At 34.8% G+C, this 72,089-nt stretch overlaps 2 protein-coding genes across 5 annotated transcripts; one reads left to right on the top strand and one right to left on the bottom strand.

Moving 5' to 3' along the window:
- The first annotated feature begins 4,900 nt into the window (after positions 1-4,900).
- On the top strand, positions 4,901-8,944 carry LOC126717685 (protein TIFY 6B-like). 3 transcript variants are annotated; one of them, XM_050419529.1, is made up of 7 exons: positions 4,901-5,249; positions 6,137-6,318; positions 6,771-6,934; positions 7,043-7,133; positions 7,258-7,573; positions 7,921-7,984; positions 8,514-8,944. In XM_050419529.1, the coding sequence occupies exons 1-7, from the start codon at positions 5,162-5,164 to the stop codon at positions 8,656-8,658; spliced, it is 1,050 nt and encodes a 349-aa protein (XP_050275486.1). In that variant the 5' UTR covers positions 4,901-5,161; the 3' UTR covers positions 8,659-8,944. The 3 variants fall into 3 exon arrangements, with proteins under 3 accessions (XP_050275486.1, XP_050275485.1, XP_050275484.1); XM_050419528.1 differs by having other exon boundaries at positions 6,699-6,934; XM_050419527.1 differs by having other exon boundaries at positions 4,902-5,249; positions 6,696-6,934.
- An 8,312-nt stretch (positions 8,945-17,256) lies between these two features.
- Positions 17,257-68,290, bottom strand: LOC126717684 (mediator of RNA polymerase II transcription subunit 23). 2 transcript variants are annotated; one of them, XM_050419523.1, is made up of 21 exons: positions 68,085-68,289; positions 67,947-67,990; positions 66,759-66,858; positions 65,640-66,623; positions 62,320-62,551; positions 61,376-61,593; positions 60,607-60,814; positions 54,666-54,946; positions 54,071-54,154; positions 47,088-47,182; positions 46,719-46,881; positions 46,347-46,592; positions 41,757-41,927; positions 41,429-41,542; positions 41,215-41,340; positions 40,570-40,718; positions 36,271-36,511; positions 35,413-36,184; positions 33,261-33,442; positions 17,976-18,079; positions 17,257-17,868 (listed from the first exon to the last, which is right to left on the bottom strand). In XM_050419523.1, the coding sequence occupies exons 1-21, from the start codon at positions 68,220-68,222 to the stop codon at positions 17,667-17,669; spliced, it is 4,854 nt and encodes a 1,617-aa protein (XP_050275480.1). In that variant the 5' UTR covers positions 68,223-68,289; the 3' UTR covers positions 17,257-17,666. The 2 variants fall into 2 exon arrangements, with proteins under 2 accessions (XP_050275480.1, XP_050275483.1); XM_050419526.1 differs by lacking the exons at positions 17,257-17,868; positions 17,976-18,079 and adding an exon at positions 28,418-28,468 and having other exon boundaries at positions 68,085-68,290.
- Positions 68,291-72,089: the final 3,799 nt, after the last annotated feature.

Genomic DNA, 72,089 nt, shown 5'->3' with positions numbered 1-72,089 from the left:
TCGTATTGAACTCATTCAAATGTTGCACTATAGGAGTGCCTTTTGCTTTCTTTAAATTAAACAACTTCTTCATCACATGCACCTTGTTGTTAGCCGATGGCTTCTCATACATACCAAACAAAGCCTTCATTAGACCCACCATGTTCTTTTCCTTTACAACATTGTGTGCAACTAAATTGATCTTGGCAAAGTTAATTGAATAACTCCCAGTTCTTGTCTATCAAAAAGGTTCCATTCTTCTTGATTCATCCTTCATAGTATCAGGTTTCTTCCCAAAAAGAGAAATGCAACTTCTTCCCATAAAGATAATCTTCTATCTGCATCCTCCAAACCCAAAGTCTATTCCATCATACTTTTTAATTCCTGAAGCCTTGCCTTCTTCTCCGGCCATTGCTTCCACTCAAACTTATGCTTTGGTACCACTTGTTGAGGAGATAAAAATACAGAGAGGCAAAGACTCACACGTGAGGGGGAGATTGTTGGGTTACACGTGTGAGTAAAGTCCCACATTAAATAATAATGAAAATAATGAGTAGTTAATATAACATAATTGAGCACATATCTATTGGACTTAGGCCTTTTGGGTTAAAATATATTTTTATATGTTATATTAATTACTCAAGAAAGCTCCTCAATGTGTTTATCTCCCAAACATTTCATCATTGAAATATATAATAGAAATTAAAATTTGGAACTTTAGCAGTGCTACTCAACTTGGATTTGGTATTTGGAGTGCCAAATTCAATGTGATTTTGGCATGAAAAATACAATTTTGGCTATTTGAGAGCCTAAATTTGATGGTAATATATTGCATTACTTCTATGAGTTTTGATTTTGAATTTGAAAGATGTCAACTTTAATGCCAAAATCAAATTTTGCAATAAAGTTGATTCAGCCATTTTGGTGACATTTCCCAATGAAAAGAAGCCTTGAACCTCTAGAATTAATTCATACAAAAATATGTAATTTGAAATTTGTTCAAACTAGAGGTGGTAAAAAGTAGTACATTACTCTCATAGATTATTGCACAAGGCATTGTTATGTGTATTTGCTAAGGAGTATATGAGAATTTAGAAATGTTTATATAATACAGAATGATGTTAAGAATCAACCTAGTAAAAAGATAAGGCTCTAACATGTGATAGATGTGGTGAATATGAATCACCTTTTGGTGAGTTCTATTCACAACATAGTGTTATTCACCAAGCTATTGCTCGCTATCCACATCAGCAAAATGGAGTTGCTAAATGAAAATATAGAACCTAAAAAAAATTGATGAATGCTATGTTTATAAGTTTCGGTTCGCCTTAGAACTTATAAGAGTAAGCAATACTTTCCAGTATATTCTCAACGAGTTGCCTCATATGAAACCAGTAAGATGTTTTATAAATTCTGAAAACTAGTTGCAACCTTGTGCAAACCAATAAGATGTCTTATAATTTATGAAAGCTAATCGCAACTCCACACGATGCAAGAGAATATTTGATTATTTTGTAATTAAATATAATATATAATTTATTTTTTAAATATTTCTAAAATCATATATTAGAATTAATCAACTGTAACAAAGTGTTTTCTCATAAAATAATTTTATTTTAAATGTATTTAAGTATTAAATAAGAAATGTTCTTTATGTCAATCCAACAAAGGGCAATGATTTTTTTCCCCCTAAAATAAAAAGTGTCATATTGCTTTCTTTTTTTAAGTAATGAAATTTTTTTTTCTCTATAAATAAAAAAATTTATATATATTTTTACTTTCTTTTTATATTAAAATTTGCATCTACTAGTTCATGGGTTAATTTGCTAGTGATAGAATATAGTTGGGATTAAGTTTTTCCAATCATGATAGTTAGAAAAGAATGAGAAAAATAGATTTTTCCCATCATTCAAAAAACTTCAACTTGTAGCCTTATATTGTAATGTTATCTTTAATCACAAACCAATCTATCTCTTTTGAAGTATACAAAGTACAATCATCTCTTTTCTGGAATACATTGCTTATCTCAATACATTCGAAAATATAAATTGAATCAGAACATATCCATATAAAGATGTTTTGCAAACAAATAAAATATCATATCAATCGTCGCTTAACAATGATTAATTGGATTGATTAAGAAAACAATATGTTGTTAATAATCTATTGAGATTATTTTTTCTGCAGAAACTACATACTCGTCCATCCAAAAAGATTATCAAATAAACAGTTATTAGCAAAATCTCATAATTAAGTTTCTATAATAATAATAATAATAATAATAATAATAATAATAATAATAATAATACAATTGCAAAAGCTAAAATATGTCATTCATCCAATTATTTTTGTTTGATTAACATTTGCTTTTGTTTAAATAAGTGGTGTTGTAGAGTATGTTTTATACAGTTATTAAAATAATTTTATCTACAAAAAACTACAAATTTGTCTACCCAAATTGATTTAAAAATAAACAAAACTAAATAAAGCCTCATAGTTTAACATCTAAATGAATCATTGAAAAAAAAAATTCCAACTTGTAAAACAACTAATTATTAATCGAAATAAAATCAAACCAATGGAATAAAGAAAAATAACTTGTGATTGAAAATTGGAATACCAAAATACCCAAATATGTATAAAAATCAATACAAATTTGTCAAAAAAAAAAGAAGAAACAAATGTGATATGACAAGTGGCTTATTCCCTCACACATGAGAACACGGCCTTCGACTCAAACTTGGTTTAAAAGATAGGTTAGTTCCACCTTTATTTTGGCTCAAAGATGGCACCCAAACACTTATAAAAACCATTTTTCTCAAAGGAGAAGGTATGAATTTTGTTCTACTCCTACAAAACTTCACATCCTCTCCTCATTGGTGGCAATCAAATATATTATTGATAAGACCAAATTGATTTTGAATTCCTTTTCAAAAAGATTTGTAAGTCATACACTAGAAGTGTTACGTCCACAACATTTTCACAACAAATTTTAGTTGGCAGGTTGTTACAAGTCTTTATTTTGAATCTACTACTGAAATTACTTTCTTGCCTACTAGTAACAGCAAGTAACAACCTGCCCTATAGAATTTGTTGTGAAAGTATTGTAAAAATGTTATGGACATATCATTTCTAAAACAACAAGTAACAATCTGCCACATAAAATTTGTTGTAAAAATGTAGTGAACATATTATTTCTGAAAGGTTAATTTTTTTCTTCTTCATAACTTGGCAAAACATGCCATTTTGAGTTGCTAGGAAGAAAACATCCCCATCTCATATGTTCTTAATTTTCACCTCTCAGAACATGGTAGTGTAGGGATGGGTTTGGACCTTTTTTTTTTAAAATTAATTTAAATCCTTTTTAAAAAAATAATTAGTAGAGAATTTAAAGCCTGAAGACCCTGAACATTTAATTTGAAAGACCCTGGAAATTGAAACCACAACAAAAATGCCAGAAGAGCTACAACTAAATCAACCGCAAGGCTGAGTAAAAGTTTGGCCTTTTCTTTTTCTCTTTCCCCAGCAAACTGTATAATCTATCCGCCTCTTATTACAGCGTATATGTTGTCTTCAGGGTAGTTGTGCACTAGTATATTACGTAGTACGAAACAGCCAACTACCACACGCCTGTGTATTGTTCGTTACGTAGCATTTTGTCTCAAACAAAACAAAACAAAACAAAACAAATAAATAAATAAACACAACATATCAAGTTTTAAAAGACGGCGAGTTTTACATCAGAGGTTCCCCGATTAATCGGCCATGTTTTGTAAGGTAAGCCTTACTAGTTGCTGGGGCATTAGGCGCTCGTGGCTGTGCTTGTGGCGTGCCTCCCACTCCAATCCAAATTCAATTGAATTCAATCCAGTCATCCATCAATGCCGTAATAATTAAATAAATGTTATTATCACATATTTTATACCCGTTTTTGAGATTTTTTTTTTCTTCTAAAAATATTATAAATAAAATAGGTAAGAGACTTGCATGAGACCCGTAAATAATAAGAAAAAAAAAACTAAAAAGTTGACTTATATTCAAGATTTAAAATGCATATTTTGTACACATAACTAATTTTGACTAATTTTTTGTTTAATGAAGTCTATTAGTCTTTTTGCTAAAAAAATGCAAATTTTGTCATAACTGTCTTATATGGCAAATTGTGAATGATGAAGAAAAAATAGTCAATTCATGTGATATGACAAATAGTTTTTTTTATTATTTTTTTTATACAATGACAAATAGTTAATCATATTCTATTACATAAGACAGTTGTGGTAAAATGCATACCTTGTACTCACAGCTGATTTTGACTAATATTCTGATTAATTAAATCTATTAGTGGTTGTGATAAAAAAAATATACACTTTGTCACAACTATTTTATGTGGCAAATTGTGAGTGATAAAGAAAAAATAGTCAATTCATGTGATAGTGACAAATATATATATATATATATATATATTTTTTTTTTTTTTTTTTGATACAGTGACAAATAGTTAATCACATTTTGTTACGTAAGACAGTTGTGGTAAAATGTGTACGAAATGGAATATATTATAAAAAAAATTATAAAAAATAGAAATTGATGATGTAGTGAGTAGTTAAGATCATCTAATAATTGGTAAAAATTTATCACATTAATAATTTATAAAAATATTGTAAAATAGTTTGGTGTTAAAGCATTAAATATAATTAAAATTTGTCACGTGCTATACACGTGTCAACCTAGCTATGTTGCAAAAAACAAACGGTATAACCGACAGGTGGGGTACTACCAAGATGTACAACAATCAGTGAATTAAAGACCTAAGCACGTGGTACGGTACCGGACCAGCCGGTTACTATGACCGGATATATCGGTAACTCAACCACCTGCTGATAAATATGTATATATGTTCTTTTACAACATAAACACACACAAAAATAAAAATAAAATTAACGGTTAAGATTTCATTAAAACAAGTCCTATACACGCACACATTTACATCTCTGAATTCTCTCTCTGTCTTCTTTTTGCTGTAGTTGAAAGCTTTTTGCTGTGCCTCTCTCTCTCTCTCTCTTTTGTTCATGTGAAGAAGGAGGGTTTGGTGGGTTGGAAGAAGTGTCTTTTTGGCTTTGGATTTGAGGTGGGTTTGCTTTGAAATTCTGCTTCTTCTTTTTTTTTTTTCTGGGGTTCTGTAATGGAGAGAGATTTTCTGGGTTTGAGCTCAAAAGAACCGTTGGCTGTGGTGAAGGAAGAGATTAACAATGATGCCTGCCAAGACTCTGGTATATTATTATTCTTCTTGTGTGATTAGTCTTTTTTTCTTCTTCTTCTTCTTCTTCTTTTTGCTCTACTTTGAATATTTGTTTGTTCACTTATTAAATTTGTTGCAAAGCTTCACTTATTGTTATTCTCATATGAAAACTTGAATTTTTTTTTTGTCGGAATTATGGGTGTCTGTTTAATTTTTATTCTAGTTTGTAGTTTTTGAGTGCATGGAATTGAATTACTTAACACAAAATAAATGGCTTTTTTTAGTTTTTAGGCTGTGGTTTATATATATATTAAGAAAGAATTTCCCTTCTCTCTCTCTCTCTCTCTCTCTCTCTCTCTATTTGTGTGTGATTCAGAAGGCTTTATTTGGACAATACTGATTAGACCTATTTTATGTCTTGTCGCTAATTTATTTATTTATTTTACCCCCAAATAATTTTCTTATTTGAATTGGAGTTCAATAAAGGTTTAAACTTTCAAGTTTATACTTTATTTGGATGACAACATGTGGTAGTAAATTGTATATTTAATATCCACCTGGGCACTAGTAAATTTGTGAATCCTTATTAATTTTTAATTGATTTTACTTGTTAAACTGTTTACAGAAAAAAAAAAAAAAAAAAAAAAAAAAAATCTGTTGATACCAAGAACTAAAGGAATAATTTGGTTTTTGCTTATTTTTGTGACTTTGATGTTCCAATCTGTCACTGCAACCCAGCTCAAAAAAGGGAAAAGAAGGTCTATCTATTCAAAGTTGTCTCTTTTTTCTTTTCTATTTTTTTTTTTCCCTTTCTTTCTTCTCATTTTTGTTTTGTTATGAAGTGAAGGGCATATAGTGTGTATAGCTTAATATTTCTGGACATTTTCTAAGGATCTCTAGTGTTTACTAAATGTGTAGGAGCACAGTGGCAGTTCTTAAACAAGGTTTCTGCCATTTCTCATTTGATGTCTTTCAAGGTTTCTCAAGAAGACAAGAATCAAAAGATTGCTTCTGACTCCCACATGTCATCTGGATTTATGTCTATCTCAACAGCAGATGCTTTTGATGCTAGTCAGAAACGGTCTATGGCTGAAATCCAGGTTTGATATTATTCCATTTCTTGTTGCTATATATATATATATATATATCTATAGCATTATAAGGGTTTTTTGAGCATTAAATGGAAATGAGATCAGAATGCTTTATTTTCATAAATAACATTTTAGAAAAGTTTAATTTGTTTTACCCAGTATTTGAACCAAGTCATTTTTGTTGCATAAAAAAGGATAATTTAAATAAATAAATAAAAGGGTTAAGGACTTTATCTGTGAGAGCCTTGGAGTACTGATATTGGTGATATAAGAACTTTTTCAAGAACCCCCGTTACTTGGTTTATCAATTTGATATTGTTTTCCATAAGTCACATCTGATATGTTGTTGCCTTTCCCCCCATTGGTTTTCTGTTTTTACTATATAGAAGTCCTTCAATCACAATAGGCAAGGTGCGAATCATTTTTCCCTGACATCTTACCCTGTGCAACATGATGTGAAGATGTTTTCTGTTGGAAACCCCTTCTTCAAGAATCATTTTGCTACTGCTGGTCAGAATTTGGCAGGTGTCAATGTGAAGCAACAGTTACTTGGAGGGATTCCGGCTACAGCTCCACATTCAGTTATTCCCACTGCTGCTAACATTACTGGGATAACTGAACCATGGTATTTTCTTTGATTTTTTCCTTAAGCACTTATTTGGTGACCATTTTTTGCTTACAACGCTATAGTTATTTGGAGATTAAATGTCTTATGTTGGAATATCTCCTGTAGGAATGGTGTCAAGGCCTCTGGGTCTCCTGCTCAATTGACCATCTTTTATGGAGGTACTGTGCATGTCTATGATGACATAACCCCTGAGAAGGTATCCTCTCTCTCTCTCTCTCACACACACACAAACACTAAACGCACAGAACACAAACACCACAAGCTGGTTATCAACTGCATCTTGGGTCATAGATCGGCTTAAATTGGGGCATCTTTTCCAGGCTCAGGCTATAATGTTGTTGGCTGGGAATGGATCTATTGCTTCTAATGCAGCACATCCAAAAGCTCAAGTTCAAGCACCTAGCTCAAAATTGGCAGCTGCTGATGGTGTTACTGTGAATCAGCCCATAAACACACACCCTTGCTCTGGTCTTTCAAGTCCCTTGTCGGTTTCTTCACATACTGGTGCCCAGTCGGGAAGTGGATCCACTGGCAATGATGAATCGATGGCTGCTAAAACCACTGGAGCTCCAACAACTCCTGTTAGCAAAGCGGTGCCTCTGCAAATGACTAAAATGGTGGTCCCATTTTCATCTGGTAAGACCTTGTGTTATTGGAGGGTTTTGTACATATTTGTTGACCTCAAAATAGAACTTTGAAATGAAGAACTCCGTAACCTTGCAACCTTATCTTTAACCATACTTGAATTATATCCTAGTTATTCTAATTATTGTGAACACTTAAACATGTAGATGCTGTGAACAATTCTTAACTTATTGCAAAAAAAAAGTACATTTTGGCAAAGGAGGCTTAAGTTTTCAGCTGCCTCACATAGTTCAATCCTGAAGCTGTGAATTTGTGTCTAACCATTAAGAATATTACTACTGGTTAGATTTATTATTGCAACACCACTTCATAAGAATGACATTCAATTTTCCATGCAGTTGCACCTGTTCCACAAGCACGAAAGGCATCCTTGGCTCGATTTTTGGAGAAGCGCAAGGAAAGGTCAGTTATTGTAATAGCGCTCTCTCTCTCTCTCTCTCTCCGTGTGTGTGTGTGTGTGTGGGTGGGTGACCAAAAGAGAACATGTTTTAGCATTTTTAGTTCTACCTTAGCCCTTGAAACAATTTAGATAGTAATTTATAAATATAAACCTTCTTATGTAAGTTAAGACATGATTGATTGTGTTTGCTATCTACCTATTTGCCTGTTGAAGGAGCCATCTTTAAACACTATTGTGAGGTTCTGTGTTGAATTGGATTTGGTTTAAAAGATGTTTGGGGCTACACAACTTTCGAGAGTATATATAATTATTGCTTTGCTGCCAGCAAACTTGATTGTAGATTCAATAGTTCACAAAGGCTGGTTCTTTGCCTGGATTTGAAAATTTGATTTCATATTGGCACCTTAATTCATGATTGAAGTATACAAGCAAGCATACTTATTATTCAAAAGTCTTTTAACTCAGGCATCAAATAATATCTGGGGCATCAGAAAGCTGTTACTGATTTAAGGCCTTTCTTCATGGATGCAGGGTAATGAATTTAGGGCCATATAACCTCAACAAGATATCTCCTGAATGCACTGCCCAAGAATCCAATGGTGCAAATTTCTGTGCCAGTCCTGCTGCAGGTGCTGGTTCTCTCTTGGAAAGCAAGGAGGGTAGCCACGATGTATGAGAGGTCCAATTAGGAAAGGATTATTGCAGATTTATGTAGTAAGTTAAAGATGTAAGCAGACGGATTATATTTTCTCTAGAAACAACTGTAATCCTGACTTTAATTTGAAACTTAACTAAGTTTCTATATATATAGTTGGTGTAGGGCCTTTTCTTATTATTTCGGATGCAATCATATTGTTGCTTCCGACATCTCAATGTTTAAGTCCACTTTGCAAGTATTCAACTATATTGTTACATTGTGAAATTATTGCCTAGTGTAAGGATTATATTTACTGTTTCTTCCAGCTCATGTTCTTGATCAATGTTAGCCTTCAGTAGCTGCTCCATAATAATTGTTCTTTAACAGCTAATTGGAACCATAGGTTCCTAAGAACCTCACCTATAAATTGGGTGTGATTAAATTGTAATTATCTGTTAGGCTAGCTAGGTTAGGTATTAGATTTTTAAATTTTTGGGAGTAAAAGGGGAAGGGGTACCAATCCTCCAGCCTGGACGTTGTTTGTGATCATAGTTCTTCCTACATGTTAAAGAATCGATGTTAGAACCAATGTGGGTCTAGACTCAAGTGGGGTTTGAAAGCTCATCCTCAAGTGAGAAAATATCTTCTTCATTGAGTGGAAATAATTTTTATAAGAGGATAAGGTTGGGTTCTAAAGGTTTTTACTTAATCTATTGGGCACAACACAGTTGTAACGTTTGTTGGGTACACATGTTCTTTTGCTCTCAGCTTACATGATCTATTATAAAATTATTGTGAAGTTTTGTTGGGTTCCTAAAAGGACTGAACTATCAAATACTCCATTTCCAATTGTTCAGTTACATTTCATATTTATCAATTTTGGCACATTAATATACTAAATATTTTATATATCTAGAACTTTTTTTATTTTCTTTATCCCTTCTCAAAGAGCTGGAACAGAATTTTAAATGGACGAACCGTTAGTAATAAATGGAATGATCCAATCTTCATATTAGATATCTCTCTCCACAAGCATTAAGTCATGATCTCTCAACTTACAAGCCTAATTTGTGATATTTTTTTTTTTTTTTGCCAATTAATTTGTGAAAGTTAGTTTGCTTCAATCAATCTATTTAATATAGATCAAAGACATGTAGTAATTATATGTTACTACTTATTTTTCAGGGGAATAAAGAAGGCTACTTATTTTTGTTTAAGAGGGGTTTAGGCCAAACGTTTTATTATTATTTTATTTTATTATTATTTTTTTGTGTGTGTGTGTGTATTTTGTGGGCTAAATGCAAAGAGACTCCTTATAGTACGAGTCGTTATTAAATACACTCATTATTCATGCTACAAAATTGACAAATAAGTCTTGGGTATTTAAAATAGTGCAATTGATCATTTTGTTAGACTTTAATCACTTTTATTAGACGTAAAATGACAATGTAAATATCACGTGAGCCAAAACACATGCTAAGTAACTAATTATCATGTAACACGCATGTTCACATAGTTTTTTTTTTTTTTTTTTTTTCCAATAAAAGTGATAAAAATCTAACTGAATGGTCATTTACATTATTTTAAATTTAAATAAAAGTTTATTTATATTATTTTAAATTTAAATACGAGTTTAAAAAGTCAATTATGTAGCATATGAGGTGTATTTATATGGGATATCTTTGCATTTAACCCTATTTTTATTTGTGCATTTTATCAAATGCAAAGAAACTCCTTATGGTATAAGTCATTATCAAATACACTCATTACTTATGCTACGAAATTGACTAATAAGTCTTGGGTTTTTAAAATAGTGTAATTGACCATTTATTTAGAGTTTAATCACTTTTATTGGACGAAAAATGACCATGTAAGCATCATATAAATCAAAACACATGCAAAGTAACTTATTATCATATAACATGCATGTTCAAATGGTTTTTTTTTTTTTTTCAATAAAAGTCACAAAAGTCTAATAGAATGGTCAATTATTATTTTAAATTTAAATACAAGTTTAAAAAGTTAATTTTGTAGCACATGAGGTGTATTTATATGGGATATCTTTGCATTTAACCCTATTTTTATTTGTGTATTTTATGGGCTAAATGCAAAGAGACTCCTTATGGTATAAGTCATAATCGAATACACTCATTACTCATGCTACGAAATTGACTAATAAGTCCAGGGTACTTAAAATAATGCAATTGACCATTTTGTTAACTTCAATAATTTTTGTATGAAAAATGACCATGTAAGTATCACGTGAGCCAAAACACATGCAAAGTAACTAATTCCCATGTAATACATGTTTACGTGGTTATTTTTTTTCCCAATAAAAGTGATAAAAGTCTAACAGTATGGTCAATTATATTATTTTAAATTTAAATACGATTTTAAAAAGTCAGTTTTGTAGCACAAGAGGTGTATTTATATGAAATATCTTTGCATTTAACCCTATTTTTATCATGCTATGGAAGAAGTAATTGGGGTATTCCTTATCACCAAAGAATAAAATAAGAGCCTTATAAATAGGTGTTATTACAAAAGGTTTAGTAATTTTGGCTCAAGGGTACTCCCATATGGGGAGTGGATAAAACTCTAAAAGAATATGAAATGAATTTTTTTGAAAAGTAATTTGTGTGTGTGTTATTGGATGTATTGAGGTTTTGGGATTGTGAGTTTGTGTGCAAAGTTTGTAAGAGTTTTGTATGTGTGTGAGGTTTGTGAATGTTTGTGTGAGTTCGTGAATTTATGAGCTAAATTTGTGAGGTTCAATTAAGAGTTCCTATAAACCATATTATGGATAATTGGGGGTAAGGAAAATTTGAACTTTGGATCTCATAGAAAGACCAGAAGCTGCCAACAAATTGAGTTATAAGGCTCTTAGCGTTATTCTCTTAATTATGTGAGTTTATAGAGGGAGCATAATCAACAGACTTTTGAGGACTTGGACAATTCAGAAGATCAGCTGCTTGCTTTTTTTAGTGGTTCTCTATTTGACTGGTTTCGGACTTGGGGACTCACATCTTGTGATTCTCCCCATTTTTTCCTTAGTTCTCTCCTCTTTTTTTTTTTTTTTTTTTTCCTTTTTTTTTGCATAATTAATTTTCTTATTTGCTCTTTCTTTCTTTTTCATCTACTGCTTGACTGTTTTGTACTTCTTTTGCATAAAGTAGTGTTTTTTTAAGAGATATATATATATATATATATATTTCTTACTTATCAAAAAAAATAAGTGGTTTTTTTTAAAAAAAATATATTATTGTTGTGTGAATACATTTTTGCTAACCCTAAATCACAAACAATAAATACAACTTATGTTTTTCATGATCAAAATTCACTATTTTTCCTAGTATATTGAGAAGATCTAGTTATATATATAATGATGATTTAATTTCTTTTAAATGTAAGGGAAAATTACACTTTACCACCCTAAACTATACCTCATGTTACACTTTACACCTTAAACTTTTTAAATGTACTTTCTGCACCCTAAACTATGACCATTGTTATATTTTGTACCCCGATATTAAGTTTGCTATTAATTTGGATAGAAAAATATGGCACCATGTAAAAAGACCTAATTGCCCCTCTTCTCAATACTTTAAAAACAAAAGACAAATTACATTTTTCCACCTTAAACTATACTCCCTATTACACTTTGCACCCTAAACTTTGAATTTTCATCCAAGTTAATAGCAAACTTAATGGCAGAGTGCAAAGTGTAATAGAAGTCATAATTTAGGGTGCAAAACATGCATTTGAAAAGTTTAGGCTGCAGAGTGTAACATGAGGTATAGTTTAGATGGTAAAGTGTAATTTCCTTTAAATTTAAATTTGCACAGTATCACTTCAAGTAAAATTTCATTTTATTTGATAAAAAATAATACTTAATCTTAAACAAGTTGATAGTACATTTATAGCCTGTTTGGAAGTTTAGAGAGAGAGGAGAGTAGTGGGGAGGAGAGTAGAGGGGAATGGCTATCCTCCATCTTGTTTGGATGTTTTTAAAATTAGTAAGGGGGAGGAGAGTAGACGGGAATGGCTATCCTCCATCTTGTTTGGATGTTTTTAAAATTAGGATGGAGATGAGAGGAAATAATTTAAATAGACAAATTTACCCCTATTTGAAAATGGACTTGCAATATTAGTCTATGATTAATTTATCAGTTTTGTAAAGTCTTGAACCTAATTATCATTTGTCCAAATCTTAGAATATGTTAGTGATTTTTTTTTTTTTTTTTTTGAGAAGCATAAATAAAATTAAAAAAACAAAAAACAAAATAAAGTATATACCTAAAAACTAAAAAAGGAGTAAAAATCCAAACCCAACACGAAGAATCGGAGCGATTTCTTGAAGCGAAGACGGCACAACCTCACTATCGAAGATTGATTCCCCAAGGTTCCCGGCAGTCTGCGTCCGCATGATCCTTCTCTGTTGCAGCTGCAAAGGTTGATCGAAGCCTCCTCCGGCTCTCACCGAAGTCAACGCCGACACCGACGATGCCATGTTCTCCAGCAAAATCCGACCAAAATCTCAAAATCCAAACACCTTTTACACAAAAGCACAAATCTAAAACAGTGAAGCTTCAATCAAAGCAAACAAAAACAGTGCAAAGAGAAAACTGCTTCTCTGCTAACCAGATGGTTGAGAGAGAAAGAGAGAGCGATGGCTAAGCTTCTAAATCTAACATCTGCAACAACACAAAGAGAATCGGTAAAAAGGTGATGAAGCTGAGAAAGCTAAATAATAATGAGATTCAAATTTTTTTTTTCATTCACCTTAAATTTTCTTAGGAAACAAACAAAGATTATTTATATAATCGGTTTGTAATTTTGTTAATTTAGAAAGGGTAAATTGAGAAATTCATTTGGCCAATAATTTATCTACTTTACTCTCTCTCTAAATCTTTCCAATTTGGGAAAATTAAAAATGAGAGGTTAGAGGTAGTTGAAACCTCTCTAAACCCCTCCAAACTCCTTCCCCTCTTTCCTTAAAAAACTTCTAAACAAGGTAATTGAATTACTCTCCCTCCCTTTACTCTACTTCCCCCCCTTTTTTAAACATCCAAACAAACCATTAGATTCTTATATATTTAAAAACCAAATAACTAGGATCCTAATATTCTATTTCGCTCCACAGCCTTCAAAATTCTAGCGAATATAAGAATGTTTAATCTAATGAATATCTTGAATTATTATGATAATAATCCATTAATAAGATGGTGTTAAGATTGATCATGAAACATCTTATCCTAATTTTAGGATGACATAATATGAGACTATCAACTTGTTCCAAACAAAGCAAACATCATTATCCTATTTATTTCTTCATCTTTCATTTCACTTTGACCCTACATTTGAAGGCATTCCAACAAGTGAAAGGAATAGGGTACCAGAATTAAAAAAGAAAATAGTCTCATTTATTTTTCCTCCATTTCCTTCCTTCTGTTGCTTGTAAAACTAAATTCAAATGGCTAATGAGAATAAAAATTTGTGGTTGTAATATGCAGACGTTGAAAGATGAATCTCAAATCATGGAAAAAAAAAATCATGTAGTCTATAAACAAGTTTCACGTGCTCACAGGAAGCTATAGATGACAACAAATAAGGAGTGGCTGTCCTTTCCCGGACGTGAAAGGTTGAAATTAAACCATCTATTATTAAATTTCATTTCCAGGATGTTTACTTTGGTCCCCGTCGGCACCAACAATAGAAGAAATAAAAAAGAAAAAATCTCCAAGTTGGTACTTAGTACAACATCGATCAGTCACGTTTTTTTAATTGAATGTTTTTTTTGATGCCGTGTGGGTCCCTCTTGTATTAACATAACGTGTATTTTTGTCAAAGATTTTTATTAGATAGCTACCAATCAACGAAGCCTTTCTTTTTCTGTCTTTTTTATTTTATTTTATTTTTTTATAAAAAAATTTAGTGACGTCTAGCCTGTCACCACCAACGCAAATGGGGTCACTTTAGAGGCCCTACATGTATCATGAATGGAGTGAGCTTTCTCCTTCTTGCTGAATGAAGATTTGTGGTTGGACTTTTGGATCACAACCTCTAAAAAAGAAGGGATAAGTCTCAGACTTTCGGTTAAAAATTGGAATAAAGAAGTTATCCAGTTGGGAATACAAGTGAGAGTGACATTGAACAAGAATGTAAATGGAGAGCGGTTGATATAATATAATTTACCTAAAATTTATAAGAGTTTTGGGTCAAATAGTATTCTTATATGTTATCTATACTACTATTTAAGAAGTTTTTCCTATTTGGAATCCTCGTTTCTTTAGTTAAAAAATACCCCTACATTCTTATGTTTATGTATGGACAAAACTAAAGGATAATCCGGTAAAAATATAAATCTAACTTTCACTAAAACATTCCCTTAAAAATAGGTTTACTTTCCTATTGATTTTTAAATTACTTTATCCATTTATAAATTAGATTTTCAAAATAAAAATTATATATAAAAATAAAAACAGTTTTTTTTTTTTTTTTTTTTTTTTTTTTGCTATAAAATAGGGGCACTAAGCTCCATGTTTTCACTAAACCCAAAAAAAAAAAAAAAAAAAAATTCTCATCGCACGCACAAAGCATGTGTGATAACACTAGTATTAATTACCCAGTTACAAACTCTTCAAGGTATAATCTCTCTGATCCATATAATATTCTAAAGCAACTATCCCATCGTTCTTATGTATTAAAATAAAATAATCAAAATAATAGAATGAGTCATTAATGCCAATATAATTTTTTATGAACTTGGCTTGACAATCTTTTTATGGACTCAATTTTTCAATACTCGAGGTTTAGCTCAATCAAGGCTTTCAAATCCAAACACATTAAAAAGATATGAGAATGATGTCGTTCAAATAATATTCTCAAGAAAATATCACGTCATCCTCATGTGCTAAATTAAAATAGTAAAAATGATAGCAAAATAGTTAACATTGTTAAATAGGTGTTGCAAGGTGTCTAGCACATTCCTTGCATATATAAATCCCCAAACCCATATAATGATTAGTAGACACTTTATTGCCTAATTAAGTATAGGAGACCACACATGCTCTTAGCCCTTGGTTTGCAATAAAATTAAATTTAAAAAAAAGGAATTACATGATCAACCACGTAGGAAACCCAATGATTGGTGGCAACTCTACTCACCAGTCCAATTTGAGATTTTGCTAAGGAATTGGTCCATTATCTAGTATCAATACCTTTAAAATTTAAATTAAAAAAAAAAAGCCATCAAGGAATCTTAGATCGAAGCTTTAACGATTTCATTTTAACCCAAACTTTAGGATGGTTAAATATAATAATTATAAAGTTTGTAGACTAAATTATGTTATGGTCAATTTAGTCTTCTTCTTTTTCTTTTTTTTGGATAATCTGCAATTTGTATTACTCAAAAACGACTTACAAAAAGGACAATCCACCTGACAAGCAGAAAGTAAAGGGGGGGGGGGGGGGGGGGGGGGGATTGAAACAAAAGGAGACATTAGGATTTAAAGCAAACTTAGCAACTTTATGAGCTGCGACATTGCAGTCTCTCTTAACCCAACTAAAGGAACAAATAGAAAAGGATTCAGCTAAACATAAAGAGTTATCTAGCACGGTTTTGATTGACCAATCAGCATATGTAGCTTTAGCAGATAAAGAGTCGAAACAAATTTTAGCGTCACCCTCAACAATAATTTGGGACCATGCTTCTGGGAAGCCCAAAGAATTGATGATGCTTCAACTAGTAGGGGTGAGCAACTATTTTGCAACTTAGCCCAGACCTTGATCACATCACCACTGTTGTTTCAAGCAACTACCGCTAGAGCTACCTTGGTAGTTGATATGGCAGCATCAACATTTTAAGCTTGACCCAATCCGTAGGTGGGGGAACCCAACTTGCAAACGATGGGGGTGGAGGGAGGCGAGTAGATTAGTTTGTTGGGGTTGAAAACTCCATAAACCTGTAGTGAATATGATGAATGGAACTATAAATATCAGCTGGGCCTCCATTGTGCAGGACATGATTACATAGGCATCATATTCCTTGTAGAGTAAAAGCCATATTTAGGGAGACTAACCAGATTTCATTGACAGAACATGATGAGTTTGGAGGGTTTAGGACTAACTTGACAGTGTCCTCATTGGAACTGATCCAAAATTCATCTGTCCTAAAACCCCAACAGGCTGAGTGCTAGATAGCTTTGGCGACAAGGCATTTGAAAAAAAATGTGGCATGTGGTTTTAACCTCTTCCCCGCAGAGAACACACTTGGAATCTGTTAACTTCTAATCTTCTCAACATATTTTCTTTTGCAAGGACATTTACAACAATTCTCCATAAGAACATCCTAATTCTTTCGGGTGCATTCATCTTCCAAATCTTCTTCTAAGGAGTTTGGGATTGATGGAGTGTGCTGGAATGTTGTATGACTGAGTGATAGGCAGATTTAACAGTGAAGGCTCATTTGGAGTAGAGAACCCAAATAAGCTTGCCTTCATTGGATCTTATAGGAAGAGGGATTGATAGAATGGCTTGGACATCTTCTGGGTCAAACAACTCATGGACTGAAGCTGTGTTCCAGGCATGCTGCCCTTCTAAAATGAGTTGGGATACCATAATAGGAAGATATGAAAGTTGCTGAATTTAGTCCCTTCTATATACGAAATACGATGCATCTACTTTTTATATGTGACAAGTGAATTAGAAAGTAGTCTCTACAATTTTGTCCCTTCAATATAGTCCGACTTTTACTAATTAGTACAACATTCATGCCCTTCTACATTAGAACAAATAACATTTACTTTTCAGATACCATTGATGGATGATATTACAAGGTTTATCGCCTTAGTTCCTACATTTTCCTCTCAAGATCCAAGAAACTATAAAATCTTCCTAAATCCCTTTCTTTTATCTTCGGGATGGGGTGTTCGGCATGGCTGTCTTTGTCTGTATACGAGTAGATCTCCCTTTTTGAGTCTCATTTTAGCTCAGAATAGCACCATGTACATGTACTGATCAGCATACTAGAAATGCCACCAAAACTGTTATGACGGATTCTGGACCAGCTTTGGATGGGTAGCAGCATAAATGGAAGAATTTACATCAGGTTTTAGGTGGGACAGAAGGTGCTGAACATCCGGACATAAACTTTCTGATGCTCTCCCACAGAGAGCCAGTGCCTCTGGTCGAGGCTTGCTGTTGGCTTGCACAGGCCCTCCCTGCCCTTCATAATGGATAACATGATGGCTGAAAAATGAATTGGTTATGCAATATGTAAGTACTCAGGAAATAGAAAGAATGTAATTTTAATCTTGTTCCACAGAACTGAAGAAGCACAAAAAACTGACACTTACAGGAAGTCAATGAGATCTGCTATTTCCGACGCTTCAACAGGAATTGATGGTTGTGAATTCCTCCCGAACACATCAACCATTACACTTAAAAGTAATGAGAGAGTCTGAAAGATTTTTGTCAAAAACATAAAAGATAAGAAATCAAACACACGTAAAAGATAAGAAACCAAGCATTCTTCAATATATATGACCCAAATACACACATTGATTGCAACAGTTTTTAAGATAATCTAAAAAGTTCACTCAAAGAAACGTTACACAGAACACTAAGAATGGTGAAAAATATTGGGCAGGAGAAAAGTGGGTCTATTGCTTGGACACATTAGTTAGATATTATGAATACTTGATTCATATCAGGAGCTGTCATTGGTGAGGGGAATAATTAACAGACCTAAAAAAAATACATAAACTAAATGTTCTGTAATCTTCATCCAATGTGCTCTAACTTAATTTCACCAAATCAGATTACAAATAAATCTTTTTTTTTTTTTTTTGATAAGTCAGATTACATATAAATCTTAACTGATAACTGGCCAAAGAGTTACGTGTGAAGGTGTAATTTTTTACTTTCATTTTATTAATCAATGCCAGGGGAGCCAGCAACTCCCTATGGTAGAGACTCTCATCCTATCTTTCTCATCTGATGATTCTTTAACATGATAATAGTCCCCAGTGTTTCTGTACAAGGTTTTTGGTTTGAATTGTTGCAATCCCTACCTGTGACCTGTCATAGTTTATGTTTCAGTATTTTGGTTCTTTCCGTTCTGCTTGTGTTTTAAGGTCCATGTCTTAACATGGGCAAGTATTAGTGGGTGTGTTAACATATCTACTGTGGGGCCTGCTCCCATCAGTTTAAGCTTATTGGACAATTGGTCATCCAATATGGCATAATAAAAGGACAATCTCGTACTTTGATTTTTTAACTAACTAGTCACTAATCCATGCAATGCACGGGAAATGTATTGAGTATGATATATGATTTAATCTTGGTTTATTTTACTACAATTGCAGATATTGAATTTGTAAATAACACTATATAGATAAAACATATATTAAACAGTCATATGTTATAAGATGAAGAAAAAAATGTCTTGTATAGTTATTATTATTATTTACAATGCACAAATATGGAACATAAAAAATATATAATTTATTATAGGGTTTTACTAACGTATGCCATAAGGACATATGTTAGTAAACCATTTTAGTAAATTTTTTATGGAAAAATGAAAAAGTAACTAACTAATTTGACAGCTTTTTCAAATTTTCATAAAAAGTTTCCTATTATGGATGGTTAATGTTTGCCTTAAGGGCATACATTAACCGGACCCTTTATTATAAACTAACATAATTTGTTAACACACCTGAATTGAATATGTTCCCCAATATATAGCTCTTGATCTTTTTTAATTTATTTATTTTTTTAAATTGATAAGTGCAGCTCATGAATCTTGATAAAATAAAATCTACAAAATAGGTATTTATTGTTTAATGAGTGTCTACTGTAGTAACCTGTTGCAATACTTGTCGATAAAAGCACAAACCCCTTAATCCCACACCATCATTTGATTTGAAAAAATTGTTAAAATCTATAATTCATAACCCAGAACTCATAAATTCCCAATTTAAATAAATAAATAAAAACAAACAATAAAAATAAAAAAAGCATCAGACATATCAAATTCTATACCCATTTAACAAAATCTACTTCATATTGAATATTTTCTAATTATTTAACAAATAGACAATCTCTTCTATAATATCCAACAACAAAACCTTAAAATAACCCAACTTAAAATTTGGAATGATGAATCCTATTAGTGGATAGCAATAACCACAAAGGCACAAAGATTATTCCTTCTGACTGCCTATTACAGAGGCTATATGACTAGTAGATTTTTGTATATAGAGTTAAACTAAATGACCGGATCAATAAAACATTTTCACCAAAAAGAGAGAGAGCAAAATAAAAAACATTTTATTTAGACAATTCAAAGAAAGCTTTTAAGAACCTGAGACTAAGAACTTAATCTCTACAGAATAACATAACTTTCACCTAATATGACAGGTAACATAGTTGGGTTTACGGTTTACATATTGATTATCTGTAAGACATGGAGCATGCACTATTGTGTGTGCTTGTTAGACATTGAGCATGCTCTGTCATGTATTCTATAATTGATTAGTAATGTGAGTCAAACTCGAATTCAAGCTAATGAGACCTGCAAAAATATACATGGTAAAAATTCCAGATTCTAGAATAGGAACAAAACAATCAGGTATTTTGTCAACCAATTTTAATGCATGCAACATAGTCTCATTAATTAAGTCCACACCAAAATAATAAAGAAATTTTTTTAGAGGGGTGATTGGCACAGAGAGACAAACAAATCAAAGCTTCAAAAAAACAAAATAGTCAAGCACTTAATTAAAAGGTGAAATCAAGGTGACCTAATTTTGCTTTGATTGGATTAGACAGAGGTCAAGAAAAACAGCTGCAAAGAGGAGATTGAAGGTTGATCAGAATTAGAGAGGAATACAATGAGAAAGGGTGAAGAAGAAGGGGAAAAAGAGAGAGAGAGAGAGAGAGAGAGGAAAAGCAAGCATGCCTCAAAGAACAGTACCAAAACCACCACACGGTAAACAAAAAAGACCAATGGTGGAAGCTGTAGGAAGCAATTGTCAAAGCAATTTGAAAGTTGGTGGCCTCCTCTATATAAAAAGCATAACATGGACGGCACACCTGGCACAATCTCTTTCAATATGGCGGGTTTAAATTCAAGGATGCTGGAAGTGGACATGTTGAAGATTTCAAGAGTGACTCTTATCACAGTTTGGTTTTGCGTGTGGGGTTTTAGAGTCCTGTAGAGTTAAAAAATAAAAAATGATGTGTAAAATTGTGAGGTTGCTAAATCTTATGTGGCAAAATATTAGAAGGTCAACGAATAGTCAAACGTCTTCAGTTATAGTATATATAGATGACATACAGAGGAGTTGGGCTCTCTCACTGGCAGATTCTCTAATTCTATATTGGGTGGTGCAGTACACTGTACACTGGTAACATCCCTCACAGCCACCGATCCTCTCAGTTATTAATTAACTCAGCCCAATCATCTGTCAGGAAAAGCGAGATAGAAAAGAAGAGGATGGATTCAAGTTTATTATTTTATATATTTCTGGTGGAGAGGATTTCCCTCAGAGTTCTAACCAATGACGAATTGTTTTAAAAAGACAACCACAAAACCAGCCAAGCTTCACAATACAGAAATTTAGGTAATGAAGAAAAATATTATATTATGATTGGTTCACCAATAGAGAAATCAATGCATTTGTAAGAACTTGGGGATCCTACTAACAATATGGAAAGGGTATTAAATATATCAGTCATAGGAAAGAAAAAGAATGACTGCATGCTAAGGATGGAATGTTTATCAAACCAGAGGAAAAGGGAAACTGAAAAAGATTGTACTCTAGAATTTTATACAAGACACACTATTGCTAGGCACGCTCTACTTACATGATACTGCACACGTAAAAAAAACCTATAAGAAACAGTTTCCTTGAGCATTGACATAAAGTCTTGATTTTCTCCTTACTTACAAGGATAAAGTTTTAGTTATAAAATCTTAGGTCAATTATGAATCCTCAATAGATAGTTAGGGTTGGCGACATGTATTCTTTTCCATCATTCAATCCCATCCAAAATCATACAATAGTACTTGTCATTTCTTACTACTTCTACTAGTTTCGTTTTGGGTCTTCTACTTTTCATTCGCTCAACCTGGAGCAAACCATTTTTCCTCACTGAGGAACTTTTTTGCACATAACAAAATTATCTCAAGTGACTCTCCATCATCTATTTATCAATAGATGCCAACCCTATCTTTAGACGAATTTGTTCATTTCATATCCTTCTTTTCCTTCTATTTCTACTTATCCATCTTAACATTCTCTTTTTCTCTTTTTTTTTTTTATAGGTAGTCAAAGATTTATTTCATAAAAAGGACATCATGTTCACAATGATGAACACTCAGAACTTAAAACGAATACAAGTACCTTAGGAAGAGATACGAATAGAAAGAAGAAATTCAGAAATGAAAATACATTGTGTAAAACCCCAAATTTTACCCCACTGAAATAAGGTCCCAACTAGTATAGGCTTCAAAAGATCTATTGATCTCACAATATCTTCAAAAGTATGATTATTATGCTCTTGCCAAATTAACCACATCAAACAAGCTGGAACCATATTCCAAATCTTAACATCTTAACATTCTCATTTTCACTACACTCATTTTATGTACATATTGCTTCATGATAGCCCAACATGCAAATACCAAATAGCATAACTAGTCTTATAGTAGTCTAGTAGAACTTTATCTTTAACTTAATAGGTATTGTACAATCACACAATACTACTAATGCACTTCTCCACATCATCAACCCTACTCTTATCCTGTGATTCACACCATTTTCAATCACTCCATTCATTTTTTCCAAGATTTTTTTTTTTTTTTTTTTTTTTGATAAGTAACATAAAAATTTAAATTAAAAAAAAAAAAAAAAAAAAAAAACAGCCCAGTACATAAGAAATGTACAAAAAGGCAAAAACATCAAGAAACCAGATTACAATGATCTAGCAACATAGGAAGGGAAAAACAAGAAAAAGACTGTAAAACAAGACACCATTTGAGAAGAGAAAAAAAGAAGAAAGACTTAAGCTCAATAATGGACCATTCACAACCCTCAAAGCTTCTAGAATTCCACTCCCGCCAGATACACCACATCAAGCAGTGCAGCACAAACCTCCAAATAACTATATTACGATGACGCCTGAAATTGCATGTCCAACAATCCAACAAATCCACTACCCTTTGAGGCATCACCCAACAAATACCAAACAAGCAAAAGATCATACTCTACATCTCATAAGCTATAGGACAATGAAGGAGGAGATGATCTATAGATTCCCCACACCTTTTGCACATAAAACACCACTCAAGGAAAACAACATGCCTCTTCTAAAGGTTATCTATAGTTAGAATCTTGCCTAAAGCCACAGTCCAAGAGAAAAAGGCTACCCGAGGAGGAACCTTCAATTGCCACACCATTTTCCAAGGGATAGAAATGCCAATAGAAGGGGAAATAGAATGATAATACCCACTCACCTTGAAACCTCAATTGCTGGATGGCTTCCAACAGATTGTCAGAAAACACTCACTCTTTGGTGTCTCTTGATCATTAAGTTTTACATCCCCTCCATTTGTGCTTCTCCTTGTACTAAACATATACTTCATGTACTCTATTTTAGACATATTGAACCTAAAACCATTAAATTCTAAAGCATCCCTTTAGATTTCCAACTTGGTGTTAATTAATTTCTAGTTTCATCCACTAACGCTATATCATTTGCAAAAAGCATACACCCAAGGACGTCATCTTTTCGTCGACACCTCCCCCAAACTGGATAGGAGAGCATATACCCCCTTTTACACTTACCTCCCTAAACTATGAGAGTGCACACTTACCCCCCTAAATTATTACCCGTGTAACAATTTGCACCCCATCCCATGGGTAATGGTTTAGGGAAGTAAGACTACATTCTCATCGTTTAGGGAAGTGTAAAAAGGGTATAGTTTAGGGGGCAAAAGTGTAATTTCCCCATAAAATTAATGTGTAAGATTAATCATTTAGCACTGGGTGATACCAAAGGTTGATTCACTGTAACAAGAGTTCATAGACATGTGCAATCAATACCCACAAGCTATAGAAACATATCATTTTCTGATTCCAGTCAATTGTTTGCTTTTTTTTTGCACTAGATCTCATCGACAATACTATTTTTTCACTTCCATACCATAAGATTACCTCACAGCTACGTAAAATACTCAGATGTACACTTAAACAGAGCCTAATCCTGCCCAATCAAATCTGTTAGGCCTCTACCTTCTCATGACTCTTCTTTTCATATAGAATTTCCTTCTTTGCAGCACTAAACTCTGCATAGTACCTTCACACTATTAGACTAGAATGGCATGTATTGTCTAATCATGCTCAATAATGAGCAAGTGTAAGCACTGCACAAAGAAAGTTACATTAGTCTACCAAGCAGTCTTCAGTATCTTCGTGAATATATAGAGGAACTGGACTTCTAAAGAAAGTTTTAAGTTTACAATCCATACATTTTCTTTTTAATAAAATATTATTACTAATAAAAAAATTAACACATTATCTTGTGGGTGTTTATTAACACATTATCTTGTGGGTGCCCATCTATGAAAGCACTTTTCACTTAGCTCTATCTAGACTAGTACCTAGGAATAACAAATTGGAATCAAGTCCAATTTAGCATATGAATTGGTTCTTTCCTAGAAACTGAGATGGAAGCAGCCAATGTGTTACACAGGAGAGAAATGGGTAGTAAAAAAGTGGCTAAGTCCAAAAACAAGGGACGTAGAGAGTTGCAAAACTTGATATGCTTGGTGAATTATGAGAGGAGATAAAGGGTGGTTTTGTGTTGGTGTCAGTAGTTGAGGATAGTTTAGTGTTTATGAAGATAAAAATGATTTCGTGGAATGTTAGAGGTTTAAATGATCCTCAAAGACGACTTGTGGTGAAGAATTTGTTGTGGGAGTGGAAGTGCGATGTTGTTTGTTTACAAGAGACGAAAATTGCTAGCATGAATAGATGGTTTGTAGTTTGTGGGGCTGACCATATGTGGATTGGGCTGTTTTGGAGGCTGATCGGACTGGTGGTGGTATCTTGCTTATGTGGGATAAAAGGGTTTTGGAGAAGGTGGAGGTTATGGTTGGCATTTTCTCAATTTCGGTTAAGTGGCAAGGGGTGGGGGACGGTTTTATATGGACATGCTCAGGGGTTTATGGCCCAAATGAGAATGTTGAGAGGGGTCACATGTGGGATGAGTTGGTGGGTATTCAGCAGTATTGGAGGTTACCGTGGTGCTGCTTTGGGGATTTTAATATTGTTCGCTTTCCTAGTGAGCGTAGGGGTGAGGCACGTTTGACCTTGGCTATGGAAAAATTCTCTGAATTTATTGAGGATCTTAACTTGGTTGATTTGCCTTTAGACGAAGGTAGATATACATGGTCCAGTGGTACTGATCAACCAGCGATGTCTAGGATTGATAGAGAATTGGTCACTCCAGAGTGGGACGACCACTTCCCAGATGTTCTTCAAAGGATTTTACCACGTCCTATCTCAGATCACAGTTCAATTCTTTTGGAGGCAAGGGGAATGGTAAGGGGGAAAAGTCCGTTCAGATTTGAAAATATGTGGTTGAAGACGGAGGGATTTGTGGATAGAGTTCAGTCCTGGTGGAATCGACATTCTTTTGTGGGTACACCTAGTTTCGTGCTTGCAAAAAAATTGAAGACTCTGAAAGAGGACATTGTGCAATGGAATCGCCGAGAGTTTGGTAATATAGAGCGTCTAAAGAAACAATTATTGGAGGAGCTGAAAAAATTAGACGCCAAGGAAGGGGACTTTGGTCTCACTGATGGGGAGAAAGGCCATAGGGTAGCTTTGAGGTCCCAGGTGGAACATCTTCTTTCCTTGGAAGAAATTTCCTGAAGACAAAAATCTAGGATGTTATGTATCAAGGAAGGGGATAATAACACCAAGTTTTTCACAAAATGGCTAATTCTCATAGAAGGTTTAATCATCTAAGGACTTTGGAGGTGGATGGGGTGGTTTTTGAGGAGGAATCCGAGGTGTCTAATCAAGTAGTACAATTTTATAAAACTTTGTACAAGGAGACTGAGGGGTGGAGGCCTTTTGTGGAGGGTTTGGAATTTGATTGTATTGGGGTTGTGGAGAGGGTTTGGCTTGAAAGGAAGTTTGAGAGGGAGGAGATACTTCAAGTTGTACGTGATTTGGAAGGGGACAAAGCTCCAGGTCCGGATGGGTTTACTATGGCTTTTTATCATCATTGTTGAAGAGTAGTGGAGAAAGACATCTTAGCGGTCTTTGAAGAGTTTTATCAACATTGTAAGTTTGAAAAATCCCTTAATGCTACCTTCATTGCATTAATTCCTAAAAAGAATGATGCCTCTAATATTAGAGATTTCCGACCTATTAGCTTGGTGGGGAGTGTATATAAAATCTTGTCTAAGGTTTTGGCAAATCGATTAAGAGTGGTTTTAGATCAGTTGATATCTGAGTCTCAGAATAGCTTTGTGGGTGGGAGACAAATTCTTGACTCGGTTCTTATTGCGAATGAGTGTGTGGATAGTCGAGGGAAGAGTAGGGTTCCTGGAGTCATTTGTAAACTTGATATTGAGAAAGCCTACGATCATGTGAATTGGGAGGCTTTGTTGAATTTGTTGCATAGAATGGGCTTTGGAGTGAAGTGGTGTAAGTGGATCCGTACTTGTATATCCGCAGTTCAGTTCTCTGTTTTGATTAATGGGTCTCTAGCTGATTTCTTTGGTAGTTCAAGAGGTTTAAGACAAGGGGATCCGCTATCTCCTATGTTGTTTTTGATTATGATGGAGGTGTTTAGTAGGATGTTGAGAAGAGTGGAGGAAGCCGACTTGATCCGTGGTTTTAAAGTTGAAGGTAGGAGGGGTGGTGGGGAATGTGTTACACATCTACTGTTTGCCGACGATACTATCCTATTTTGTGATACGGATGTGGAGCAAATCCTTCATATTCGGTTGTTGTTACTTAGTTTGCAGGCGGTAACAGGTTTGAAGGTTAATGTGCATAAGAGTGAAATGGTTCCAATAAGGGAGGTTGATGATGTGCATGCCCTGGCTGAAATTTTGGGCTGCAAAGTTGGAAAGTTGCCTATGTCTTATCTTGGCATGCCTTTAGGGGCTTCACATAATTCCCCTTCAATTTGGAATCCTATTTTGGAAAAATTTGAGCGGAGATTAGGCTGGTGGAAGAAGTTGTATTTGTCTAAGGGGGGTCGATTGATGTTACTCAAGAGTACACTATCTAGTCTTCCTACCTATTTTCTATCGCTATTCACAATTCCTACTCATGTGGCTGATAGAATTGAAAAGCTACAAAGGGATTTTCTTTGGGGTGATAGCAAAACTCATCTGGTAGGATGGGACAAAGTTTGTGCGCCTATAGCTAATGGTGGTTTGGGAATAAGGAAACTTACTACTTTCAATAAGGCCTTATTGGGGAAATGGTTGTGGCGGTTTGGGAAGGAAGAGGATCGGCTATGGAGGAGGGTGGTAGCTTCAAAATATGGGGAAGAGTTGGGGGGGGGGGGGGGGGGGGGGGGGGGGGTGGGGGGGTTGGACCTCAACTAGGTAGGGGAGTTCATGGGTGTGGTTTGTGGAGAGGTATTCGCATGGGATGGGAGGATTTTAGTAAAAATTGTCAATTTGTTGTTGGGTTGGGGAATAGAGTGAGGTTTTGGCAGGATGGGTGGTGTGAGGGTCAACCTTTTCACTTGGCCTTCCCAAGGTTGTATGGTATTGCTATTGATAAGGAGGTATCTGTTGAAGCTTCCTTGTCAAGGCAGGGGGAGGAGGATAGAAGAATTTGGGATGTTTGTTTTATTCGAGAATTTAATGATTGGGAGATGGAGGAAGGGCTGCATTTTCTTCATATGTTGGGAGCTAATACTCCTCCAATGGATGTGGGAGACCGGATGAGATGGAAGTTGAAGTTTAATGGGGATTTTGATATTCGGTCATATTATAACAAATTAAGGAATTCTCCTTCAATTGTTTTTCCTTGGAAAGCTATTTGGAAAGTAAAGGCCCCTAGGCGAGTTTCCTTTTTTGTTTGGTGTGTAGCTTGGAATAAGATCCTAACGGGTGATAATCTAAGATTGAGGAGACTGGTTTTTGTGGACTAGGGCATTATGTGTAGACATTGTGGAGAGTCGGTAGATCATTTACTTCTTCATTGTGAGATGGCTTATCGGTTATGGAGATTTGTCTTTATAACTTTTGGCCTGTCTTGGGTTGTACCTAGTTCGATCCCAGATTTGCTTTTTGGCTGGTGGAATTGGTTGGAGAAACACTCATCTTAGATATGGAATTTAGTTCCGTTGTGCATCTTTTGGTGTATTTGGAAGGAACGGAATCGGCGGATTTTTGAGGATTTGAATAGCTCCGGTGATCAGATGCTTGCTTCTTTTAGTGGGACTCTTTTTTATTGGTCTCAGGCTTGGGGACTCACGACTAGTGATTCTCTCCCTTCTTTCATTAGCTCTCTTTCTCTTTGTAATTAATCTGTGGATTGGTTTTCTTTTTTGCTTTTTCTTTGTTTCCTTCTTGTATTTTCTGGGTTTGCTCTATGTTTTCATGCATAGAGTAGCCATTCGTATATATAACATTCTTACTTATCAAAAAAAAAAAAAAAACTGTAACAGCCAATGGTAGGATTCATATTTTACCGGTGAAAACCAACTTACATCACCATTGGTTGTAAGTTGTAACCTCTCATATGATTACCAGAAAACGTAAGTTTCATTCTTTATTGCTTCTTTTTTCCCGTGCTTTGCCCTGCCCTTATTAAAAATTTTCAGAACACACATTAGGCTACACTAGGAAAAAGAAAGTAGACAGGAATGATATACAGAAGGTAGAAAAAACAGGACAAGAAATTTGAGAAGGGGTGCTGCTAACCAGAGGGAAATATTCAGGGAATAGTATCAGTTGATCAATTTCAAGCACTCCATATGCTTTTTCAATGTCCAACTTGCAAAGGATTCCAAGAATATGGCTTCTTATTGTACTATCTACACACTCATTAGCAATGAGCACCGAGTCTAAAATCTGCCTTCCTCCCACAAACAAATTCTGAGATTTAGAGACAAGATTATTCAATACCCCTCTCATTCTTTTCATCGACACCTTAGATAGAATTCTATACACTTCCCATAATAGGTCAAAAGTCTCTAATATTACAACTTTTACAAACGGGATTTGTGGGTCAATCACCTATTCCCACTAAGAACCCTTAGCTAGAATTTTACAAATTTCCAAACAAGATTTGTGGGTCAGTTGCCTACTCCCACTAAGAACCCCACTCTTCACATTACACAGTTACTTGGTTACAGTTAGCTAAGTAATTTCTTACAAGGGGGAAAATGGGAGGACCAATGACAAGTGGGATTTTGAAAAGTCCCTGTTAATGTGGTGGCTCTTGCATTCTATGCAACCAAAAACTAGTAGTGGATACCTAGTACTGTAAACAACCAAGGAGATTTGGAATGCTTTGGCTCAAACATATGCTCACAAAAGGAAATCTAGCACTGTAATATCATTTGAAGTGTCACATTCACAAGAAAAACAGTGGGCTTGGCCTCTGACTACGTTTTTTCTTTTTTCTTTTTTTTTGATACGTAAAGAAATTTTTGTTTTGAAAAAGGCTACTTCCTACAAAAAAGATGAAGCAGCAAGAAAAATATGTCCTAGTATTTCAGAAGCACACTCCATAGCTTTTGGCAAGAATTTTGGACTGTTATCAGAATTTCCAATTTGAGCGTGCTTTTGACAATGTAACGTTCCAAAAAATGATTGAACAAGAGAATATACTTAAATTCTTAGCTAGGCTAAACCCTGAGTATGAACCTATTCATATACAGCTGTTGAGAAAGGAACCACATCCTCCTTTTCAGGAGATTTTTGCCTATGTCTAGAGAGATGAAATTCGCAAGGGTATTATACACCACAATGGTTCTTAGGAGAAATCTATGTTGGTCACTTTATCTTCTAGGGATACTAAAGGAATTCCAGGCAGTTTTCTTGTTATTAAAGAAAAGGACAAGTTGTTCTGTGATCACTACGACAAACCTAGGCACATGAGACTTATTGGAATCTCTGAGGTCACCCAACCAGAGGCAAAGGTGGTTGCTCAGGAAGGGTTTCCCTGCCTCATGCTAATCATACTGATATTATTGATTCAATATCTAAAACCTCATCTCCAGCTTTGTTAGAGCCACGCTCTCAATCTTTGACAGAAATCAAAACTACTATACTATTTAGGACCCAATTGGAATCGTCCATCAATGCAACCTCCTCTCTCACTCACTCAAGTAACTTGGCTACATTCCTCAAATACATCTATATTAGCATTGATTCACTGTGGATCATCAATTCTAGAGTATCTGACCATATGACTAATATATTTAACTTTTTTTTCATCTTACACTTTTTCAGGTAGAGAAAAAGTTAAAATTGCATATGAGACTCTTCTATCTTAGGCAAAGGCCTTATTCATGCAACAGCTTCTTTTGTCTCTTAGCCAAATCACTAAAGACCTTAATTGCAGTGTAATACTTTGCCAATTTCCTCAACAATTTATGCTATATTAGCCAAATCACTAAAGACCTTAATTATAGTGTAATAGTGTTCTCCATTTTGTATTTTCTAGGATCTCAACACAGGAAGGATGATTGGTAATTATAGAGCACAAGATGATCTTTATATTCTAGATTCCTCCATACCACGGGCATTTCAGTCTTGGCCTTCAGATTCCTCCACTGAGCAAACATTGTTGTGACATTGGAGATTAGGCCATCCACCCTTTCCACTATTACCTTCTTCTTCCTTTTTCTTCTTCTTTTTTTTCCTTTTTTCTCCTCCCACACCCCCCCCCCCTCCTTTTTATATTCTTAGTTAAATATTTCCAGTGTTCATTGTGAAAATTGTGAACTTGCCAAACATCATCATGCTTCTTCCTCTCACCTTCTAATTAAAGTTAGAATAATTTTACTATTGTTTATAATTGAATTACTGATGTTTTACGGCCCTCTAGTGTGGAATCTTTGCCTGGGTTTTGTTGGTTTGTCATGTTTATTAATGATTACTAGCCACTTCTTGGGTGTCTTTCATAAAATGATGTAAATTCAATTTGGTACAATGGTGAAAATTGTTCAATTCGATAATGGGGGATAATATCTTAATGGGATCAAAATGCAGCTGTTGAACATAAAAATCATCATATCTTTTTTTTTGATAAGTAACATAAAGATTTTAATAAAAAAATAACACAGCCCAGTACATAGGAAATGTACTAAAGGGGAAAATCATCATATCTTAGATATTGCACTTTCATTATTGCTTGCTATGAATGTTCCAAAATCTTACTAGATTGTTGTCATTCTCACAACAACATATCTTATTAATGGCAAGCCATCATGAGTCCTAAATTTCAAGACTCCTATAGAGGAAATATCACTTCCCTCTTCTTCAAACCTCTTTCATCTCACTCGTGTATTTGGTTGTACCTGTTTTTTCCATATTCATCACCCAAAAGGTGGTGGGTTGGATCCTCCTGCACTAACTGTATCTTTCTAGGCTAATCCATCTCCCCTCTTGTAAATATTTTCTCCATGGATGTCACTCTCTTCAAGTCTTATGCTTATTTTTCTGGTTCAAACACTCCTCTTCAAGAGGAGAATTAGTAAAGATGAACCTTAATCCCAGTCTAGTGTGCTGCCTGCGATTACTCCATCATCTGAAATGAAGAACCACTCCAACAGCCATCCCAACAGACTTCTGTGGTGGAAAAGAAGTAGCACTCTTGAGTGGAGGAGGATTTCCGGAAAAGAAGTAGCACTCTTGAGTGGAGGAGGATTTCCTATCACTAGGAATGTTACTTTGAAGTATTCCAAGATATAAAAAGAGAAGATCACTGTACCAATTCCATGTCAATCGAGCTCCTTATGTTCAGGTGATATCTCTAATCCCATTCCTACTCACAATCATGATAAGAAAGAAGATTTAAATGTTCCTATTGCCCTTTGTAAGGGAATTAGATCTTGTACTCAACATCCAATATCAAATTACATCTCTTATTAAAAAAATTCACCTACTTATCATTCATTTATGTCTCAGCTGTCTTCTGTTCTGATTACTCAGTGTGTACATGATGCTCCTATTGATCTAAATGGAAAGATGCGACAATTGAGGAAATGACAGCATTACACAAAAACAAGACTTCAGAACTAGTTGAGTTGCCTAAAGAGAAAAGGACAGTTGGCTGCAAGTGGGTGTATAATGTTAAGCGCAAGTTAGAAGAGTCCGTAGAAAGATACAAGGCTAGATTGGTTGCAAATGGGTTCACTCATACCTACAGGATTGACTATCAAGAGATATTTGCTTAAATGGCTAAGAAATTCATATGTGTCCTTCTATCATTAGCAGTTAATTTGAAATCTATACATCTTCTTCAATCATTAGAAGCTAATGCAAATTGGACTTTGAATTAGCTTGATGTTAAAAGAAAAAAAAGAGCCCTCTATAATGATTTAGAAGAGGAGGTTCATATGAATGTTCCTCCAGGTTTTAGAAATCCCTAAACTTAAGGAAGGTATGCAAATTGAATAAATCATTTATATGGATTGAAGCAATCTCCTAGAGCATGATTTAAACAATTTAGTTGAGCCATGTATGCTTGTGGAGACAGACAGGCTCAGAGTGATCACACTATGTTTATTAAGCACTCACCTCAAGGTTAGATTATTTCTTATTGTTTAGGTCAATGGTATATTTTATTAACAGGTGATGATCCTGAGGAAGTACAAAGATTGAAAGAATATTTAGCTAGTGAATTAGAAATAAAGACCTTGGAGATTTGAAGTATTTTCTAGAGACTAAAGCAGCAAAATCCAAGTAAAATATATTTATATTTTAGCACAAACATGTTCCTGATTTCTTAGAAGAAACAGGAATGCTTGGCTACAAGGCCTGTGATACCCTAATAGAGCCAAATCACATATTGGATGAAGATCTAGGGGCTGTAACAGCTGATGAAAGAAGATACAGCACCTAGTTGGAAGAAAGATTTATTCTCACATTATCTAATTTTGTGAGTTTTGCCATTTGTGAGGGCATACTTGTAATTTCCATATTATCTAATTAAGTATAATAAAACTTGTTTTAGGGTAGTTATAAAAAATAAAAAATAAAACTAACACAATTTTCTTCAAAACCAACAGAATTCACTTAAATAAAATAATGAATAAAATCTTAACATTCACAAATGACTGGAACAGTGACATTTATTTTTAACTTTGGTCAACTGGATGCTGGTCCTAGGAAACATTGCAAATCCCTGGAAATTCAATCCTGTCCTTGTGGCGCTTATATCTTAGTTTTAACAACTGAAAAAGACAGCAAGCTTTTGGTATGGGTTCATTATATCTGAATGACATCAGAAGAAATAAATAAATGAACAGAATAAAAGTTACAAGTGGTTGTCCAGGGCAGAATGGGGATACTGAGTTCATCACAGCCACTAAGAAAGCATTCAAATAAACAACAGGAATGAATTTGTGACTTTCTGTACCTTATTGAAGAGAGAGTGAGCATTGGCAAGCCTTGGGAGCAATGGACCCATTATACGGAACACTATTCTCAACATTGCAACTGATGTCACTGGCCTGAGATGTTTAATGATGACATGAGTCCCTTCTAGCCATTCCTGTGGAAGGTTACTGAAAAAAGAATGAAGAAGGGCAACTATATTACCTGAAAAAGAACAGGATCAGACTTCCAGTCAGGATGCATGACATAAAAGATCATATACACAGTTGAATTCAGTATTAACAGAAACAGAAAGGCTTGAAGGGCAACTATATTTCTTCAAATACAAAATCATCCTGCTCTTGAACTAGTTATCACAAATTTCCTAATTTAGCTTTCTAAAATACTTTACATTCATCTACAAATTTTCTTTCATACCACAGTTAAAAGCTTCCATAATGAACCCTTGTAGGTCTTTGTTCACATAATCAAAAATTTTTACCACCAACCATAAGATAAAGTGAAAGCTACAATACCTTGTATGTTATTGAGAAGATCCTTCAACTATGAATTATCATTTGCACACATCAGAGTTTACCAACATTATGTATCTTCTCAGACAGTTTTACTTGCTCTTCAAGTCATTCAGTCGGATGCAATATGTAGGTTTAAGAATTCTAAAAGTTCCTTTAGAAGAAGATTGTTCTTTCCTACCATTAACAATTGACATGAAGCTTACGCTAAAGCAGAATTGCTGCTTCCTTTACTACCCTAGATTTGCATCTTGTTTTTGTTAAATGGGTGATAGAAGTGAGGCAAAAGAAATAGCCAATGGCAACTGAAGAGAGGAAGACCACCAAAAAAAAAAAAAAAAAACACAGATCCACAGAAAATATTTGTCACCATGGCTCAAATGCCCTAATTGGACTTGGAAATAAGAACTATAAGCTCCTTGAGTCCAATCAGACATTACAAAACCAAGCATATAAAGTTTGGCTATCATTCAGCAGCAAAAGCTCCTAAACGGCTGAAAATTATACTCCTTACATACATGAAAAGAAGTTATATATGGTCCATCGTTCCTCATGGCTTAATGTGGTGTCTTTGGAGGGAGAGAAATAGTCGTTGTTTTGAAGATATTGAGAAATCTATTCCGGACCTCAAGCTTTTCATTTTTAGAACTTTGTTGGATTGGTTGTTTGCTTTGCAAAACAAACCTTTCCCTTCTTTTTTTGTTTTCCTAGATTCTTGCAATTTTTGTTTTTGATTTGTTGTCCCCTTGTTCACTTCCTGTGTACTAGGGTGTTTCCTTTTTGATATCAATATATCTTATTACTTATCAAAAAAAAATGAAAAGAAGTTATAGCAATAGAAACAAAAAGAAGCTTTAGCATCGTCCACTGACATGAATCACAGCTCATAAGAATGTAACTCACAGCAATTCTATAAGTTTACTTGTCAAGTAAATAGAGATTAACAGTAAGGACCAAGTGAATATAATCTTATTCCTCTGAGGAACCTGCTTTGATGGGCCAACATTAGATAGAGCTAACACACCTGAGCCATCAATATGATGGCGGCACTAAAAATTGACAATGGTTTTGGAAATAAAATTTAAAAAGTAGTATCAAAGTGAATTTTCAAAATGCAAATTTTTGTGTGAAGAAAAAACTTATATTTTTCATGCAGTGGCACATATGTACACACATGCATATATATATATATATATATATATAATTTTTTTTTTTTTTGATAGGTAAGGAAAATTGTATTTAGAGAAGACTACTTCATCAAAAAAATATTTACAAACAGAATAAAAAAAAAAAATATATATATATATATATATAAAAAAACTATGTACAAGAAGAAAGTGAGTCTAAAAAGAGTGGAATGGATTCCCAATAAGTAAAACCCCACGCACGAGACCAATCAAACAGGTCCCTGCAGATAAAGCTAGGAGCTGATCCCTGGTAAGCTCCATATCCTCAAATATACAACATTACAACTATTATGCTCCCTCCAAATAATCCACATCACACAAGACAATATTTTGCACAATGAAAATCACTTGAGATTTCATTGTCCAATGATCAATAAAGAATAATTGAAAATATAATTGGAATAATTATAAATCTCATGCAAAGAAATATAACGTGGTTTATCAGTAAACAGCCACCATATATATTATAGCATACCAATGGCTGTTGAGGTATTGTCTTGAGCAGCCCATGATGGATCCAACAAAGCATAGCCAACAGCAGAGTCCAGTTCTCCCAGTGACCTTTTGCCATCAGTGAGCCACCAACTCTCTTTTATTATACGTGATGTCTCTATATAAAGTTGCACGTGGAAATCAGGAGGAAGCTGAGCCAGTAGGAGACCACAAGCTTGGATCAGTAAGCAAGATAGTTGTTGGCACGTATAACCACTTCGAGAAACAATGTTAGAGGTATTTATTCCTGAAACCGATGTAGTTGATCTGCCAGCACTCAAGGAATCTGTGCTTCCTCCTGAAGGGGATGTTGGCAATACAGAAGCTTGCCCAACACCATTTGAAGCTCCATGCAGACCATTGCTGGATTGAATTAATGTTGGTTGTATATTGACAACTATCTGGACCAATGAAGACACAATCTGGAATGCAGACACAGGGAGAGAGAGTAATTCTATGACAGCTGTTTCAAGGACCAGTTGAGTGTAGGTGCCAGGATCCTGAATTTGATAAAATGCTTTCTGGCCCTCAGAAGCATTTCCCAGCCCAGACTGAGATGTTGCTGGAGTTTTATTAAGTGGAGCACGCACTGAATTACTTAAATGTTCTCCCATTGATCCAGATTTCGAGTTGTTATGTAATGGCGGTATAACATTATTCACAAGTCCCAATAAGAGAGTCACAAAATAGTCCATAGGTGGGCACACAGGATTTTGTGAAGTGATGTGCTGTGGGAATGACTCAGAAAAAGGTATCTGAAAATAATTTCAAGCCAATGAGAAAGTTGTAGGAGAACTTATATTTGTAATGATCAAAAAGAAATAGAAGGAAGTACCATTACCTTCTTGAGATCAAGAACCTTCAATATCCGGACTATGAGCTTTGCAGGAAGATGACCATAGAAATACGCAAGTATATCACGAACAAATGTAAATTTTAGCGGGTGGTAAGCAAGAAATGGAGAATATATGGCAAGAAGTCTGTCAGCTGGATCTATGGCATCATTCTCGATAAGTCTATAAACAATTAAGGGAATGACTGGAAGCAAACGCGCTGCAACATCATCAAAGAATGTGGGATACCTGTGAAGCTTATTTCAAGCAATGTCAGTGAATATACAACCATTAAAATAGATAAGATTGTAGCAAAAGATTGGTAACAATGCCCTTTAAGATGCCTTCAGAATAATACCATCATAGAGTACATAATTGATTAATATTGATACAATGAAGTAATAAATTATTTTACATGAAACATGAGAAACTAAAAAGGTACTCTATGCCACTCAAACAGGTTGCATCCAGGACCACAATGATCCTCTGAATAGAAGTAGCAAATTCTGTTTTACACCTCTTAAGCAAAGAGATTTCAGAAAGCATATACAAGTTTAAGTTACTAATTTGACTGGCAGGAAGATGGACCACGAAAGTAACCATGATGGTTATGATAGCCACCTTGGTGGTTCTATTCTACTTGGCCCCTGTATATGCTAATCACAATTCTGGATGGAATATAATCTTGTAGTTTTAATACTGACAAGAAGAGGATCCGTAATTAGTAAACTTCAAAAATTTTAGTTTGATAGGCAGTTATCTTGCACAAATATAACTAAGATACCAAAACTGACACAGCATTGACAAGCTGATGGATTTACACAGGCAGCTGCAGAGCAGCAGAAGACAAGAAGAAAAACATAACAGTGTGATGTAGTGATAGGAAAGTACCAAAGAGTTCTGGCTCAAATAGCACTTCCTCCTTTTACAAGTGTGGGTGGAGAGAAAGGTCATGGGTACAAAATTCATTGGGTGCGTGTAACCAATTACCAATAAAATAATTAATACAGAGGTTTATAATTTTGAACATAAACTATGGTGCATGGACTTGAGCACAAGTCCTGGATAGTGCGAAAGGCAGACAACTAAAACTATTCAAAATCTCCACATCTCACCCTTTGGCCCATATGTCCTAGTAAGTACCTATCCAACAAAGCCATGTCAAATACAAACTACATGCCTATACCATGTCATGTAAGAAAGTTACTGTTCACATTTACAAGTGTTCATGCAACATAGACACAATTTTATCCTCCTACACGTCCCCCACCCCCCCCCCCCCCCCACACACCTTTCACTATCGTAACTTTCAAGAAATCTCACTATTTATATCCAAAAATGGGTTATTTCTGTTATAAACATAACCCTTGTTGCATCTTTTCATGTCGTAGTACTTATATGACTGGGGGAAAATCCTAATTCAAAGCACAAGGTCAAAACTATCACCCCCACAACATCAAAGAAGCCTTTTTTGTCCCAGAATTACTGTTCATTGTACTTTATTAGGTTAATATGTTAGTTTATATTTGGCTTTCATTTAAATGCTAGCCAAGGGCTGCAATTGCATGGCTAGTCTTATTTATTTAGTAGTTCAGTGTAGGAGAGTTACTGGACTGTTAAGTGTTGGCTTTATTTATGGACATGGTCTACTCTTCGTCTATGCAGGGTATTGGTCTTGGCAAAGTTTGTTGGAAGCCAACAATGAGTAGAGGTTTGAGGTACGAGGATATTATCTTTCTTTATCCCCTCCTGTCATATCTTTCCCATGGAAAGTGGTGTGGCAATCCAAGCTTCCTCCAAGGGTAACTTTTTTTTCCTGGTCTGCTTTTTTAGGTAAGATTTAAACAACAGATAACCTTCAGAAAAGGCGTATTATTATCCTTGATTGGTGTTATATGTTCAAAAGGTGTGGGGAGTTGGTGGATCATCTTCTTCTTCATTGCTCTATAGCATATGAGCTGTGGTCTTTGGTGTTTTGTTTGTTTGGGATTCACTGGGTTATGCCATATAAGTTTATTGAGTCATGCGAGTCTTGGCATGGTAAATTCAGGCAACATAGTAATATAGCTATTTGGAGGCTTGCGCCATATTGATTGGTGTGGTGTATTTGGCAAGAAAGGAATGCTAGAAGTTTCGAGAGATGTGATGGTCTATGCTAGAGATTAAGTCTTTTTTCTTTCACTCTCCTTGAATGGAGTTTGGTTCTATCTCCTTTTTCTTGTTTTCCCCTTCCTGTTTTACTCGATTGTTGTATTCTTAGTACATCTCCTAAAGTACATCTCCAATGTACTCGGGTTGGCTATGATTTTTAATAAAATTTTACGTTACCTATCAAAAAGTGTTGGCTTTAGCGTCTTTTGTGAAATTCAAGACAACAAAATGCACAGAGACAACAAGATTCTGCCCTTAGTTTGACAGATTACCATCATAAAAGATGTATAGAAATTTGCCACAAAATAGAGTTCGTAGACTATGATTGTAGACAAAGAAACAAGTATTGACTATTGAGTATTAATTTGGTGAATACTCTACTAGACAAAACCAAGAAACAATTGCACATATGAATAATTTGTAAGACTCATATTGAAGCACATGCATCAGGAGTACTGTTTGCATGTAGGATACTTATTAAGTTAAAGGAAATTTTTCATAAGATAGCTATGCTCCATGGTAGTGAATGTTGGGCTGTTAAGAAACAACCTATTCATTAAATGAGTGTAGCTAAAATGAGAATGTTAAGAAGAATAGATGGAAATAAATGGAAAGATAAGATTCGAAATGAGAAAATCCATAGGAGTGGCCCCTAATTCATGAAAAGATGGGGAGAGTTGCTTAAGATGGTTTGGTCAAGTTTAGAGGAGAGTGACTAAAACACTAGTAAGAAAAGATGAGTTGATTCAAGTTGAGGGAACAAAAAAAGGGTAGAGGAAGACCAGAAATAGCATTAGTAAAAGTGGCATGTGTCAATTAAGGAAGTAATAGAGAGTATGAATTTAGATAATATAGGATGGAAGAAAAGAATACATGTGGTCAACCCCAACTAATCTATTGAAGATCCATAGTTGACCTTGAAAAATTGGGACTAAGGTATTGTTGTTGTTGTTGTTGTTGTTGACTTGCTGTATTTGAGCACATGCATGCATGTGATTCTTTTTAGGTGATAAATTATGTTTTATTTGACTTCATTTTCAATTATTTGTTTTATAACACATCAATAACATTTGATTCATCAAGTTTTTTGTCATAACATTTAGGGGATATTACAAATATCGCCCTTGAACTTTGACATTAGTGTCAGTCAATTCAGTCTGACTTTCAATTTGCATAATTAAACCCCTTGGATTTGAGGTTTGCAAAAAATTGAACATCCTATAATTTTGTCCACTAAAACCTAACAAAGTTAATCATGCGAGAAGCACATGCTTGTGTATTTTGAAAACATACTAAAAAACTGGTTTTTTTTTTTTTTAATTCTAATTTCTTTGCTGTCATGAATGTGTGATATTTAGAGCATTTCTCTTTTTCAATTTCATTTCAATGACTAAGAAATAATAACTAAATTTGGTGCTGAAGCTTTGCCTATATTAGTTACAGTTTAGTTTTGATGGTTTTGGTGATTGATTTTTTTATTGGGTGTTAAAAGTTGAACGTATTGGATACTTGATGTTTGTATCTGGATGCAATTAAAGTTGAATGTATTGTTTTGATGGTACTTGATTGTTTGAATAGAGTAGGAACAGCAGGTGGGATTTATACAAATCCAAGTCTAAACCCTTTTGATAGTGACCTTTGGATGAGTCATCAGGACACAAGGCTTGCTTACCATATGTAAGATGAAATTTCTGTTAGAAAAGAAATTGTAGCACAAAGGAACAAGGCACCACATTTGTTCTCAATCTCTCGATAATTATGGGTCCTCATTGTGGTGCAAAAAACGTCACTCTTTGCATCTATTGAATCACTTGGTTGTACATGTTTGCATCTCATTCTCAAAAATACCATTATGAGAATGATAGCCACCTGTTACCTTTTAGCTGAGCTCTCTCTCATTTTAATTTGCATCCCTTTACTTCCAACATTAAGAAAGTACGCAAGTTTCTTTAAGAAACTCCAACTATAACCTTCACCAAGAGCTGCCACAGGCAGCCCAAAAAAAATGTTTATTCTGTTCTAAGATCCAGATATTACCACAAGTTAGTTCAGTTGACAAGGTTTAACTCAGAATTAGATTTTGTGGCCTTGGTCTCAGTGAACATACCATACTATTTTGGTTCAAACTAGGCAAGTTATAAATTTACAAATGTCACCTGTCCTTCCATGAGAGATGATTCCCGAGAGCCTTTTGCAATTCAACTCGCTTGAATATTCCAGAGTGAAGCCAATGCTCTGGGGGACCACGATTTATACAATATAATTTTACTCTTTGTTGGAGCTCTTGCCTCTCAAGTAAATTGATCTGCAACATACAGATTACACCATCAAAAGCGTTAAACACAACTAATGACTGCTCATTTTCATTTACAAGGATAAGAATTTTTCATACAACCATCAATAAAAGTTTGATCAAGTCACTTATCAAAAATAAAATAAAAATTGGTGAAGTCTATAATTTCTAGGAGAGCTCGAGAAAAATAAACACAACCAAGTAAATCTCCACAATGCCATGAATGAAAATCCAAAAGTCTGAAAAACTTAAATAGATTCAAGCAATAATTTGAGTAAGATATTAGTATGAGATAGTGATAAACAATTATATGCACATAGCATTACATTCCTTCTTTTTTTTTTTTTTTTTTAATGGTAAGTTACACAGAGCTCTTGAACTCACAACCTCAACCTCTGCCCCATTCTATGGAGTGAGGAAATGCCATTTGAGCTAGTGCTCATTGTAATAACACTATACAGAGATCACACTAATAATACAAAATAGATATAAGTGAATAATTACGTACCACTATATGCAAAGCATGGGGATCTTCATCACGGTCAATAAGTGCCAGAAGCAAAATATCAAAGGGAAGCAACTCATGGTTCCAAACAAAAAATGCAAGGTTTGCACAAGCTTTTAACAAAAGGTCCTGAAAATGAAAAACATGAAAAGGCTGAATGAACAAACAAGTAGGCATAGCTACATAAAAATTAAAAGAACTTGGCACAATCTAGTACCTGTAAGGGATGTCCATGCTGAAGTTCCATTTGAATATGATGAAGTAGCACGTCCACCATTTGGTAAATATTAGCTGTAACTTCTTCTGGGGAAAACTCCCTCAAGACACGTGCCTGCTCTCCATTACAAGAGAAGAGATGATTGTTCTTAAAGATTTTTTGTTTTTTTGATAGGTAAATTGATATAACTTAATACAATAATTGTTCTTAAAGATGCGATACAACAATCTCCCAGGGGAGGGGAAAAAGAAAAACGCTGTACAGAAATGAAGTAGCATTGCATAAATACTATTCAAATATCATTCCAGGATAAGTGGAACTTTCATACCAAGTTTGCACTGTTTATGCTCTCTGGGTGCCCATGCATTAGTACCCAAGCACCGGCACAAAGACAGTTTCGGTGTTGAGGAAAACTATGACTGACATAGGTTGTAACATAAGAAGGATCAGCCGACGGCGAAAGGAGTTGCTTGCATTGATTAATTACAGTGGTTTCCACCTGCACAATTAGTTAAAGTTCTAACACTTGTAGAATGCTCAAGTTATTAGAAAGCACATACTTGAAAAAATATATATACAATTTGCAGGTTTATATTTGCATATTTACTTTAATATCGATTGGGAAACATTGCTTCAGTAAGCCCCTGTTTGGTATAACTGATTAGTACGCTTATCTATTAAGCTGGCCAATTTACAGCTATTTAAAATCTCATTTTCTCTACGTACAGAGGCACTTTTATCCTATCTATTTTTAAGCAAAATAAGCCAATGAAAAGAAGCTAACTAAATGCACACAATGCATCCCATGGTGCGGACACAAGCTATAGTCCTCAGATTATACGAACCTCTGGGTGTAGACAAAAAGGAAGACAGCCCAACTCGTGACCTAATGGATGGAGCTTGCTAATAGTTGGGCTTAAAGACCTACTAAACCCAGTCATTTAATAATTCATATTTCTTTTAAGTATTTTGTTATTTTCATTTCCTTGTTGGTTTAGGAGTTTAATTTCTATATCCCCTTCCATGTCTCTAACAACCTAAAGAATCTCCTCTTTCTCAAACTTCCTTTCAAGCCAACCTCTCTCCATTCCCCCGATTTGATCAAACTCCAAACCCTCCACAAAAGGCCTCCACCTAAGCAACTACCATTCCCGATTTTATAAAATTGCACTACCTGAGCAACTACCTCGGACTCCTCATAAATCATCCCATCCACCTCCAAGATACTCAAATGATTATACCTTCTATGGGAATTAGCCACCTTGTGGAAGAACTTAGTATTATTATCTTCTTTCTTGATACATAACATCCTCGATTTTTGTCTCCATGATATTTCTTCCAAAGAAAGAATATGCTCCACTTGGGACCTCACTTAAACCTTTTCACATTTCTCCCCATCAGAGAGTCCAAACTCCCCTTCCTTAGCATCAAAATTTTTCAATGGGTGGGATGTGTTATCATGTGAGTGGATTTCGGGTTTAATATGGGACATTGCAGCTCTAGTGGTTTTCTAGCCATTGGTGAGTTTTTGTGTGTGTGTGTAAGTGTTTTTTTTTTCTTTCTTTTTGTTTGGTTTGGCAAGAAAATGTGGAAATGCTGTTTTGGTGAGAAAGTAGGTATTATTTGGTTGAGGATGATGTTTCAGGGAAAAAATGTTGGTTTATAGCATTTTTTAGTTTGTGTAAGGTATGTAAGGTTTATGAGAAAATGTGGGAAAACAGACCAGAAAATTGTATGTTTGATAAACTCTTTATTTTTGCAGTGGTTGTGTGTGCAAGGAAAATAGGGAATGCATAGATCACTTGATTCTCCATTGTGAGGTTGGTCAAGAATTGCAGTCAATGGTATTCTGTTTATTTGGGATTTATTAGGTTATGCCTAAGAGGGTATTGGGACTATTGACTTGCTCAAAGGGCAATTTGGACAAAATCAAACATTGATATTAGGAATGTGATTCCGTCATGCATAATATGGAATATTTGGGTAGAACCAAATGCTTGTGTGTTTGAAGCGAATGGGAAGTCCATTTTGGAATTGACAATGTTCTGCTTACATTTGATGCATGATTGGATGAGTGTGAAATGAACAGAGGCCTCCCATTGATGTCTTTTAAAAAGAACATGTCTTCAATTGACAAAATTAAAAATCTGGTACTTAATTTCAGACAGGATTTTTTTTTTTTTTTAATTTTAAATCTACTTAATTTGAGACAAGGGAATAACTTTTTTTATTTTTTATTTTTTTAAAACTCCTAGAAGTATATGTATCCACATGATGACGTATGACAGATTGGGGGACTTGTCTAGTTGCCTACGTGTGCTTGTGGTAGGCGTAGGGTTTGGAAGGTTTGTGAAATGGTTAAGAGGGGTTAGGGTTCCAGAATGACTAGGTTTTGTAGAGAAGAGAAAAGAATTGATTCATGATTGCAAAGAGGTAAGAAGATATGGAAATCTTATCTACCCACAAACTATGAACAGTGTGCTTGAACAGTGCATAAACAGTGCTGTGAATAGTGACAGATTACCAAACAGTTTGTGTAAACACCGATTGTCACAAAAGTTTAAACTATTGGAATATAGTAAATTTAATTATTTAATCACATATTTCTAACACTCCCCTTCACGTGTGGGCTGAAACTACCTTTTAATAGGTGAAGGCCAACACATGGGAATTTAAATGAGAGGTAGAGTGGAGGAGACAAGGATTGAACTCAATACCTCCTGCTCTAATATCTTGTTAAATTACCGATTGCCCCAAAATGTTAAGTTATTGAGATATGGTAAATTTAATCATTTAACCACATACTTAGAACAAGTATTATTTTATTTTTTTTGATAAGTAATAAAGATGTATATTCAAAAATACTACCTCATGCAAAAAATCATAAGGCAGAGGAAAAAAGTACAGAAAAAGATGATAAAAAACAGAAAAAAAAGATACTAATTACAAAGAAAGGAGCTAAGGAACATAGGGAGAGAATCACTAGAGGTGAATCCTCAAGCCCTAGACCAATCAAAAAGGGAGCCACTGAAAGAAGTCAATAACTGATCATCGGAACTATCCATGTCCTCAAACGTCCTCCAATTTCGCTCCCTCCACAAACACCACATTAAGCATAGCGGAGCTAAATTCCAAATACTAGACAATCCCACCAACCAAAGAGAGTATCCACAACTAATCTTGGCAAGACCCAAGAAATCCCAAAAGATCTAAACACCAAACTCCACAACCGGTAGGCCTTACCACAATGCAGTAGCAAATGATACATTGTTTCCCCATTACAACGACACATAATGCACCAGTCAACAAAGACCATCCCTCTACCCCTCAAATTGTCACCTGTAAGGATTTTATCCCATACAGCAGTCCACACAAAGAAGGAAATACGCCGAGGGGCCTTAACCTTCCAAACACTTTTCCAAGAAAATATAATGGGCACAGGTCCTCTTAACTTATTATAAAACGAGCGGATATCAAAATTCTCATTCTTCGTCAACTTCCATCGCATACGGTCTCCATTCTCAGTTGGAGGTAAATTAGAGCCCAAAGTACGAAGAAATGCATCCACACCACCCATTTCCCAATCATTTGGTCTCCGAATGAAACGAACATCCCAAAGAAAATTATAATACAATTATATAGGCCCTAACTCTTAACTAGTCCTAATAGAACTAAGACTCCTACTTTGACTAATAATCCAAACCCTAATTGACAATCGAGCCCTAAAGCTCAAGTGGTACCCCTACCTCATAGAGAGAGTGCAAGTTTGAAGCCAAGGCTCTAACCCCTTAAAATTATTTGTAGGAAAATAACCCTAATTGAATTGAACCAAAGCCAACATATAAAGATTCATAAATTAAATCAGACTTACTAATAAAATAAAACCCACAGGCCACAACTACAGCCCATACTGAAATAAAATACCCTCTAGAAAACCAAATAAAACATAAACTAAATATACTGATAACCTAGTTAATTACTATGGGCACTTATTCTTGGACTTTGTCTTAACTTTAGATTTCCAAAGAAGATTTGTTTTCCCTAACCACACCATGGTTGCACAAAAACAGCAGGGGTATGCAAACAATTTTTATTGGACATAGGTTCAATAAAATTTTTTGCATACACCCTGGACTCAATGCTTTTGTTCAATAAAACTTATTACTTATCAAAAAAAATTATATTGGACATAGTTCAGTTGAATGAAGCAACCAACAAATAACAAAAGGAAAGAAACTGAGATTCCCCTAGAGGACAGCTCAATTTAAAAGATCAACTAATGAAAACCATACATACAATGTCATGTGAGCATCAAGAAGAAACATAGTGAACAGGCTACTAATATATGTGTAGTGGCATCTTATCCATTAGTTCAGAACAATAATTACATTGTACAACAGATGAGTCATCACTCATAATGTGAGAAAGTGCTTCATGTTTACAATCTAAACATGATGATCCATTTAATCACTGCTGATTTTTTTTTTCTTCCAGATGGTTATGAAGCACTGAACTTTTATGGTAATAGTCTAACCAAGTCAGCAAAAAACATTTTGAACACAAATTCATTTAAGTTTCACTTGTAGCATCCTATAAATCTTGGGGAGGATATTTGCTACTTTTTGTGGAAATATTTTCATGAGTAGAAATTAATCATAATTATATAAGAAAAAGCAGGATAGAAGTAGCAAGCAACATTTGTGCTACTAATTTTATACGTGTCCCTGATTCTCACTTTCTTTAGCCCTATTAAATCTCATAATTTGTCGTAATATGACAGGTCACAAAACTTATTTCAAGATGAGTAAAGACATTTTCAATCTTAACAAATACAAAGGAAATTTCAACAGGAAGAAGAAGAAATTATTCTAGAAAGAAGCATATTAAGGAACCAAAAATAAAAATAAAAATAATGAACCTGTTGCCATGCTTGAATCACCGCGCTCCTTTTATCCATCCGCCCCACTAAGGCATCACGTAGAGCAGAAGGAAAGTAGCGCAGTGTTTTCTCTGACCATGTATGTTGACTAGTTGCCATTATCTGTTCTAACATAGTTTGAAGATAAAGCAGGTGATCTGCATCCGCAACTCCACGTGTTTTAATCGTGATGGCAAGTGTTATAATGGTTATCCTATTTAAAGTTTCAGTGAATTCAGTAGGACCCTTCAAAAAGAAAAAACAGAAGAATCATATTTTAGTTGAATTCAGAAGGGTAAAAAAAATCCCCCCCTCCCCCCCCCCCCCCCAAAAAAAAAAAAAAAATTTCAGTTGGAAGACAACAGTATCCACCTTCCCTTCCCTTTTCACTGAGAAAAAATCTCTGAGTGACAAAATAAGATTCATGCACAAGTTTTCAGCCAATCTAAATACACGATGCTCTCCACGTTTCCCTTTTCTTGCAGAAATTATTTTTGTGACATCATACATCAAGGCTTTGCTTTTTCCTTGGTACCTACAGTAAAAGAGAGTATGTCAAACTGACAAATTAAGTTGCAATACTATCAGATTGCATCCAAGGGAATCAAGCTTAAAGTGTCTGAAGTTTATGGAAATTTGGACTCTAAACCAAGAGGCAAATTTTGGAATAAAGAGATCCAGAAGCACATGGTAATTGATCAAAATATTATGATTCAAAAACATGGAACACAGAAGTATCACCTATATAATGGCAGCAAACGGTAATTCAAAATTTCAAGCACCAAAAGAGTTACACCAGGCTTGCTCAATAATGCTGGGTTCCTTTGTGCCAAATTCTGCAGTAAATGGCAGTTATAAGATACATCATCACTGTAAGACAAATATCTTGAAAAGAAAGGTAAGAATATGGTTAGTACTAGAGGCAGCAAGAGGAATTTTTTATGGTAAAATAATTTATTCAGAAAGATAAATAGACAAGGTACAGAATATGTCCTATTCCACTCCTGAATATTACACTTAAGTTTAAGCTATCCAAGATTTGTAAAGAGAATATTAGAGAACATTTCCTAAAACAGCAACCCAATCATACAAACATCTTAACATTGATTGTTTGATGATGTTGTTTAGATGTCCAAAGTCATCAACGGATATGCTATTTTTGTCAAGCCAAATTGTCAACAACATGCGAAATGGAACATCATTCCAAGCTTTAGAGCTTCTGTGACAATGAGATCTCCATTTCCAATAGATTAGCATCTGAACCACTGTCTTCTGCATAAGCCATGAAACTTCCAAGAAAGTGAACACAAACAACCAAATAACTCGTCACAGTATAATGAGGTAGAAGGTGCTCAACTAATTCCCTGCTATTCTTGCACACGCAACATCAATCGATAATCAATATGTTCCGCTTCTGTAGAGATTCACTATTATAATGTAATCCAGCGCTACCATCCTTGCAAAGAAAGCAACCTTCCAAGGAACCTTAACATTCCAAATGCTTATCCAAGGAAAACCAATCACATCCCCATCAATAGAGTTTTAAAGCAAACCCACGCTAGTAGATTCACCTTTTCTTTTATGATAATTAAGAGAATAATTTATTACAAAAAGGTACACTCAAATGCAAGCACCCTTAAAGAATTACAAAGGGAAACTCATTAAGTCCAAAAAATCAACAAGAGAACTACATGAACCCCCCCCCCCCCCCAAATTGAAGTACAATATTCAAACAAAGATCACAAAACTATTCTTAATATCCTGCATAGAATGCTCTTTGTCCTCAAAAGTTCAACAATTTCTCTCTCCATATGGTCTACATAATGCAATGTGGAGTAGCTTGCTACACAACCCTGTTTCAGTGACGTCCAAAGAACCCTCTGCAAGCAGTCAACATATCAATCACCTGGTTTGGCAACACCCAAATTACTCCAAAAGCTGTAAATGCAAAAGATCACAGCTTTCTAGCTATAGGACAGTGCAGTAACAGGTGCTTAATTGATTCACAACTGCACTTACACCTCAAGTCACACTCACACATTAAAAGTGTTCAATAAGATTTCTCTTTCTCAATTATCGATTGTCAAGATTTTCCCCAACGTTGCAGTCCATGTAAAGAATGCAACTGACGCAGGACAACCAGAGCAAAATTGAAAGAACGGAAAAATAAAAGATATGACTTAGGAGTCAGCACCTAGGCCTTGCTTGGAGTCAGCACCAAGTGGGGAAACTACTAGGAGTCAGCACCTAGGGTAGACCTGAAGTCAGCACCAGACCAAAGAAAGACCAAACGGCCATTGTTTTCATTCATCAAAATATCAACTGTCCCCTCAAGGAGTACAATAAGTTGCTTATAAAGGATTACTAAACCCTAGTTCTAATTGGCTAGGAAACCCTAATTGCCTTATTACAAAAATACCCTTGTTGGCTAGGAAACCCTAATTGCCTTATTACAAAAATACCCTTGCTTCTAAATTAAAATACTAATAACCCAATAAACTAATAAGACCTAAAACATAAAAATACAATTGACTAGCAAACATAAATAATACTAAATAATAATTTTCTTGCGTCTCCCGCATCATTCTCCTCTGGTTGGAGAAAACTCGACCTCGAGTTTTAAAGCATTGAAGGATTAGGATGCTGATAAATAACACTTGCTTCAAGTCTGAAATCACCTTAGGGAGCACAGGGAAAACAAAAACCTTGAATTCCACCACATCAAACTCATTTGGAATAACAAAATGAATGTGTGGAATCAGTATAATCTCTTCTTAAACCTTATGAACCATAGGAAGCAATGTTGTTTTAACCTCTTCGACTTCACCAAGATGTAGATCTTCAAGGACTGTGGAGGGTTGATTAGAAGCACATTCAACAACTCCAACTTTCACATCATGTGCACCCTCTAACATAATACTCTCTTTAGGCGCCATCTTTTCACCTTGCTGTTCTTCAATAGATTCATTTCCTTGCATGCTTGTTAAAGCAACACTTGTCGAGGCATGTACTTCTGTGTCAACATTAGGCTTTAGTGTTGCTGGAGGATTCTCCACAACCAAGATATCACCATCAATGTTGTCTTCTTTAGGGGCAACAATAAGTTCATTGTGATCAATTATCCTTGGTTTCCCAATTGAATCGGGTTGAGTCTTCATTTGCTTCATCTGAGCAGTCCTGTCTTGAATCTCTTTCATGAGCTTTACAGTTAATTCCGTTACTTTCCTGGTAGATAATTCCTTGGTAGATTGTTCAAAAATGCGCTGAGGACATGATATGAGATGAGAATGAGGAGTCATCGCAATTGCTTCAACTTGAAAAGTACCACACTGAGATTGGGGCAGATACTTAGCTCGATAGTATGGTGACAAATACTCATCACAAAGCTTTTCTTTCATATCTTCCCACACAGTAATGGCAGGTTCATAATCCATATAGCGGAAACGTTCAAGATTCTCCCAAAACCTCTGTGCTTTACCTATTAACTTCGACTTGGCATACCTAACCTTTATGTTATCTGCAAAATTTGCTTGCTCAAAGAAATGCTCCATCCCATTCATCCAGTTGACAAAATCTCGTGGATAAGTTTCATAACCATCAAAATAAGGTTCTTCTAATATTTCCATGATTCTCTAAAATAGTGCGTCAAAAAAATAGTTCTGAGTTGGAACAAGAACCTGGGCTGCTGTGATGTTCTCTGGACAGGTAGTGCTGGAACTGGGCTTGGACTGGTCTGTCACGGGCCTGGACTCTGCTTGGTCTTTTTTTTTTTTTTTTTTGGCAAAATAATAAAATACACTGCTGGACTTAAGGAACTACAGACTTAAAGAAAGCAAACAATAGACCTAAAAAGAACGCAAACTACAGGACAGACTTAAAAAAAAAAATTAAAAAAAAAAAAAAAAAAAAGGAAACCATAGAAACTAAAAGAGACAACATTCTCTAGACTGAAAAGAGGCTCGGTGATGGACGCGGTGCTAGGGATCGACGGCTATGGCGACGCGAAGACGGGGAAGACAGTAGCGGCTTGAATCGTAGAGGAGTGGCGGCGCGATGTCTTGGGTCTTGGCATCGGTGGTGGTCGACGTCCTCAGCGGTGGTAGTTGAAGGTGAAGATGGTGTCGGCGGCGGTGGCTGATGGGTCGGCGGCGGCTAAGTGCTGGTCTGTGGATTTCGGCGGCTGGTGGGTCAATCTCAACGGTGGTGAGTCGAGGTTGCCGATGGGTCTTGACATGGTTTTTTCTCTCTTTGTGGTTGCAAGGGATTTGGAAACTTGATTGTGAGTTCTGGACTAGAGGTTTCTGGTTGGCTTCAAAATCTGGCTTTTTTTTTTTTTCTTTTTTTTTTTTTTTTTAATACTTTTCTGGTTCGTGACTGCGGTGATGCTTCAAACAGATCGGTGTTTGCTTTGATACCAAAACTGACGCAGGACAACCAGAACAAAATTGAAAGAACGGAAAAATAAAAGATATGACTTAGGAGTCAACACCTAGGCCTTTTGCTTGGAGTCAGCACCAAGCGGGGAAACCACTAGGAGCCAGCACCTAGGGTAGACCTGAAGTCAGCACCAGACCAAAGAAAGACCAAACGGCCATTGTTTTCATTCATCAAAATATCAACTGTCCCCTCAAGGAGTACAATAAGTTGCTTATAAAGGATTACTAAACCCTAGTTCTAATTGGCTAGGAAACCCTAATTGCCTTATTACAAAAATACCCTTGTTGGCTAGGAAACCCTAATTGCCTTATTACAAAAATACCCTTGCTTCTAAATTAAAATACTAATAACCCAATAAACTAATAAGACCTAAAACATAAAAATACAATTGACTAGCAAACATAAATAATACTAAATAATAATTTTCTTGCGTCTCCCGCATCAGCAACTCTAGGCGGAACTTTGCTCTTCCAGATATCTTTCCAAGGAAAATTCATGTCTTCTGTAGAAATTAAAGTTCGCTAATAGCTTTTGACCACAAAACCCCTTCTCTTAGAAGGTTTCCAACAAAGCTTAGCCTCCCCATTCCCCCTCACTGGAATAGAATAAAGTACATCCATAAAAGATGACAATGACTCCAAGTCCCAATCATGCACAGTTTTTGAGAAATTCAAATCCCAATGAAGAATGCCAAAAGACAACATATTATGCAATTGGGAACTGCCCATTGAACCTTTTCTAAATGTCGACGTTGTCCTAGCCACCCATGCTCACAAACCAACACTAGTATGTTTTTTTGGAATAACCCACTGAACCCAAAACAGATTGAAGATCAAAGTCCACAACTCTTGAGCCAAAGAACAATGGAGAGTAGATGATCCATAGTGTCACACCCCAACTCATCATTGGCATGATACTATCTGCTTTGGGTTGCCCCTCACGGTTTTTAAAGGCCTCATACCAACTAAAGTCTAAGACCTCCATATAAGGCATAAGACCTCCCCCCGCACCTAGGCGATGTGCAACTTAGTCAAGATTTGGTTCTCCCTCACCTCACCCCACTTAAGAGGTCTTTTAGATATTTGGGTCCCCACAATAAAATGGTTTCAGAGCCGACCCCTACGCAACAAGATGATGTGTGGGTCCCACATGGGGACACATGGCCCTTAATGGGGACCAAAAGTCCAAAAGACGTGGGTAAGGTGAGGGAGAACCAAATCTTAAATAAGTCCACATTGCGTAGGTAAGGGGGTCATGCACCTTATATGGAGGTCTTAGACTCTAATTGGTATAAATCCTTTTAAAACCGTGGGGGACAACTCAAAGCGAACAATATCATGCCAATGATGAGTTGGGGCATGACGTAGTCTCACCACTTCTTTTACACACAACATCAATCTATCAAAATAAGATTTCTCTTTCTCAAATTATTGATTGTCAAGATTTTCCACAACTCTACAATCCATGAAAATAATGCAACTCGCGGTGGCACTTTGGTCTTCCAAATACCTTTCCAAAGAAAATTTGCATCTTCGATTGAAATTAAAGTTTGACAATAGCTTTTGACCTTGAAACCACTTCTCTTAGATGGCATCCAACAAAACTTATCCTCCTCATTTCCCCTCATTGAAATGGAATATATTACATTCATAAATGACAACAATGACAACAATGACTCCAACTCCCAATCATGCACAGTTCTTGAGAAATTAAGATCCAAATGAAGAAAGCCATTGCCAAACTTTTTAAGATCTGCTACTACAGCTTCCATGTTCATGTAATGGAAAACAGTTTCGAGTATGCCACCTTCAACTGAAATTCGCCATACCATAAATCATAACAGGATTTCACCTTTGTCCCATCTCCCACCTCAAACTGAAGGTACTGCAAAAAAAGAAGCCCACTCTCAACTTATAAATTTCCTAAAACTAAAACCGTAAAGTCCCTTGACAACATTCATGCACCAACCACCCCATACACTACCATACTTCTCCCCTACTACTCTCCTCCATAACATATCTGCGCCATACCTAATCTCTAGAACCACTGAGAAAAGCTTGATTAAATCTCTTCAAACTCCTAATGGCCAACCCCCCACAAATCTTAGTCCATTTCACTAAATGGATCTTGGACTCCTCGCCTAAGCCACTCCATAAGAAATCTCTATGTAACTTTTCTCCACCTCAATTGGGATAGGAAACAGAAAGATAAAATAGGTGGGTAAGTTGGAAAGGGTACTTTTAATTACCATAATTTTTCCCCCTAAGATAAATAAAGTCGCTTAATCCTACCAATCTTCTCTTCACCTCCAGAATTAAGTTCCAATTTCCAAATTGTCTCATCTTTGAATTTGGCATACAAAGAAAGACCTAAGTATTACATTGGTAAATTCAACTGTTTACAACCCAAAATAGTCACTAGCCCCCCCCCCCCCCCCCCCCCCCCCAAAATTTGGAACATCCCCAATTCACCAATTCAGACTTACCCAAATTCACCTTTAACCTGGAAACAACTTCAAAGCAAGTGTAAAGGTGTCCAAGTGCACAGTGTAAATCTTGGAGCAATAGTTTAAGAACTCATAGCTCAAGTACCCAGTGGTCACATTTTTTTTATATGAGCAGCTAAAACTAAAAACTATAGCTCCAAGAATGAGGACAAAACAATATGAAAGCTAAGATCAAAGTTCCTAGGCTAATAGCGTGACACCAAAATAAGCACCAGGCCTATCATCTTTGGGCCAAATGACATCTCTTCCCCCAATAAACAAGGGCTGTAGGGTAAGGTCACAAGTTCGATATCTATGTATGAGTTGTGTTTACCTTTTAAAAAATAAATAAATAAATAATTGGCATGTTAAAAGACAAGATCTAAATCTGAGGATGACCATTTGAAAGACTTTCATTCTCTTTCTAGTGTAGCAAGGTAGAGGAATGGTAGAGTGAGAGCCAATTCATGCCAAATATATAGACATTGCTTTATCCATTATACATTTTTTTCTTGTCACCCAAACAATTCAAATATGAAGATGTCAACCAAGCTACAGGTGAACCCCTTACAGGTTGACATAGACACTTCAGACAGAATCCCATAATGAAAAAAGTTGGGGGCTGCCTACATTATGAAGCCCACTGTAGCCTCAAGACCAGAAAACAAGGGAGAAAACTTATTCCCTCTCTACATATTATGAATGCATTAATACAGAGCATACTTACTAGCAAGAAATGAGAATAATAACGTAGCAATAAAAATAAAAATAAAAAAAGCTTTTAAACGGCACAAGAAATTACGCTGAAGTGTGAACGAAATAATGAGTGAGGTGAAATGAGCAGCAATCTAGTATATGTTTCAACCATTGCGATGCTAGGCACAACCTGCATTGAAATATTAAACATAATGTCAAAAGATAGTTCCAAATTTATAGGGATCTCGTTGAACCACGTTCCCAGATTTATAGAGATCTTGTTCAAAGTGCTATCTAGTCTATAATTCATACTTTATAAGTTTCCAGGACATAATATCAGACAATGCACTTATAGTAATCAAATAACTCTTTACATATTGCTGGCTCTCCTTTCCACGTAGATTTTTGGATGGCTCCAGAGTTGATTATTATGCTTTGGCAGTCTATACCTCTTGAAATGAGGGGAAAAACCCTTAGTAAGATTTATTACATAATGAGTTTTATTCACTCAATTTTTTCTACAATATTAATACAATTTCAGTCATCTAAGTTGGGCAGATTTTCTAGTAAACAAATACATGTAATTAAGAAGATTAGTCTTAGCATATATGACATGATTAGTATTAAAATACAATTAAGAATATTTTCTAGTACTCATTAAAAAAAATTATATTGAATTGAACCTATATAAACTAGCGTACCTGCCCAGCAAATAAACTTTCTTCCATTTGAAAGGCAAGCTTCAAACATAGGTTCATGGAAAAGCCAGATAATAATGACATTGGCAAGGGGCTTACTTCCCGCATAACCATTACCCTCTCGTTGGGCTGTAGATTTGATCCTGGTAACAAATCTGTAACTCCAGCAGAGTTTAACCAATTCATTACCGTTTCACAAGCTGGTTGTGCCATGGTATAAGACACAACCCAAAACATCCCAATTGATCTATCATCCATATTCATGTAATCCATAATGCGGTCACCTGAAATGAAAAACCAACACATGTAAAAAATGGACAAGAACAGACCCATTAAAAATATTTTGGTACACACTCTGCAGCAGATATGAATCATTGTTAAAAGAAATCCAAGAACAGTTTCACCATTTGCTATTAAAGAAAATGCCCCAAAAATGAGGATATCAGACTTGTTTTTAATAAGCAATATTTAAAAAAATAAAGAGAAAAATGTAAAACATGTATATTAGAAGTAAAGCTTTAAATCAAGCAAGGACAACAATCTAGCGAAGTGGATAAAACCACATAAACAATTCCTCCCACGGTTTTTAATATAAATATATTTGCCAAGTTATTTCATGCTGAAAGAAATGGCAAAAAAAATAAAATTGAAGATGAATTAGGGCACTCAATCCACTTCAACAATTCATTCTAAAAGTCAGAGGACCAATAAAAAGATCATGTGTGTATGATGGAGTCATGTATTTTTTTTGATAGGTAATAAGACTTTTATTGAAAAAAATTGAACATCATAAAAATGTTCACGATGGTGATCACTCTAAACAAGAAACAGATACAATATAATCAAGAACTAAAGGAAATAGAGACTAAAAATTCAGATAAAGAAATACAATTCGTACACCCCCAAGTCATGTAAGATTAATATGCTATTACTTTGCAAATTCGCTATTCAAGAATTATTTTATTGGGTCCTCATGCGAAGTCCAATTGAAGTGAAAATCGTGCCCTTTCAAATGTCTAAGTATGAGTCTTTTAGGGTTAAAACAGTTTTTAATTTGGGCTTTTATTTTAATAGTTATGGTCAATTTTATATTCAGGGGTAAATCTGTAATTTCTGCAATTACTGCAAATTAAGGGTATTTTGGTCATTTTCTTGAGTCTAGAATCTTCTAGGGTTTTTAGTATTTTAGGTTTATTTTCTTTGGGTCCAAGTTAAGTATTTATTAGGTTTTATTAGTAGTCCTAATACTAGAAGGAATCATATATGTATTCAAAGAAGTAGCATGAGTTGATTAATAAAATTGAGTGTTTTAGGCAATAGGCACGTTGGCTTTTGTTGTTTTTTTCTCCTTTCTACTCTCTCTTTCTCTTCTTTCTTTCTAAGGTTACCATTCATGGGTACTGTTCACACAACCCAACTGCTCTCTAATTCTTCTTCTTTCCTAACCCAAAACCCACCACAACTAAACATAGACAAATCCCTAATTTGTCCTACATCAGTGCAGGGTTAAAACTAATTATATATTATTTATATAATGATTTCTAATATATTTTGACTAATTTTCCCCAAATATATGTCATACAATCCCAACTTATAACATAACAAATCCAATGTATTTTAAACAAAGGCTTGGTAAATATATCAGCGGTTTGAGCTCCTATAGAAACATATGGCATAGTACTAACACCGCTTTCCACTCTTTCTCGAACAAGATAGCAACCCAACTCTATACGCTTCGTCTGCTCATGAAACATAGGATTTGAAGCAATGTGGATTGCTTTGCTTTTAGTTATCGCATACATAGTCATGGAAACTACATATGAAACCTTAATTGCTCAAGAAGGTGCTTGATCCACATAAGTTCACATGATGTATGAGTCATGGCCCTATACTTGATCTCTAAACTAGAACAAGACAACATTTTTTATGTAGAACAAGGGTAGGAAAATAAGGATAAAAAAGGAACAAAAGGAACAACAAAACAAATCCTAGGCTTCACCACCTAGAACCTGCCTGCAAACCCTAAGCTTCACCACCTAAGGGCGTTTGGCATCACACCAAACAAAGAGAACAAAAGAGGAGATATATTCTCAACTCATCATAAATTATTCTTATTCAAATTGTATAGATTATGCTAATATGGAAAACATCTAATCAAATCCCTTAAAACCAACAACATTAAACCAAATTCAAAATTTGAAAACAAAATTAATTTTACATTCAAAAATAAAATTTTAGATGATTTTAATGCTCCCTACATCAATTTTGATTCTTAATTTTGCAAGTGATCAAGTTTCTGCTTAGAAATGTGCAATATCCAATAGTAGATCTCCTGTCTAAATGAGGTAGAATTACTCTTATAAAAAATTAAAAAGTACTTTATCCAATCTACTGACATATTTCCTTCCCTATTTCCCATGTTGACCTATTTCCTTTCCCTATTGCCTATGCCGGTGGACGCCACAAATCGCATAGAACTCCAATGAAATTTCCATTGGAGTGATATGGAAGATGGTTCAAAATTTCACTTGGTGAATTGATCTAAGGTATGTTTCTCCTCTTCAATATGGAGGTTTGGCAATTAGGAGTTTGAGACGCTTTAATGAAGCTTTGTTGGGAAAATGGTTGTGGAGATTTGGGACTGAAAAGGTGCGTTTTGGAGAAGGGTGATAAGGGTTAAATATGGAAGTGAGGGTGGAGGCTGGTGCTTTAATTCCATTCCAAATCCTTATGGGGTGAGCTTATGGAAGACTATTAGAGGTGGTTGGCCTACCTTTTCTCGCTATATTTAGTTTGAGATTGGTAATGGATCTAGAGTGAAACTTTGGCTTGATGTTTGGTGGGGGGATAGCCCTTTGAGTTTGTGTTTTCTAGAGTTATTCAGAATCGGTAGTAACAAGGAGGCTTATGTGGTTGATCTTGTGAAGCTCCACAATGGTGTTCTTTATTGGGATATGAAATTCTTGCAAGCAGTTCAGGGGAATTAGGGTCTTTTTTTAATTTATGGAAGTTATCTATGGAGTATCTTTGAGAGGATCTAGTGAGAATAAGATGTGTTGGATGCCTACTAAGAGAAGGGGTTTTGAGGTTAGCAACCATTATTGGGTTTTGATAGATGTATTTGATCAATCCCTCCCTTAAAGGAGCATTTGGAAGCATAAAGTCCTTTCTAGAGCTGTGTTCTTAGTTTGGGCTGCAGTGGGGAATCAGTAAAAAGGAAATTGTGGATTTTGGAATGGAATTATATGCTAGGAAGCACAGGTACGGATACGGTATGGTGACACGTCAATTTTTGAAAAAGTAGGACAAATGTATGGCAGGGGCAGAGATATGTATATTAAATATATTTTTATTTTTATATATGGATAAGCATTTATTTTTCATAAAATATTAAACATATGTCAATTTAAGAGAAATAATGAATATTTTATGTAATTAAAGTCTAAGAGTTTTTAGTGTGTGTGTGTGTGTGCATACATATATATATATATATATATAATTTAAAATATTACCTGCTTTAATAATTTAAGCTCATGTCTTAATTATATTTAAGCCCATGTCCCAAGTCACAAGTATATTTAAAGCCCATTATGTGAGTGTGTCATTCTAATATGTGAATTGAAAAAAAAAAAAAAAAAGACGCAATGAAAGAAGAAGGGAAGTGGCCAACAGCTGGCCACTTAAAAGTTAAATTGAAACAGAAGAGGCAGACAACCACACAACTCTATAAAAAAATAAATAAATAATAAATAAAATAAAATAAAAAGATAAATTAGTCACACAACTCTCAAAAAAAAAAAAAGATATAAGTTTTGAAAACAAAAAATGAGAGAGAGCTATGAAAGATGAAGAGACATAGCGTGAGAGAAACTGAAGCTTGAGGAAGACTGAAAATGGAGAATGGAGATGCAAGGTTATAGATTTTTCCCCCCTCTTTTTTTCTTTCTTTTTTTGACATACCCTGTGTCCTGGCCGTATTTGATAATTTTAAAAAGAAAAAAGGAAAAAAAAAAAGAGGGGGGGGGGGGGGGGGTTAGGACACGTGTGCAGCCGCGTCCCATGCGTACCCTATGTTCGGTTCGTGTCCAACGTGGGCACAATAAGCAAAATGCCGTGTCCGTGCTTTCCAGGTTATATGTGAAAGAGCAATGAGGAATCAATAGATCATCTTACTACAATGTCCTATTGCTTCCGAGCCAAGATCTATGATCTTCACCTTGTTTGGTATTCACTAGGTAATGCTAAAGACTATGGTTGAGCTTCTAGTTTGTTGGCAAGGAAAGTTTGGACGTCATTGTAATGGTGTCTTTTGGATGGTTGTTCCTCATTGCTTGATTTGGTTGCATTTGGCAGGAGAGATAATCGGAGCCTTGGATAAGAAAAGTAGGGGATCTAAAATTTTTCTTCTTTAAAACATGATGATTGATAATTTATGTGAAAGGAAAGTATAGATTTTGGATTGGTCTTTTACTACAATGTCATATTGCTTCAAATCAGTAGACCATCTTTTACTACAATATCATATTGCTTCCGAGTTGTGGTCTTTGGTGTTCTTGTTTGGTATTCACTAGGTAATGCTGAAAACTGTGATTGAGCTTCTAGTGTGTTGGCAAGGAAAGTTTGAATGTCATTGCAATAGTGTCTTTTGGATAGCTGTTCCTCATTGCTTGATTTGGTGCATTTGGCAAGAGAAATAATCAGAGCTTCAAGGACTCTGAAAGGACAATAGCAAATCTAAAACTTTTCTTCTTTAAAATACTATTGGAATGGATTTCAATCAATCGTAGCAAGTCATTCTATTTCTTTGGTTCATGATTTGATGGATACTTGTAATTTGTGTGCTTAATTGTATTGATCCCCAGTTGTATGCATCATTTATACTTGGGTGACTTATTTTTATAATTTGAATTAAATTTTCATTACTTGTCTACACACACACACTATTTTTTTAAGATAACTTATCATATTTGTAAACTTTAATTAGCATATATATTCTAGTTTGCTATAGGTATATGCAAAAAAATCAACATAATTTTATTATAATTATTTTAAATATCTCTTATTCTTTCAATTACTATCATTCTTAACATTAAATCCGCTATTTCTTTAAGTACTATAATGAATTTAACATTTTGAGTCTCAATCAATCATTGACAAACAATTGAAAACTTAACAACAACAACAACAACAACAACAAAAGACTTTGTCCCAAAGAAAAAAAAATAGGTTAAATTGCATATTTGGCCCTTAACCTTTGACCTTTGTTACAAAATATTTCTTATACTTAAAATGTTTTACTTTAGTCCCTATACTTTCAAAATTGTATAAACAGGACCTTATCCTCATCTAATGGACGGAAAATTACTAACGTGACACATCATCAAAGTGACCTTGATTTCATGAATTTCGTTTGCTACTTTAACTTTTTTCATCTATTATATGATGATTATATGATGATAAGGACTTTTATGGGACATTACAAAGAATAAGGACAATTTTGAAACAAACGTTAAAGGTTGATAATTCATTTTTCAATTTCAGAAAATGAACAAGAAATTACCATACGAAACCCTCGTTAGTCGTTACATTGATGTCATGATCAAAATGTCTTTGATTTGATTTTTCTAAAAATATTAATTAAAAAATAAAAATAAATTGGGCTGATGAAGTACCACAAGCTCATATATGTGTAAAGACTCATTTGACAGTAGTTATAGAAAGGGGAGTGACACTCATATAGTCATAAGGTTCCTGTAACAAAGGGAGAAGTGTCCTACATATCCAAAGTAGCAGCAATTGTAACACAAACACTTATACCATACACTGACTCAACAAATAAGCATACAGCACAATCAGATAACATTTTTTCATTTCATCAGCAGCAGTAGCCATGTGGTCAAGGAAAATAAACTAAACTCCATGAAACGACAGGAATAAAATGTACCTTTGCTTGCTTGCCTCCACCATTCATCTATTTGCTTTCCCTTCTGGAGCTGTTCATTATTCAAATAATCCCTGGTGGCTGTGTTCAGTGACCAAATACGTAAATTCTGACAACTACTTATAAAATCAAGCAGGATACTTTGAGGATTATTAGGATCAGGGCTTCTTTCTTCTCGATGAAATGATATTAGTTTTCTGGTCGTTTCCACCTGCCAGCAGGAACAAAATGCCTCAGATACAGGATATCAACTTGATTAATGTGCTCAACACCAAAAGGCCTCAGGTATAGGATATCAACTTGATTAATGTGCTCAACACCAAAAGAATCATCAAAAAATTTTAAGAGAAACCTAAATTTCTGCAACATAGGATTACACATAAGGAAAAGGTTTGGCTCCAAACATATTTAGAGCAATCTTGCTTCAACCTACTATGTGGCAATTAAAGAGACCATCCATGTGTAGTTTAATTGCATGACCATTTTAATGAGTCATGCGGCTTGATTAAATAAACACATGGATTGTCTTATAATTTGCAACATAATGAATTGGAAAAGATAGCTCCAAACATGTTCAGAGACACACATTGTCCAACAGACAAAACGTCCACCCCCGTCCCACCAGCAGAAAGATTAGTTTAGCTAAAATATACACCTTCGACAAGAAAACAAAAGAATTATCAATGCTTTTAATGATGTTGTATCAGTAGTGAAGGTGCCAAGAATTTCAACACAGTAGAACGGCAATGAATTTTTACGGTTAAGAAACAACCTTTCTAGGATCTGAATTCAAAGCATTCATCACAAGCTCAGCCCTTATAACTTGTGCAAGCAGCAAAGTAACGTGATTTGTCTTAAGAATGTGTGGATCACCCTCTGTAACCCGTGAAAGTAGCTTGTCCACAAAATCAACAAAGTCAATACACCCACTTTTCGTAAGAAAAAAGAAGATATCTGAAAGGATAAGCCACTCCTGCCAGCAATTTATCTCTGGTAAAATCAAGAAAAAAAATGTACAAGATTTTAGCTTACAAAAAATATACTTCCAGAAATTGCCCATGATTAGTCATCATACAAACAGCCACAATGAACAAAACATGCAAGTAAAAAAAAGGGACATGAAAACAAGCATATAGTAAAATAGGATATGAAGTCAAGCATATAGAAAGCCACTAGCAAAAAATAGGCTACAATGACTAACATGACTAGTAAATTTTGATTGCTTGAATGTAACTAGTATCCTTCACGTGACCTCAGCAAGTCCACTCCCACCAATAACCATGATGTATATTACAGCACTGCAATTTCATTTTTATTTTTTAATACTAACTTCTTCTTTTTTCATAGGAGAACTTCACTCAGATTAATTGCACATTGCACAGCATATTGTACAACAATCCTCACTATTAATCAAACTACTATCAGTAACTAACCACACCCACCAAAACCATTTACCAGGTACTCCAAGGGCTTTTCACCCCTAATGGGCTAAGCAGTTTATCCTTATGTCCAAAAGGCAATAATACTAGCACTCTTAAAAGCATTAAAAAAATATTTTAAAAAAAAAACTAAAAAACTTAGGATCAAATATCGCATTTTTAAAGATAGAAAAAGTACTACAAACTCCCTCAATTAAAGTAAGCAATGGGAAAGTGAATTGGCATTTTAACTTGGAATACAATTCAATAAACAGAAAATTAAGGAAGAGATGATTGCCTGAGTTTGTCAACTTCAATAGTTCAATAATTCTATCAATAGTTGCCTCACAAATCATTTCAGAAGTAAAAACAGCACCAGGAGTTGGCGGTTGAGGATTCTTATAGGATGGAGCCACAAGAAGCACACGCTTCCACCAATCAGGTGATGGAGTAGTGCGAAGAGCATGCCTTATACAACGCAAAGCTCTCTCCCAGTCCAAACTTCCCTTCTGAATAGACATTGCAAGATCCTATTCCAATGAAAAGAAACTAATTTAGTCCAAACTTCCCTTCTGAATAGACATTGAAAGATCCTATTCCAATGAAAAGAAGCTAATTTAAGCAACCGCAGTTGATTCTAATCCAAATAAAATTGCAAGACACACATTCACGCACGTAGAGGCATGACTACATACATATACACACACATGCATATTTATATATTTGTACATAAATGCAATAGGAGTGGACTAGATGCATGTAATCTCAGTTTTAACACGGGTGAAATTTTGGCAAGATCGATGGTGTGGGCAGACTTCTCTTGCTGTTTGTTACCCCAAGTTATTTAGACTTAGCCGCAATAAAGATGCCAATGTGGCAGATTTTATGCATTTCACCAATGGGGTTCTTCACTAGGATCCCACACTTTGTGCAGGCAATACAAGATTGGGAATTGGAGTCCTTGATGACTTTCATGACTACCATTTATGATTCGGAAATTAGAGGGATTGGAGAGGATAAGATGTGCTAGAAAGCAGATAAGAAAAAGGGCTTCAAGGTAGGTGTTTATTACCAACCTTTGGACTCTGATACTGATACTGCTACTACTAATCATCTCTTCCCTTGGAACATCATTTGGAGATCCAAGGCCCCTTTGAGAGTAGCCTTCTTTGTATAGACTGCAGCTTTGGGTAATATTTTGAGTATTGACAACTTAATGAAGAGAAAGGTAAAGATCATAAATTGGGGTTATATGTGCAAATGTAATGGTGAATCTGTTGACCACCTTTTGCTACATTACCCCATCATTTCAGATTTGCGGTCCATGATTTTTGGTTTGTTTGGAGTTTTCTAGGTGATGCCAAAATTTGCAGTTGAGCTCCTAGCTTGCAAGTAAGGTCACTTTTTTTGTCATCATCAAAATGGTCACATTTGGATGATTATCCAAAATGGTCACATTTGGATGATTATCCCACACTGTTTGATGTGGTGCATTTGGAGGGAACAAATAGCATAAGTTTTGAAGATATCAAGCACTCTATGCCTGCTCTCAAGTTATTCTTTTTCAAAACTTTATTGGACTAGCTAACTCCCTTGAGGAATCTTTTTTTTTTCTTTTCTATTGTTGATTTATTATATTTATGCAATTTTTGTAACTAATTGTTCCACTCCACTATATTTCTTGTATACTTGGTGACTTCTTTTTTCTTATATATATATATTTGGACAAAGTTTAGCTACAAAATTAGTTGTAGTCTAAGACTACAACCTTACTCAATATCTTTTTATTGGAGGTGAATTTTAACAAATCCACCATTGAATTACATTTTCTTCTTATATCCTTCATACTTGCAAAATTTCTAGAAAATTAAATATCAATAGTTATGTTATCAATAAATTATTTAAATTGCAAGTTTTTGTAGTTTAATGCATAAAATATAAACTTATAAATCATATAGTAAATAATATCCGATTAGCATAAAATTTGACATGTGTATTAAAAGTGTAAAGAACACACAATTCAATAGATAGATTTTTAAAATATGTAGTAATATCAATTTTTTTTAAGTTGTAACCTTAGGTTACAACTAATTTTGTAGCTAAACTTTGTCCTATATTTTTATTAGTTATAAAAAAAAATTGCATGTAATCTCAATTTTATATTTTATTTTATTTTGTGTCAGGGGCAATTTTGTAATTTCCTAAATTATAGACATGGGTTGTGCTAATGGTCCTTTAGGTCTTATTTTGGGTTTTATTTAAGTTTTTTTTTTATTTAGTTAGGCTTAGTAGTAAAAGCTTAAGGAATCCAAGCCCAAGTTTTATTAGGGTTTTAAGAAATCCTATTTCAACTAGGAATAGGTATTAGACTCCTACTTAAAGGGTTGTAATGCATAAAATTTTCAGATTTTTAGAGAAGCTATGAAGCTTTTATTGGTTTGTGTGATGCAACCCTATCCAAGATGTGATGCTTAGGAAGTCTATGTACAGATACTGTTCACAGCAACCCAAATTCTGACTTTTCACCTTTGTTTCGTCCCCAAACCCTTCTATTCCTTTCCCCCATTGGAAACCCTACAGCCCTCATAATTTTCCAGCCATTCCCCACCAAAACCTAACCCTAATTCCTAAAAATCTAAGTTGCCCAAGTGCTACCAGATCTGCCCCAGGATATTTAAATCAGATTTTGTTTGTTTTCACTTGTCCTACGTCACCAAGCAGCTTTTTTTTCCCTTAATTTACTAATAAACTGATAACAGGGAGCAAGTGGCCATTTGTAAGCTATCTACACAAACAAACTGGCAAGGAAGCAGAGAGAGCCTAAGGGAAAGGAAGTGCACTAATTTGAAATGCTATAAACCCTATCCAATAACAAAGACTTTCTAAAACAAACTTAGAACTGAGAAGCATATAAAAAATTAGCCTAATGAACAGGATCCATTAATGGGAGACTTTGTACACCATGTGTGTTCCATCAGAGGTTCATGCATTACTTTGTAAAAGCACTAGAGAGCTTTACATCATCTCTTCTATTGATTATCCCACAACTTGGGGAAAGAATACTCATATGATTTTCATCCAGTCTACTTTATGCTTTGCAGGTCATTTTCGTTCAAATTTCATAATAGCAAAATTACCTCTAATATGTTATTAAACCCTTTCTACTTCATAAGTTGAATCTACACCGCTAAAGTTTCTCTCAAACACAGCATAGCTTACAAATTTCAACTGTATTACTATCTATGCAGCAACATTATCACTCAAGTAGCACTTCGCATATTTGTCAGTGGATAGAGAATAATCAAATAATAACAATAATTGTTAATAAAAATGAAAAAATCATCATTTCTTTTGTGGATTTTAAAATAAAATAAAATAAATCAGTAAACAACAAAAATGCTGTGACTTGTGGCAGGCCCTCTTAAATTAGAACTTATGACAGTAAGCAATCAAATTGAAGTAGAACCAATCACACAAAACAATTCAAGAATTTGCACTACACACTTACAAAGGCCATTAAACCACCAAGAACATGTTTATGATATTCCAAAGATTATGTAATGTTTCATTTGCATGAAATGTTGGATTCTGATAATGAAATCAAGGAAAATGTCTCACCTCTCCATGCAATGGTTCTCCAAGTACACTTGGATATGTGATTGGCGAATATCGCATGTTTGCTACTGCTTCGCCTGCAATATTAGGAGCTGTTTGAGACAGAATCCGATGAGTACCAAATGTAGGGCAATGCAAGTGTTGATCTAGCATTTGCATGTGCATAGCCATCATATCTCGCCTCCGATGGATCTCTAAGATAAGTGTAAATAAGGCTTCATCATCGGGTATGTTTTCTATGAACTGCACACCACTCCGCAATAATTCATAGAAGGGTACTCGGCATTTATCCTCTTCAACCAAAAGCCAAATCACATCCAAACAACTGTGCAGCCATTCAATAAGAGCCTTGTCAGGTCTCCAAGATTTCACTGCATCAGATTCATCAATCCCCTGTTGTCTTTGATCCCAATTAACCAGCCAATTCAGCATATGGTAGAAAATTTCTGCATGAGTCACTGGTTTTAAATTAAATTCAAGACCAGCCAAAATAATCTTGCAACACAGCTGACGTAGACTGCTTACAGCATTATCTCTTATAGATGAATTTACTCTGGCTGTAGATTGCTGTCCATTACAGGAAATATCAGATGATTTGGCTGGTGACAGAGTTGCACATGATGGTGGTTCAGTCATTGATTGGGCAGGGGACCCAATACCATGAACTGAAGGTAATGGAGATGCCGGATTTGAAGACTGAAAATTAGAAGAATTAGGAATTGAGCTTGAAGGTGGAAGCATCCCAGACTGTGATAAACTTGTAGATGAAACAGCTGGCATCACTTGACTCCCCTGACCCACTGTCATTTCTGCAGAGGAGATCGATGAAAGAAGTTGTGGCAAAAGAGTATCCCAGTTAATGTAACCTATACTACACAAGCTCTGTAAAGCAAAGAGAAGAAATTCAGCCCTTGGTGCATGACCACTACACTGCACAACCAGAGATATAAGAACAGATTCTGTCACAGCACGCAGTTGCTCTTGGTCCTGAAAAACATGACCAGCATCAATACACAGAAGCACAATGGCACAATTAAGTTGAATGAAACCAAAAAATAAAAATAAAAACTAATGAAAGAAGACATATGATGCAAAAAGAATAATTAAAATTCAGAAACTCACAGAAAACTGGCTTTGAAGTTGTTCAAAATCTAAGAGGAACTGCTCATTCCGAGGAGGAAGCTCCCTGTTTAGTGCAAGCACACGCTTTTGTGTCTTGTTCCTGAAGATTGGTTATTTAAACAATGATTAGAGCACTAAGAGAGCAAACAGCTAATCAAAGAATCCTAGCAATTCCAAAATTTTGTAATTCTTATCGCACCTATTCAAGGTTTGAACAGTTATGGTAGAATATACTCACAACACAAAATATGCCAAATATTTTGATACATCTATGAATCAAACTGTTCTTTTATTAGGCTTTCCTTCTGCATCTAAGTTTGTCAAAGCTTATCTTATTTACAGATAATTTTGAGTCTTTTATAGCTGGATTGAAACAAATATTTGTATAGCCAAACTCACATTATAAAATAAGGACATCTCAACTACTGGTTTGGCTTGCCACCGCAAATAACTGTAAAAACGTATCATAATAGTGTATTTTTAAGAAAGCAACTCAAAAAAAAGGGGTTCGTGTAGGAGCTTTGTGTCGTTTTAAAGGTAGGTCATATCCTAGATGAAGAAAGAAAGACTCTTAATACTTTCAGAAACTGGCATATATCCCATGTAAGTAAGAAAGGAAATTTGGTAGCACACAGACTGGCAAGGCATGCTTAGTATGTAGAGGATGTAAAAAGCAAAGTTCGAGGAAATACTCACAATCCTAGAAACAAAACTTACTTTGTATGCATCACTGCAGAAAATTAATGAAAAAATATCTTTTTCATTCATTAGTGACTAAATTTTATGCTGTCTGTCAACCTACTGCAACCCTCTTCGTTTTCCGGGGCTTGGAACCTCTGTTAACAAATATACGACACTAAGCACAGACACGGGCGGAGTTATATAGTGAGGAAATATATTGATTAGGAAGTTCAAACAAAATCGCCTTAGCGTAACTATTTAGCATTGTCGTTAAATTTTCCGTTGCTTCATTCGAAAGACAAACTAAAAAATGGAATTTCTCAACTTAGGATGAAATAAACAACGCAATTTCATCTGTCTTTCAATGAGTAGAGCCTAAAAACTTAAATTTAGACAAGAGAAGCTAATAATATGAACAATTTAACACTGCCACACGCAACTCAACCCTAAAAAAACAGTTTCAATATAGAAATAGAAACACAAACGCATAGATATGTATGTACTTACGGAGGTTCTCGAATAGAATCTTCAGGTTTCTGGCGACTACTTCTCTGCAAAATTAAGAAACACACAATATTTTAATTAATTAAGAGGAAGAAGAAGAAGAAGAAACAGAAGGGATGAGAATTGGGAGAGAGTGAATACGCCTAAGTAGAGGTTGAAGAGATCGACGATAGCAGCGCGAGCAGGGTGGAACTGGTAGGCACGAGAAGCTGAGGACGAGGCTGAAGCTGGAGCCGCAGTCGGAGCTGATCTCTGAGCTTGGTTTTGGGTTTGATCCATTTTCACTCATGGAGGGAGAGAGAGAGAAATGTGAGGTTTGTGGGTCTTTGAAGTCTAGAAAGAAAGAAAGTGCAAATGTTTTTGAATGAATGGACCAGTCAAATTTTGAGAGGGTGGGTGGACTGCCGGGTTCGGGTTCGGGTTCGGGGCTCCGAATTTGTTTTGGAAGAAAGAAAAGAAGTGAGTCGAGCGACCACTGACCCGTAGAAATGCTTTAGAATGAAGGCCTGTAGCTGCTATGCGACAAGTCGTTTTTACCATTTTGTAATAAGTAATGTATAACTACAGGTCGTTTAGTTCGTTGTTTAATGCTTAGTTGCTGTCCATGTGCAAGCCACGTGCCACTTAAGTTCCATACTTATAGCTGCGTTTAGTGAGACCTGTAGTGATGTTTCAAATGGAACTCGAGCTCCATGAACTCGAGTTCCATGCAAATTTTATTTTATTTTATTTTAACGTTTGATCGTCCCAAACCTATAGTTGCATTCAGGGAGACTTATAGTGGCGTTTTAAATGGAATTCGAGCTCCATAAGCTTGAGTTTCATGCAATTTTATTATTATTATTATTAAGTTTGATTGCCCCATACCTATAGCTGCTTTCAGGAAGTCCTATAGTGGCATTTTAAATGGAACTCGAGCTGACTCAAGTTCCATGCAAGTTTTTTTTTTTTTTTTTTTTTTTTTTTTTTTTTTTTTTTTTTTTTTTTTAAGTTTGATCGGGCATAACTCGATTTTCTACAAATTGAGTTTTTCATTGAAACTCGATTTTGAGAAAATCGAGTTTCAAAACAGGGACATCTTGCTAAATTTTTTTTTAAAATAAGGGTAAAATGCTAGAATCCCCCGCTATAGTGATGCTAGTACTTATTCCTTCATCCAATTGCAACAAATAGGTTTCATTTCTTTTAGTTCAAAAGGCGTCCTAGGTTATGAACTAATTCCTATTTCAATTTCTATTAACTATATTAAAAAATAAATAAATAAATAAATAAAAGCCAATTGGCTCATGAACAGTGTTTTTGGTTTAGTCAATTGATGAGCTGCCCTTTTTCTTTTCTTTTATTTATTTATTTTTTACTCCTTCAAGTACCTAGTTTGGTTTGAAATTTTTTTAAAGGATTGTTTACTTTTGTACTTGTAATGTAAACTTACATGGTAGACACACAAAAGTGGCAAATATTATACACATTTACAACAGCAAAAAAATTACAAATATTGTACAAATTTTGCAAATGTGTACAACATTTGCCAATTTTTATGTGTCTACAATATAAATTTAGATTGTAAGTACAATGTATACATAGTGATATTGTGAAAATGTTGTAAAACATGTGTCAATTCCTTATAGGTCAAAAAAAAAAAAAAAAATATATATATATATATATATATTAGACTAAGATCTAGCACAACTAAAAATAAAGGTATTGTGTTGTGAGAATGTCGTAATATTTTGTTGTTATCATAATATTTTCGCAATTACTGAGGTGTAAGTTTCTTATAACTCAAAACAAGATAATATAATATTAGACTAAGACTCACCACAATTGAAAATAGAGGTATTGTGAAAATGTTGTAATATTTTTTTTGTGTTCCTAGACTTTTTTTTTTTTAGTCAAATTTGGTAAGCTAAAATTCACTTTTTCACGCTCAATTTTCTATTACAATTTAAAGTTAAGAAGAAGAAGAAGAAAAAGAAGATAGTTTTACACCAAAAGTAAAAAATAAAAATTGGGCCCTTTAAGTTTAGGGTAGTTTCATTTCTCCCTAAACTTTAAAACTGAGCATATACCCCCAACTGCTACTCTCTCAATTAACCATTTTGAAATCTTATGATTCATAAAATGTTCCATTGTATAATGTCTAAAATACTCCCACTAAATTTTAATATCCCAAAAATTTTCTCCATGTATTTTGAGTTTGGGCAAAACTTAGGTACATTACTTAAGTGTTGTTTCTTAGGTTCCCTTCTTAAAATTAAGCCATAAGACTACTTAACTAAAAACACACTTTCATCCCATAAGAAAAAAACCACTTAACTAAATTTTAAAATGAGAACCTAAAGAACAGTACCTTAGGTATTATTCCTTAGTTTTGTCCTTTGAGTTTTATGTGGTAGTCATACTTGAAAAGTTGGAATGGTGATATAGTGCATTCTATTTGTTACCTAGAGGACATTGATTTTCCTGGGTTTAAATATTAGACTTGAAATTTTATCTAAAAAAAACTTCAATGACACATGCCTTTTGTTATCATTTTTTTTCCTACTTAAGAGGGTGTTTATTAAAAACTAAGTAAGCTAAATATCGTAACTAGACTCATAAAATGAAAGATAATAAAAAAGGAAGTATGAATAACAAAATCTTTATTGTGGATAATTGCAAGTATTTGAAGAAGACTTTCAATTGAAGTATATGATATCAATCATTGCTAAAATTTAAATATTTTGATAATGTCTTAGCAAAACCCAATTGTTTATTGTCGGAAGAAGATGATATTTGTCATCATTCTTAAAAGTTTTTAGTGAGTGGATACTACCTTTAACAAATAGGTTCTAAAATACCATCATGACAACTAAATACCCATATTAAATAGTTACTCTCAATTTAAGTACATAGTTTCATTTTTCTTCGATTAGAAGGTCTATCTTAATTTTCTCGTTCAAGGAGGCAGCACGTGCCACCCAAATTAATTTTAAAAAAAAAATTCCAAAGAGTCAAATGAATGATGACATGTATGATGTACCAATAAAATTTGTTTCGTGTAGGCCTTCTAATATTAAGTAAATGAAAACCAGTACTAAATGTCAAATTAATAAGTATTATATTACGAACTACTTCTTAGATTTGCCAATTTGAATTCCCTCCCAAACTAAATCAATGTAGAATTAAAAAAGAAATAACAAAGAAAAAGTTGTAGCAGTAGAGAATTCTTATAGATGGGACTTAAGTTAGGCACTTGAACTTAAATTCATTGTTGATTTCTTTATATAAATATATATATATATATATATATATGTATATATCATATATTATATTTGTAAGGATGCAATTTGAGTCTCTGGCCCAAACGATAAATGAACTTAGGTCCGAAAAGCCGAATACAATAAATTTGTAGAGAGTGGGTTGGAAAATTGGGTTTCAATGAATCAGTCAACAACTAAAATGAATTTAGATGACAAGAAAATGTAGATAGAGTAGTTTGATCTAAAGAAAACTGTCCTCGGCATAGTCCGAGGAGATCAGTTCTTATATATTTCTCTCAAAGTTGATTACAAGTTTAGTTCTTGATTGCTATAGTCTTTCTCTTTTCATTTTTAAGGGATTTGTGGAAGCCACACGGGAGGCAGATCCCTGTCTCATAGAGCCCTTACCTAGGGATATTAGTGGCCGAGCATGCAGAAGGAAGCACAAGAATATGTGAAGAAGTATGACCAGTGCCAAAGATTTGCCCCAAATATCCATCAACCTGGAGGGGTCCTTAATCTTCTATCCAGCCCTTAGCCCTTCGCTCAATGGGGCTTGGATATTGTTAGACATTTCCCCATAGACAGCGCCAATTGTAAGGATGCAATTTGAGTCCCTAGCCCAAACAATAAATGAACTTAGGCTTAAAAAGCCCAATACAATGAATTTGTAAATAGTAGATTGGAAAACTAAGAGAAATATATAAGAACTGATCTCTTTGGACTGTGCCGATGACAGTTTTCTTTAGATCAAACTACTTTATCTACATTTTCTTGTCATCTGAATCCATTTTAGTTGTTGACTAATTCATTGAAGTCCAGTTTTTCAACTGACTCTCTACAAATTCATTGTATTGCACTTTTTGGGCTTAAGTTCATTTATCGTTTGGGCCAGGGACTCAAA

This window comes from Quercus robur, chromosome 3 (genome assembly GCF_932294415.1).
Source record: "Quercus robur chromosome 3, dhQueRobu3.1, whole genome shotgun sequence".
Lineage (NCBI taxonomy): Eukaryota > Viridiplantae > Streptophyta > Magnoliopsida > Fagales > Fagaceae > Quercus > Quercus robur.
Note: the sequence above shows the minus strand (reverse complement) of the source record. Positions and strands in the feature narration are given on the sequence as shown.

What these genes read in the sequence shown, in the direction of transcription:
- LOC126717685 (XM_050419527.1), top strand. Translation starts at nt 5,162, where the DNA reads ATGGAGAGAGATTTTCTGGGTTTGAGCTCAAAAGAACCGTTGGCTGTG. An exon ending in GGTCTATGGCTGAAATCCAG is followed by an intron (nt 6,319 to 6,695) that starts GTTTGATATTAT and finishes TTTACTATATAG; the next exon opens with AAGTCCTTCAATCACAATAG. An exon ending in ATGACATAACCCCTGAGAAG is followed by an intron (nt 7,134 to 7,257) that starts GTATCCTCTCTC and finishes CATCTTTTCCAG; the next exon opens with GCTCAGGCTATAATGTTGTT.
- LOC126717684 (XM_050419523.1), bottom strand. Translation starts at nt 68,222, where the DNA reads ATGGATCAAACCCAAAACCAAGCTCAGAGATCAGCTCCGACTGCGGCT. An exon ending in AACTTCAAAGCCAGTTTTCT is followed by an intron (nt 66,624 to 66,758) that starts GTGAGTTTCTGA and finishes CATGTTTTTCAG; the next exon opens with GACCAAGAGCAACTGCGTGC. An exon ending in ATTGAAGTTGACAAACTCAG is followed by an intron (nt 61,594 to 62,319) that starts GCAATCATCTCT and finishes TGATTTTACCAG; the next exon opens with AGATAAATTGCTGGCAGGAG.